The sequence below is a fragment of the Haliotis rufescens genome, unplaced genomic scaffold (assembly GCF_023055435.1).
Source record: "Haliotis rufescens isolate VD_foot unplaced genomic scaffold, xgHalRufe1.0.p SCAF_3, whole genome shotgun sequence".
Taxonomy (NCBI): Eukaryota; Metazoa; Mollusca; class Gastropoda; order Lepetellida; family Haliotidae; genus Haliotis; species Haliotis rufescens.
Window position 1 is genome coordinate 67221456 of NW_025964001.1, and position 69973 is coordinate 67291428.

The 69973-nt window shown below is 40.9% G+C and overlaps 3 protein-coding genes across 3 annotated transcripts in view; all 3 read left to right on the forward strand.

Moving 5' to 3' along the window:
* The first annotated feature begins 24384 nt into the window (after positions 1-24384).
* Positions 24385-34178, forward strand: LOC125384422 (hemicentin-2-like). The gene is made up of 8 exons (XM_048403487.1): positions 24385-24457; positions 24939-25190; positions 25741-26067; positions 29467-29805; positions 30346-30387; positions 30502-30540; positions 30957-31040; positions 31968-34178. Exons 1-8 carry the CDS (start codon positions 24397-24399, stop codon positions 32132-32134), a joined length of 1311 nt encoding a protein of 436 aa, XP_048259444.1. The 5' UTR covers positions 24385-24396; the 3' UTR covers positions 32135-34178.
* A 9322-nt stretch (positions 34179-43500) lies between these two features.
* Positions 43501-54466, forward strand: LOC124151506 (hemicentin-1-like). The gene is made up of 10 exons (XM_048403328.1): positions 43501-43732; positions 44215-44466; positions 45020-45346; positions 46340-46666; positions 47658-47984; positions 49761-50099; positions 50645-50686; positions 50801-50839; positions 51253-51336; positions 52060-54466. Exons 1-10 carry the CDS (start codon positions 43672-43674, stop codon positions 52224-52226), a joined length of 1965 nt encoding a protein of 654 aa, XP_048259285.1. The 5' UTR covers positions 43501-43671; the 3' UTR covers positions 52227-54466.
* Positions 54467-61896: 7430 nt separating this feature from the next.
* Positions 61897-69973, forward strand: part of LOC124151470 — a 17138-nt gene continuing 9061 nt past the window's right edge. Inside the window, exons 1-4 of the mRNA XM_046523956.2 lie at positions 61897-61959; positions 62069-62326; positions 64326-64652; positions 66497-66832. Coding sequence (XP_046379912.2) covers positions 61911-61959; positions 62069-62326; positions 64326-64652; positions 66497-66832 — 970 coding nt within the window. The 5' untranslated portion in view covers positions 61897-61910. The remainder of the gene's footprint in view (positions 61960-62068; positions 62327-64325; positions 64653-66496; positions 66833-69973) is intronic.

The window sequence follows — 69973 nt, forward strand, 5'->3', positions numbered from 1 at the left end:
CGTAATTCCCTAATACTGAACTCAGAGGATGGTACCTGTAACGTGGAATTATCGTAATAGGTATCTAAGATTTCTCCGAGTCCGTCCGAGGCCACCATCGAAGCAGCTTCCAAATCATCTGTATTAACGAGTTCAGTACGCACGGTTCGAAGAACCTTAGTAGTCTTCGCGGAAAGTCGTCGGTAGTCCACAAAACCTAATTTATCACGAACAGTGCTGATGCCGTGTTTAGCAGCTATCGTAGACAAGGCTAGGGGCTTACGAGTACGAGAATGCATAAGATCAATATCCAGAGCGCCACGCAGTCGCAATATTCCTTTACTATCTATCTCAAACTTTGAATAGTCACGACCTATTGGGGTATCTTCTTTTAAGGCATCATAATAATCATTGACGGACGATTGTAAAAGTTCATCGTTAAGATTCGTGGCACCAAAGTTGGTTTCATCAGTACCCTCTTCGATTGGGTTATCAAAGTCATCAAAGGTACTTAGATCAAAGTCATTATGTTCAAAATTATCCATTTTTATATTAAACATAAGGTACATAATTTCAATATAAACAATGTCTTCGCAATATGGACGCAAGTTAAACCCACAACGTAGACTTCGAGATCCATTAGGGGTCAAAGCAATTCGTCAGTCTGTAACTATAACTAATAACCCTAGTACCATAGATCAGAATCAAACCCTTCTGGTTCGCTTTCCTAATCTCGGCGCACACGATGTGTTAGTTCCGGGAACTGTCCGACTAGCATTTACGATTAGTTTGACTTCTACAGACGTTAACAGGGAGCCCGTTCAGAACATAGGTCGTGCTATCGTTAAGAAAATCGCCATTAAAATTAGTGGTAATGAGGTTTTGAGTATCGACGATAGTGATGTATACTATTGCTACATGGATCTCTGGAGAACGGATAAAGAGCGGGAAAACTTACAGTACCAAGGTATTTGTAATAAGAACACATTGAGACTGCGCGTGGGTGCTGAAAATGGTGTTGATACCAACGAAAAAGATAAGGCTGTTGCCGACGCATTAGGTAACAGATTCTATGTTCCCCTAGACTTTGAATTACTAGATTCCCACATGCCCTTTTATCAAGCATCCCTAGGTGATAGGTTAGAATACGAACTCACTTTTAATGATTATGGTAGAGTAATCAGATCTGTTAATGAAGATGCTAGATATTCCATTGATAATATCTCTCTGGAGTACGATATGATAACGGATCCCGAATTAGCCAGACAAATTCGTAATCAGTATTCGGGAAGTTTAGCTATTTTGTACGATCGCGTGCTGCGACACCGAAAGATCACGAGGGATAAAAAAGATACGATGTGGAATATCAATCTAAACGTCCCCACGAGGTCGTTGAAGGGTATTTTAATGTTGTTCGAGGACCCCTCCGATGTGTTTAAAAGAAATACCGAGAAGTTCTACAATCCTAAGATTACAAAAGTAGAATTGACTATCGAGGGAGTTCCTAATCAACTATATAGCCAAGGAATGCTAGCGTATCACCAGTGGGATGAGATTAAAAAACTTCCTTCTATAAAACGTTCTCCCGAAGTTAACGCGGTCGTGAAAGATCTGTCTCTCGGGAGTGTATCGATGGGTGAATACCTCACCACGAAGTACGCGCTATGGCTAGACATGCGAACAACGGATGATGACCAACTACACGGTAGTGGGAGGAGAATAGAAAATGCTAGCGAGGGTGCCACCATACAGATAACAAAGCTTCAGGAATCAGCTGGTAAATTAAACATATATTTGTATGTGATTATGGATGCGCAACTTAATATACAGAATGGGAGATTCGTGCAAGCAATCTATTGATAATCTTTTACCTAAAGATCCACACTGCGCTATCATATGTGGGCAAACGGGCTGTGGAAAAACAGCCTTTATTCTAGATATTTTAGAAAGTCATTATCAGGACGTTTTCGATCATATCATTATTCTATGCCCGACTATAAGCGTTAATAAAACATACCTATCGAGAGATTGGGTAATGAATGACAATGGGGTACACAGAGTCGATCCAGGCGATCGTTTACAAGACTGCCTCCGAGTATGTCACGAAAAATACAAAGGAGAATCGACCCTTTTCGTAATAGATGACTGCAGCGCGAGTAAAGAACTCACAAAAAAGAAAGATATGCTTTCGTATTTAGCATTCTCCGGTCGGCATACTCAACATAGCGTTTGGGTACTTACTCAAAAATACAACTCTGTACCGAAAGATCTCAGAGAGCAGACCAAATGGGTAGCGCTTTTTCATTGCAAAGACCGAGATTCATTCGAGGAATGTCTACGCGAAAATGATGTCATTTATACCAAGGGCGAACGAGATAAAGTCAGAAAAGTGTTAGCGGCAACGAAGCACTGTAAACTCGTATTAAAAACCGATCAACCAGCTGCTTATACAATTGCTTAGCAAAATGTAGCAAAATGTAGCAAAATTATAGCAAATGTAGCAAATTGAACATTAGCGGTTAATATTACATAAAATGTGGTTCGAAATCCTCATTCTTTCGCAACAGTTCATTATTACGGGTTGTATTGGATATGTCATATTAAATTATGTTAAACTTAAATATCTCCTTAGGTATTACATTATGGAATGCGACGAACTCATCGAACAAATGCTCAAAGAATCTGATGCAGATCAAAAAACACATCAACATGCTGAAGTAGTTACAGATAAACATAGAGAAAGACTCGCGGCTTTGGTAGCCGGTGGAAAATGTTCCCAATATTTGGGAGAAAATTATACCATCGAAAAAATTGATAACATGACAGACGAAGAAATTAAAAAACTGTACGCTCGTTACGAGTCTAGATTGGGAGCTACCATGACTAAAACGATAGGGTCTTCTATATTACAACTATACACGACCATAGCTAGTACATTTCTCCCCATCCCAGCAGAACATCGCATGTATTTATGCGAATCTCTAGAGAAAGACCCATTCATCGAACACGCTATAAGCGCAGTGAGCTGTGAGTTTTATCATAGATATTGAATGTTCTTAGCTCCATTCACCACAGCTTTAATAACAGCTAGGTATTGTCAATTTAAACATACGTGCCCACTTAATAATAATGGAGACACAATCACAACAGGTGACACCACAGATTGTGAACGAGGAACAACAGATTGTGGAAACGCAACAACAAGTGAATGAGGAACCACCAGTGAATGAGAAAACACAACATGTGAATACAAAAAAACAACCCAGAGTGACAAAGAATCCTTTGAAAATAGCCGCAGGAAGAAAGGGAGGGCTGGCGCGCAAAGCGAAATTAATAAATAATTCAAATATTAATCCGATTAAAACATGGGCACTAGTAGGAGTTGCTGGTATAGCGGTTGTATGGTTCTTTTATAAGTCCGGAGAAGAGAAAACGTCACCCCCGCCGCAACAATTAGAGGTTAGTCCTCATATAATGCTATAAGAAGCATGACTACTCCAGCTACAGACGGTAAAATGTTGGTAAACGCGACGTATCATTCAGCGGTGGTCACCGGCTTGGCCATTGGATATGCCCGTATGGCTAAAATGATTACTAAAGCCACACCTCCCAAGCTAGATTTTAATGGATATGACATTGGTATGGCCATTCTGGATATTGGATTAGCTATGGCAACAAAGGATATGCTAATCAAACAAGGACTTATCCCGGAAGACATAATGAAGTAATTAAACATTTGAATATTTTATATTATTATACATATGGCATCAATTGCGATGATGGTCGGTGGAGCTGTTGTTAATGCTCTAGCTTTTTCAGGGAGTAATTTTTTATTTTCTAGTATGAGGGAATCAAACGCTAAAGAAGTTGAAGAGGAGCGTAAACGACATAACGAAGCTTTAGAGCAATACCAAGCAGCTCAGTTACAATATACACAGCAGAGAATGAAGAGATTAGACTTTATTCATGAACAACTGATAAAGGAAGGACATTCAATTCAAACGTTTAAGGATGTTGAATCTGCCATGCACGAATACTTCCTCGTTTATGGGAAAAAACTAGACCCAATACCTAGACCAACAATGAGTCAGTTTTATACACCGTCAGAGGCTCAGAAAGACCGCGAGGTCACATTTGTGATTATGGGGTTGACTGCTGTATTGATTTTCAGCTATACCATGCATTTAGACAAATGATATGATATGTGTATAATCATGAATCTATGCAAATATACACTCATGGGGAAATCGATTCAATGTCAGAAGCCATCGGTGGGTGTTTACTGTGGCACTCACGCTTATAACATCAGAAAGGGGTTTAAAAATTACGTTTGTTCTGTATGTGGGATTGGAGTCAAATGTAGTTACAGTTTATGTAATAGTCACGGTGCTGATAAGGTCAGGAAGCAGATTATTTATGCTAGGAAGAGAGATTACATCAATGAGAGGAATAGGTTGGGGAGAATACGTATAACCATTTAGACAAATGAATCATTTTGTATATTCAACCACAATGGTTTTTGTCAGAAAGTTGAAGGCTATGGCAAAGCAACGTGGTCTACGTGGATATTCTCGAATGAGAAAAGCTGAATTGTTTACCTTACTCGGTTTGGAATACAACAAACCTCAGACTGTTAGAGAACTCAAAGTTCGAGCGAGAAACAGTGGGTTGAGAGGTTATTCTCGAATGAGAAGAGATGAATTGATCGCTTTACTGGAACAAAAAGAATTAATATTTGTACCCACATCCACCGGCGTTGGTAAATATCTAAGAGGTTGGAAGATGGATATTAATTCCAACATGGATGTTAACGATATTAAGCCCATCATATCGAGTAAAATTAACGAGGAATTAGATGATTTACATAGTATAAAATACCAGCTGACGATTAAAATGACATTGAGTAAAAGTAACACAGACGATAGCACCGAATATACCGAACCATATTTCCGTAGCAATCAAGAAGTTTTAACCGAATCCGATGCTATAAACACATTATTAGATACATCAATTCAGAGAATACAGGAAACTTTAGAACGCTGGACTAATAGAGGTTCGGGTTGGGGGGTGGATAAAATCGATAGTTTATATTTAGATATAGCAAATTATATGCCCTTCAAAGGTGGATCTTATATAGATTTACCCCCGTATTATAAGAAGAAAAAAGCCATAATTAACGTAAAAAATAAATCCGATGACTGTTTAAGAATGATGATAAGATCTGCATTGTTCCCCGTAGACAAACATCCAGATAGACCTTCTAGCTATCCCAAAAACGATGGACTCAACTTGGATGGTATAGACGAACCTACACCAATATCACAAATTGATAAGGTGGAAAAGCAAAATAATTTAGCTATAAATGTTTTCGGACATTCTTCTGAAGGAATTGTTGTACACAGGATAAGCTCCGCTCTGGAAAATATTCCCAGAATCAATTCATTTCTGATCGAGAAAGATGGTAAATATCATTATACGTGGATAAAGAGTTTAAACAGGCTACTATACGATCAAACAAAACATAAAGAAAAGAAATATTTCTGTGAAAGATGCCTACATGGGTACAGCAGACAAGATCTATTAGAAGCGCATAAAGAAGACTGTAGAGGTGTTGGACAGAATGCTATCAGGATCGATATGCCTAAAGAGGGAAAAAATATATTAAAATTTGAACATTATTGTAATCAAATGCCAGTACCGTACGTAATTTACGCCGACTTCGAAGCGCTTATCAAACCCATAGAAAATACTGAACACAATAATCAAGATAGTAGTTTTACGTACAAAACTCAAGAACATATTCCTTGTGGGTTTGGATATATAGTTGTAAGGTATGATGGGAAAACAAACACTCCTGTGATTTACAGAGGTCCCGATGCAGCGGGAAAGTTCCTAGAATATCTACAAAATGAAGAGAGAATAATCAGGGAAAAATTATCGTGTAAGATACCCATGCGTATGACGAGGGATGATTGGAGTACCCATAAGAAGTCAACGAGTTGTCACGTTTGTAATAAACCCCTGGATGGGGATTCCGTAAGAGATCATTGTCACGTCACGGGTAATTATCGGGGAGCCGCTCATAACGAGTGTAACTTGAAACTAAAAATGAACTCTCAAACAATACCCATCCCCATTGTGTTTCATAACCTTAGGGGATACGATTCACATCTCATTATGCAAGCTATCTCAAAGACCGACGGCGGTTTAACATGCATTCCTAATAATATGGAAAAATACATATCGTTCTCGTGTAATGGGCTTAGATTCATAGACTCCGTACAATTTTTGTTATCTTCCTTGGACAATTTAGCTAATGCGAACAATCCCGATGACTTCACAATAACAAATAAATATACCGATAAGATAACTTGTCATTTGTTGCTGAGAAAAGGTGTATATCCTTACGAATATATGGATGGTTGGTCTAGATTCGAAGAAACTGAATTACCACCCCTCGAATCATTCTATAGTAACTTAACAGAATCTAGAATAACAGATGCTGATTATGAACACGCTCTGACGGTCTGGGATAAATTAGGTTGTAAGAATTTAGGCGATTATCACGATCTGTACTTAAAAACTGATGTACTGTTACTAACCGATATATTCGAGATATTTAGAAAGACATGTTTCAAACAATACGGCTTGGACCCGGCATGGTACTATTCCAGTCCAGGACTATCGTGGGATGCATTGTTGAAGAAGACCGGCGTAGAACTAAAACTACTCACAGATTACGATATGCACTTGTTTATTGAGAAAGGATTAAGAGGTGGTATATCGATGACAGCTAAAAGGTATTCTAAGGCTAATAATAAATTAGTGGAAGGATACGATCCCAGTAAACCCAACACACACATATTATATCTCGACGCCAACAATTTGTACGGATGGGCTATGAGTCAACCTTTACCCATGGGTGGTTTTGAATGGGTCGATGATATCCATAATATCGAAGCTAATAAAGGGTACATACTAGAAGTTGACTTGGAATATCCAAGTTCGTTACATAAAGATCATAACAGTTATCCGCTAGCTCCCGAAAGATTAATGGTTAATAAAGATTGGATGTCGGAATATCAACGCTCCTTGATGGGTAATAGTAGGTTAGCTAACGTAGAAAAACTCATACCAAATTTGATGGATAAAACAAAATATATAGTTCACTACAGAAATCTCCAGTTGTATCTATCGTTAGGTATGAAACTTAAGAAAATACACAGAGTTCTAAAGTTTGATCAAAGCCCTTGGATGGAGCCCTATATAAGGTTGAACACAGATTTAAGAAAGATAGCTACCAGCGATTTCGAAAAGGATCTGTATAAGCTCATGAATAACTCGGTATTTGGTAAAACTATGGAGAATCTAAGGAAGCGTGTTGATGTTAAATTAGTCAGATCTAATGAGGAAGAAAGACTCAGGAAACTTATAGCCAGTCCGGCTTTTAATAGAAGCAAGATATTCGATAATGACTTAGCCGCGTTGCATATGCAGAAGAGTAATATAAAATTTAACAGACCGGTGTACGTTGGTATGAGTATTCTGGACTTGTCAAAACACTTAATGTATGACTTTTATTACAACGAACTTAAGAAGCAATACAGCGATAGATGTGAGGTGTTATATACCGACACAGATTCTTTGTTGTTGGAAATACAAACCGAGGATGTGTATAAAGATATGGCAGAAAAAATAGATATGTACGACACGAGCGATTACCCAAAAGATAATCCACTGCACAGCGTTGTAAATAAAAAGGTGTTAGGTAAGATGAAGGATGAATGTGCTGGGACCCCTATAGTGGAGTATGTGGGATTAAGACCTAAGATGTATTCTATAAAGAAGTCTGATAATGGAGAGATAAGAAAAGCTAAGGGTGTTAAGAAGTATGTTGTAAAAAAGCATATCAAACACGAACAGTATAAAGAATCATTATTTAACGGTAGAAAGTTCAAACATGAGATGAACTCTTTAAGAAGTTACAATCATAGGATATATGGATTAAGAATGAACAAGACATCATTATCCCCCTTAGATACAAAGAGATGGATTGATAATGATGGTGTAAATACCTATGCTTATGGTTATGGTGGTAATACTGTACCGTCGGGAACTATGAACAACTCTTCTCGTACAAATGCCCTACCCGGTCCATCTTGAAGATAATAAAGAATAGGCTCTCCTTCTTTCATAACCAATCGACTAATGTTATACATCTTAAGGGACCATATGGGATCGGTTGCGCGACGTAGGCCTCCTTCGAGTTCACCGGCCTGGTATAAATATCTTACCCTTACTCTATCCGGAAGTTTTCGTTCTTTACCTCTCCTCGGTGCTGAAGATTTGGAAGTCATGGATTTCATTTTAATAGCATCGGATGGTTTCTTCCCTATTAATCTCGTTACTTCATTATTCAGCGCTGATACAACGGCTGATAATCGTGTCACCCATTCGGTTGATCTCAATCGCTCGGATTTCATTTCGATCCCATACTGATAGCCAAACAAACGTTCCGCTAATGTCCTGTTAAATCTTTCGACGATAGCTTGACTGCGGTGGGCCTCTCTTTCACCACGGACGATTTTGACATCGTTCTTTGTTAACAGTTTAGTTACCGATCCCATAAACTCGCGACCGGGATCTACTTGAAATAGCTTAGGCCATTTTAGCGGTCCGCGTTTATATATGCGACTCAGTGCATTAGCTACCTCTGTTGATTCTTTCGATGTTAATGGCTCAGCCTCTTTGTATCGACTAGCCACATCCACTACTGTTAAAGCGTATTTATACGTTTTGCGTTTTACCTTATCGTGGGGAAGAAACAAGAGGTCAGCCTGATGAACTTCATTCGTTGTAAAAATATCAAACTTCTTCCTCGGTATATAACGCGGTGCCGGTAAATATATTTGCCACATCGCTTGTTTCTTTAACCAATCCTTGGCCACATCTTTAGATACCTTAGCCGCGGTGGCTAATTTTTTTATTGCTCCTACACCTTTCCAATATCCTTGTGGGCTATAGTAAATTTTATCCATTATTAATTAATATTGATATTTCGTTTAATACAAATCCAGCTCCAGTGGAAGTGAGCCAGAACCCTTATTACCTATAAAAATTTATATCATTGGCCCCAGGTGGTGGTGAACTGGAGCCAATTTAACTTAATCTCATGACTATCATTAAATCACATAATTCATTTTGACATAAAAAATTCCATCTGTAGTAGCAGTATAGGTATATAAATCCAGCTACAGTGGAAGTGGTCCAGAACCCCCATTACCTATACTACTTGTGAAATGGATGTGACATGTATACAACACCGTATGACATGGATGTGACATGTATACAACACCGTGTGACATGGATGTGACATAAATACAACACTGTGTGTCATGGATGTGACATGTATACAACACCGTGTGAGATGTATACAACACCGAGTGACATGAATGTAACATGTATACAACACCGTGTGACATCGTGTGACATGTTTACAACACCGTGTGACAGGGATGTGAAATGTATAGAGCACCATGTGACATCGATGTGACATGTATACAACACCGTGTGACATGAATACAACACCGAGTGACATGTATACAACACCTTGTGACATGTATACAAGACCGTATGACATGGCTTTGACATGTATACAAGACCGCATGACATGGATGTGACATGTATACAACACCGCGTGACATGTAAACAACACGATGTGACATGGATGTGACATGTATACAACACCGTGTTACATGGATGTGACATGTAAACAACACCGTGTGACATGTAAACAACACCATTTGCCATGGATGTGACATGTATACAACACCGTGTGACATGGATGTGACATATATACAACACCGTGTGACATGGATGTGACATGTATACAACACCGTGTGACATGATGTAACATGTATACAATATCGTTTGACATGGATGTGACATGGATACAACACCATGTGACATCGATGTGACATGTATACAACACCGTATGTCATGGATGTGACATGTATACAACACCGTGTGACATGGATGTGACATGTATACAACACCGTGTGATATGGAGTTGATACGTATACAACACTGTGTGACATGTATACAACACCGTGTGACATGTATACAACACCGAGTGACATTGATGTAACATGTATACAATAAAGTATGACATGGATGTGACATGAATACAACACCGTGTGACATGGATGTGACATGTATACAACACCGTTTGACATGGATGTGACATGTATACAACACCGAGTGACATGGATGTGACATGTATACAACACCGAGTGACATGGATGTGACATGTACACAACACCGAGTGACATCGATGTGACATGTATACAACACCGTGTTAGATGTATACAACACCGAGTGACATGAATGTAACATGTATAAAACACCGTGTGACATGGTGTGACATGTTTTCACCACCGTGTGACATGAATACAACACCGTGTGACATGTATACAACACCTTGTGACATGTATACAATACCGTATGACATGGATGTGACATGTATACAACACCATGTGACATGGGTGTGACATGTATACAACACCGTGTGACATGCATACAACACCATGTGACATAGAGGTGACATGTATACACCACCGTGTGACATGCATACAACACCATGTGACATGGATGTGACATGTATACAACACCGTGTGACATGTATACAACACCGAGTGACGTGGATGTTACATGTATACAACACCGTGTGACATGTATGCAACACCGCGTGACATGTATACAACACCGAGTGACATGTATGCAACACCGCGTGACATGGATGTGACATGAATACAACACCGTGTGACATGTATGCAACACCGCGTGACATGGATGTGACATGAATACAACACCGTGTGACATGTATACAACACCGAGTGACATTGATGTAACATGTATACAACACTGTGTGACATGAATACAACACCGTGTGACATGGATGTGACATGTATACAACACCGTATGGCATATATTTGACATGTATACAACACGGTGTGACATGGATGTGACATGTATACAACACCGTGTGACATGGATGTGACATATATACAACACCATATGACATGGATGTGACATGTATACTACACTCTGTGACATGTAAACACCACCGTGAGACATGGATGTGAAATGTATACAACACCGTGTGACATGTATACAACACCGTGTGACATGTATACAACACGGTGTGACATGTATACAACACCGTGTGACATGGATGTGACATGTATACAACACCGTTTGACATGTATACAACACGGAGTGACATGTATACAACACGAAGTGACATGGATGTAACATGTATACAACACCGTTTGACATGGATGTGACATGTATACAACACCCTATAGCATGGATGTGACATGTATACAACACCGTGTGAAATGGATGTGACATGTATACAACACTGTTTGACATGGATGTGACATATATAGAAGACTGTGTGTCATGGATGTGACATGTATACAACACCGTGTGACATGAATACAACACCGTGTGACATGTATACAACACCTTGTGACATGTATACAAGACCGTATGACATGGCTTTGACATGTATACAAGACCGTATGACATGGATGTGACATGTATACAACAACGTGTGACATGGATGTGACATGTAAACAACACCGTGTGACATGGATGTGACATGTATACAACACCATATGACATGGATGTGACATGTATACTACACTCTGTGACATGTAAACACCACCGTGAGACATGGATGTGAAATGTATACAACACCGTGTGACATGTATACAACACCGTGTGACATGTATACAACACGGTGTGACATGTATACAACACCGTGTGACATGGATGTGACATGTATACAACACCGTGTGACATGTATACAACACGGCGTGACATGTATACAACACGAAGTGACATGGATGTAACATGTATACAACACCGTTTGACATGGATGTGACATGTATACAACACCCAATAACATGGATGTGACATGTATACAACACCGTGTGAAATGGATGTGACATATATACAACACTGTTTGACATGGATGTGACATATATACAACACTGTGTGTCATGGATGTGACATGTATACAACACCGTGTGACATGAATACAACATCGTGTGACATGTATACAACACCTTGTGACATGTATACAAGACCGTATGACATGGCTTTGACATGTATACAAGACCGTATGACATGGATGTGACATGTATACAACAACGTGTGACATGGATGTGACATGTAAACAACACCGTGTGACATGGATGTGACATGTATACAACACCTTGTGACATGATGTAACATGTATACAATATCGTTTGACATGGATGTGACATGTATACAACACCGTGTTACATGGATGTGACATGTAAACAACACCGTGTGACATGTAAACAACACCATTTGCCATGGATGTGACATGTATACAACACCGTGTGACATGGATGTGACATGTATACAACACCGTGTGACATGTAAACAACACCGTTTGCCATGGATGTGACATGTATACAACACCGTGTGACATGGATGTGACATGTATACAACACCGTGTGACATGGATGTGACATGTATACAACACCGTGTGACATGATGTAATATGTATACAATATCGTTTGCCATGGATGTGACATGTATACAACACCGTGTGACATGGATGTGACATGTATACAACACCGTGTGACATGGATGTGACATGTATACAACACCGTGTGACATGATGTAATATGTATACAATATCGTTTGACATGGATGTGACATGTATATAACACCGTGTGATATGTATGTGACATATAAACAACACCGTATGACATGTATGCAACACCGTGTGACATGTATACAACACAGTGTGACATGCATGTGACACGTATACAACAAAGAGTGACATGGATGTGACATGTATGCAACACCGTGTGACATGATGTGACATATATGCAACACCGTGTGACATGTATACAACACCGTATGACATGTAGGTGACATATAAACAACACCACGTGACATGTATACAACACCGTGTGACATGCATGTGACACATATACAACAAAGTGTGACATGGATGTGAAATGTATACAACACCATTTGGCATGGATGTGACATGTATACAACACCGTGTGACATGTATACAACACCGTGTGACATAGATGTGACATGTATACAACACCGTATGACATGGATGTGACATGTATACAACACCGTGTGACATGTATACACCACCGTGTGACATGGATGTGACATGTATACAACACCATATGACATGGATGTGACATGTATACAACACTCTGTGACATGTAAACAACACCGTGTGACATGGATGTGACATGTATTCAACACCGTGTGACATCAATACAACACCGTGTGACATGTATACAACACCGTGTGACATGGATGTGACATGTATACAACGCCGTGTGACATGTATACAACACGGAGTGACATGGATGTAACATGTAACAACACCGTGTGACATGGAGGTGACATGTATACAACACCGTATGGCATGGATGTGACATGTATAAAACACCGTGTGAAATGCATGTGACATGTATGCAACACCGTATGACATGGATGTGACATGTATACAACACCGTGTGACATGGATGTGACATATATACAACACTGTGTGTCATGGATGTGACATGTATACAACACCGTGTGAGATGTATACAACACCGAGTGACATGAATGTAACATGTATACAACACCGTGTGACATCGTGTGACATGTTTACAACACCGTGTGACATGGATGTGAAATGTATAGAGCACCATGTGACATGGATGTGACATGTATACAACATCGTGTGACTTGAATACAACACCTTGTGACATGTATACAACACTTATGGCATGGATGTGACAGGTATACAAGACCGTATGACATGGATGTGACATGTATACAACACCGTGTGACATGTAAACAACACAATGTGACATGGATGTGACATGTATACAACACCGTGTGAAATGTATACAACACCATGTGACATGGGTGTGACATATATACAACACCGAGTGACATGGGTATACTATGTATACAACACCGTGTGGCATGCATACAACACCATGTGACATAGAGGTGACATGTATACAACACCGTGTGACATGCATACAACACCATGTGACATTGATGTGACATGTATACAACACCGTGTGACATGGATGTGACATGTATGCAACACCGTGTGACATAATGTGACATATATGTAACACCGTGTGACATGTATACAACAACGTGTGATATGTATACAACACCGTGTGACATGTATGTGACATATAAACAACACCGTGTGACATGTATACAACACCGTGTGACATGCATGTGACACATATACAACACCGTGTGACATGAATGTGACATGTATGCAACACCGTATGACATAGGTGTGACATGTATACAACACCGTGAGATATCGATGTGACATGTATACAACACCATGTGACATGGATGTGACATGTATACAACACCGTGTGACATGTATACAACACCGTGTGACATGGATGTGACATGTATACAACACCGTATGACATGGATGTGACATATATGCAACACCGTGTGACATGTATACAACACCGTGTGACATGGATGTGACATGTATACAACACCGTATGACATGGATGTGACATGTATACAACACTCTGTGACATGTAAACAGCACCGTGTGACATGGATGTGACATGTATTCAACACCGTGTGACATGTATACAACACCGTGTGACATGTATACAACACCGTGTGACATGGATGTGACATGTATACAACACCGTGTGACATGTATACAACACCGTGTGACATGTATACAACACGGAGTGACATGGATGTAACATGTATACAACACCGTGTGACATGGATGTGACATGTATACAACACCGTATGGCATGGATGTGACATGTATACAACACCGTGTGAAATGGATGTGACATGTATGCAACACCGTATGACATGGATGTGACATGTATACAACACCGTGTGACATGGATGTGACATATATACAACACTGTGTGTCATGGATGTGACATGTATACAACACCGTGTGACATCGTGTGACATGTTTACAACACCGTGTGACATGGATGTGAAATGTATAGAGCACCATGTGACATGGATGTGACATGTATACAACATCGTGTGACTTGAATACAACACCGTGTGACATGTATACAACACCTTGTGCCATGTATACAACACTTATGACATGGATGTGACAGGTATACAAGACCGTATGACATGGATGTGACATGTATACAACACCGTGTGACATGTAAACAACACAATGTGACATGGATGTGACATGTATACAACACCGTGTTACATGGGAGTGACATGTAAACAACACCTTGTGACATGTAAACAACACCATTTGCCATGGATGTGATATGTATACAACACCGTGTGACATGGATGTGACATGTATACAACACCGTGTGAAATGTATACAACACCATGTGACATGGGTGTGACATATATACAACACCGAGTGACATGGGTATACTATGTATAGAACACCGTGTGACATGCATACAACACCATGTGACATAGAGGTGACATGTATACAAGACCGTGTGACATGCATACAACACCATGTGACATTGATGTGACATGTATACAACACCGTGTGACATGGATGTGACATGTATGCAACACCGTGTGACATGTATACAACACCGTGTGACATGTATACAACACCGTGTGACATGTATGTGACATATAAACAACACCGTGTGACATCTATACAACACCGTGTGACATGCATGTGACACGTATACAACAAAGTGTAACATGAATGTGACATGTATACAACACCGTATGGCATGGATGTGACATGTATACAACACAGTGTGAAATGGGTGTGACATGTATGCAACACCGTATGACATGGGTGTGACATGTATACAACAACGTGTGATATCGATGTGACATGTATAGAACACCATGTGACATGGATGTGACATGTATACAACACCATGTGACATGGATGTGACATGTATACAACACCGTGTGAGATGGATGTGACATGTATACAACACCGAGTGACATGTATACAACACCATGTGACATGGGTGTGACATGTATACAACACCGAGTGACATGGGTGTAACATGTATACAACACCCTGTGACATGCATACAACACGGAGTGACATGGATGTAACATGTATACAACACCATGTGACATGGATGTGACATGTATACAACACCGTATGGCATGGATGTGACATGTATACAAAACCGTGTGAAATGGATGTGACATGTATGCAACACCGTATGACATGGATGTGACATGTATACAACAAAGTGTGACATGGATGTGACATATATACAACACTGTGTGTCATGGATGTGACATGTATACAACACCGTGTGAGATGTATACAACACCGAGTGACATGAATGTAACATGTATACAACACCGTGTGACATGGATGTGACATATATACAACACTGTGTGTCATGGATGTGACATGTATACAACACCGTGTGAGATGTATACAACACCGAGTGACATGAATGTAACATGTATACAACACCGTGTGACATCGTGTGACATGTTTACAACACCGTGTGACATGGATGTGAAATGTATAGAGCACCATGTGACATCGATGTGACATGTATACAACATCGTGTGACTTGAATACAACACCGTGTGACATGTATACAACACCTTGTGCCATGTATACAACACTTATGACATGGATGTGACAGGTATACAAGACCGTATGACATGGATGTGACATGTATACAACACCGTGTGACATGTAAACAACACAATGTGACATGGATGTGACATGTATACAACACCGTGTGACATGGGAGTGACATGTAAACAACACCTTGTGACATGTAAACAACACCATTTGCCATGGATGTGACATGTATACAACACCGTGTGAAATGTATACAACACCATGTGACATGGGTGTGAGATATATACAACACCGAGTGACATGGGTATACTATGTATACAACACCGTGTGACATGCATACAACATCGTGTGACATAGAGGTGACATGTATACAAGACCGTGTGACATGGATACAACACCATGTGACATTGATGTGACATGTAAACAAGACCGTGTGACATGTATACAACACCGTGTGACATGGATGTGACATGTATACAACACCGTGTGACATGTATGTGACATATAAACAACACCGTGTTACATGTATACAACACCGTGTGACATGCATGTGACACATATACAACAAAGTGTGACATGAATGTGACATGTATACAACACCGTATGGCATGGATGTGACATGTATACAACACCGTATGGCATGGATGTGACATGTATACAACACCGTGTGAAATGGATGTGACATGTATGCAACACCGTATGACATGGGTGTGACATGTATACAACACCGTGTGATATCGATATGACATGTATACAACACCATGTGTTATGGATGTGACATGTATACAACACCGTGTGACATGGATGTGACATGTATACAACACCGTGTGACATGTATACAACACCATGTGACATGGGTGTGACATGTATACAACACCGAGTGACATGGGTGTAACATGTATACAACACCGTGTGACATGCACACAACACCATGTGACATGAATGTGACATGTATACAACACCGTGTGACATGTGTACAACACCGTGTTACATGTAAACAGCACCATGTGACATGGATTTGACATAGATGGAACACCGTGTCACATGATTTGAGATATATGCAACACCGTGTGACATGTATACAACACCGTGTGACATGCATGTGACACGTATACAACATAGTGTGACATGGATGTGACATGTATACAACACCGTGTGACATGGATGTGACATGTATACAATACCGTATGACATGGATGTGACATGTATACAACACCGATTGGCATGGATGTGACATGTATACAACATCGTGTGACATGGATGTGACATGTATACAACACCGAGTGACATGGATGTGACATGTATACAACACCTTGTGACATGTATACAACACCGTGTGACATGTATACAACACCGAGTGACTGGATGTAACATGCATACAACACCATGTGACATCGTGTGACATGTATACAACACCGTGTGACATGTATACAACACCGTGTGACATGGATGTGACATGTATACAACACCGTACGACATGAATGTGACATGTATACAACACCATGTGACATAGATGTGACATGTATACAACAACGTATGACATGGATGTGACATGTATACAGCACCGTGTGGTATGGATGTGCCATGTATACAACACTGTGTGTCATGGATGTGACATGTATACAACACCGTGTGAGATGTATACAACTCCGTGTGACATGGATGTGACAGGTATACAACACCGTGTGACATGTATACAACACCGTGTGACATGTATACAACACCGTGTGACATGGATGTGACATGTAAACAACACCGTGTGACATTTATACAACACCGTGTGACATGTATACAACACGGAGTGACATGGATGTAACATGTATACAACACCGTGTGAAATGGATGTGACATGTATACAACACAGTATGACATGGATGTGACATGTATACGACACCGTGTGACATGTATACAACACCGTGTGACATGGATGTGACATGTTTACAACACCGTATGACATTGATGTGACATGTATACAACACCGTGTGAAATGGATGTGACATGTAAGCAACACCGTATGACATGGATGTGACATGTATACAACACCATGTGATATGGATGTGACATGTATACAACACCGTGTGACATGGATGTGACATGTATACAACAACGTGTGACATTGATGTGACATGTATACAACACCGTGTAACATGTATACAACACCGAGTAACATGGATGTAACATGTATACAACACCGTTCGACATCGTGTGACATGTATACAACACCGTGTGACATGGATGTGACATGTATACAACACCGTGTGACATGTATACAACACCATGTGACATTGATGTGACATGTATACAACACCGATTGACATGGGTATAATATGTATACAACACCGTGTGACATGTATACAACACCATGTGACATAGAGGTGACATGTATACAACACCGTGTGACATGCATATAACACTTTGTGACATTGATGTGACATGTATACAACACCGTGTGACATGTATACAACACCGTGTGACATGTATACAACACCATGTGACATGGATGTGACATGGATGGAACACCGTGTGACATGATGTGACATATATGCAACACCGTGTGATATGTATACAACACCGTGTGACATGCATGTGACATGTATACAACAGTGTGTGATATGAATGTAACATGTATTCAATACCGAATGACATGGATGTGACATGAATACAACACCGTGTGACATGGATGTGACATGTATACAACACCGTATGACATGGATGTGACATGCATACAACACCGTGTGACGTGGATGTGACATGTATAGAACACCGAGTGACATGGATGTGACATGTATACAACACCGTGTGACATGTATACAACACCGTGTGACATGTATACAACACCGAGTGAAATGGATGTAACATGCATACAACACCGTGTGGCATCGTGTGACATGTATACAACACCGTGTGACATGGATGTGAAATGTATACAACACCATGTGACATGGATGTGACATGTATTCAACACCTTGTGACATGTATACAACACCGAGTGACATGGATGTGACATGTATACAACACCGTATGATATGGATCTGACATGTATACAACACTGGGTGACATGGATGTGACATGTATACAACACCGTATGGCATTAATGTGACATGTATACAACACCTTGTGACATGGATGTGACATATATAGAACACTGTGTGTCATGGATGTGACATGTATACAACACCGTGTGAGATGTATACAACACCGTGTGACATATATACAACACCGTGTGACATGTATACAACACCGTGTGACATGTATACAACACCGTGTGACATTGAAGTGACATGTATAAAACACCGTGTGACATGTATACAACACCGTGGGACATGTATACAACACCGTGTGACATGTATACAACACCGTGTGACATGTATACAACACCGTGTGACATGGATGTGACATGTATAGAACACCGTGTGACATGCAACAACACCGTGTGACATGTATACAACACGGAGTGACATGGATGTAACATGTATACAACACCGTGTGACATGGATGTGACATGTATACAACACCGTATGGCATTAATGTGACATGTATACAACACCGTGTGAAATGGATGTGACATGTATACAAGACGTATGACATGTAAACAACACCATGTGACATGGATGTGACATGGATACAACATCGTGTTACATGGGAGTGACATGTAAACAACACCGTGTGACATGTAAAGAACACCGTTTGCCATGGATGTGACATGTATACAAGACCGTATGACATGGATGTGACATGTATACAACACCATGTGACATGGGTGTGACATGTATACAACACCGAGTGACATGGGTATAACATGTATACAACACAATGTGACATAGAGGAGACATGTATACAACACCGTGTGACATGCATACAACACCATGTGACATGGATGTGACATGTATACAACACCGTGTGACATGTAAACAACACCGTGTGACATGGATGTGACATGTTTGCAACACCGTGTGACATGATGTGACATATATGCAACACCGTGTGACAAGTATACAACACCGTGTGACATGTATGTGACATATAAACAACACCGTGTGACATGTATACAACACCGTGTGACATGCATGTGACACGTATACAACAAAATGTGAAATGGATGTGACATGTATGCAAAACCGTATGACATGGATGTGACATGTATACAACACCATGTGATATGGATGTGACATGTATACAACACCGTGTGAAATGGATGTGACATGTTTACAACACCGTGTGACATGGATGTGACATGTATACAACACCGTGTAACATGTATACAACACCGAGTAACATGGATGTAACATGTATACAACACCGTTCGACATCGTGTGACATGTATAAAACACCGTGTGACATGGATGTGACATGTATACAACACCTTGTGACATGTATACAACACCATGTGACATGGGTATAACATGTATACAACACCGTGTGACATGCATAAAACACCATGTGACATAGAGGTGACATGTATACAACACCGTGTGACATGCATACAACACCGTGTGACATGTATACAACACCGAGTGACATGGATGTAACATGTATGCAATAAAGTATGACATTGATGTGACATAAATACAACACCGTGTGACATGGATGTGACATGTATACAACACCGTATGACATGGATGTGACATGTATATAACACTCTGTGAAATGTAAACAACACCGTGTGACATGGATGTGACATGTATACAGCACCGTGTGATATGTATACAACACCGTCTGAGATGTATACAACACCGTGTGACATGGATGTGACATGTATACAACACCGTGTGACATGTATACAACACCATGTGACATGTTTACAACACGGCGTGACATGGATGTAACATGTATACAACACCATGTGACATGGATGTGACATGTATACAACACCGTATGTCATGGATGTGACATGTATACAACACCGTGTGAAACGGATGTGACATGTATACAACACCGAGTGACATGAATGTAACATGTATACAACACCGTGTGACATCGTGTGACATGTTTACAACACAGTGTGACATGGATGTGAAATGTATACAACACCATCTGACATGAATGTGACATGTATACAACACCGTGTGACATGTGTACAACACCGAGTAACATGTATACAACACCGTATGACATGGATGTGACATGTATTCAACACCGTGTGACCTGGATGTAACATGTATACAATATCGTATGACATGGATGTGACACGGATACAACACCGTGTGACATGGATGTGACAAGTATACAACACCGTATGACATGGCTGTGACATGTATACAACACCGTGTGACATGGTTGTGATATGTATACAACACCGTGTGACATGGATGTGACATGTATACAACACCGTGTGACATGTATACAACACCGAGTGACATGGATGTAACATGTATGCAATAAAGTATGACATGGATGTGACATGAAGACAACACCGTGTGACATGGATGTGACCTGTATACAACACCGTATGACATGGATGTGACATGTATACAACACTCTGTGAAATGTAAACAACACCGTGTGACATGGATGTGACATGTATACAACACCGTGTGACATGCATACAACACCATGTGACATAGAGGTGACATGTATACAACACCGTGTGACATGCATACAACACCATGTGACATGGATGTGACATGTATACAAGACCGTGTGACATGTATACAACACCATGTGACATGGATGTGACATGTATGCAACACCATGTGACATGATGTGACATATATGCAGCACCGTTTGACATGTATGTGACATATAACCAACACCGTGTGACATGTATACAACACCGTGTGACATGCATGTGACACGTATACAACATAGTGTGACATGGATGTTACATGTATACAACACCGTATGGCATGGATGTGACATGTATACAACACTGTGTGATATGGATGTGACATGTATGCAACACCGTATGACATCGATGTGACATGTATACAACACCGTGTGACATGGATGTGACATGTATACAACACCGTGTGACATGTATAGAACACCGTGTGACATGGATGTAATATTTATACAACACCGTTCGACATCGTGTGACACATATACAACACCGTGTGACATGTATACAACACCGAGTGACATGGATGTGACATGTATACAACACCGTGTGACATGGATGTGACATGTATACAAAACCGTATGACATGTCTACAACACCGAGTGACATGGATGTAACATGTATACAACACCGTTCGACATCGTGTGACATGTATACAAGACCGTGTGATATGGATGTGACATGTATACAACACCGTGTGACATGTAAACAACACCATGTGACATGTATACAACACCGAGTGATATGGATGTAACATGTATACAATACCGTGTGATATGATGTGACATATATACAACAGCGTGTGACATGTATACAACAGCATGTGACATGGATGTGACATGTATACAACACCGTGTGACATGTATACAACACCGAGTGATATGGATGTAACATGTATACAATACCGTGTGATATGATGTGACATATATACAACAGCGTGTGACATGTATACAACAGCATGTGACATCGTGTGACATGTATACAACACTGTGTGACATGTATAGAACACTATGTGATATTGATGTGACATGTATAGAACACCGTGTGATATGGATGTGACTTGTATACAACACCATGTGACATGGATGTCACGTCAAGCCCGTGTGACATTGTTTTGCACACTTCACAATTATGTTTATGATATATGATATGTTATAAGTGCTTTGTTGGATAAAAATGGTCATATTTTTGTTGATCATCTATCGGCACAATAAGTTTGCATGCAGATTTCGATAGCTTAGTCCTTGTACATAGCAATTTGAAAAAGTTTTATGAAATGCATATTTCCTTAAATGATATGTTAATTTCCTTTTCTTGAAACTATTACCGAAAGTACTCAGTACAAATAAATGTAGGACCATTATTTTTAGTTATGTCCTATATTGTGTGGCATGTGTGTGCTAAAAATATAGGATTTATAAATGGCTGTTGAGGTGAAACTGAAATGAAATGAAAATACCGTGCTACCGTACATAAACAAGAGATACGACATCCGATTGTGCGGCGCATTCGTCAATACTCGCCCCTCTCCCTAACCTGCAAGACTCGTCCCCCTATCGATGAATGTAATGTACGAAAATACGACAAACCAAAATAATGAGCGTAACTATAACTAAAAGTACTTCGGTCAAAGAATGCCTCAGGAATAACTTTTGATTTCACACACGTCTTGCATCTAAAAACATACCCTAGATACAGTTAAATGTGTTCAATCATAGTTTAAATACATTACACTGTCTCCGAGCTGACCAGTCCTATTTTATCACCTGATTGTCGTTGTGAACACTATTCAGCAATATCCCTGTCCTCACTGACATATTGACACATGTTGCATAAAACCACAGACTAACCGCATACTAACTGTCATTACAAATAACATACAGCATCATTGTCAGATTTTATTGTAGTGTTTACGGTAATGCATTCGGAATCCAATAGACATGTTCTCCTTCAATGGAAACTGGAACTGAAAGGAATATCTTGAGATGGCGGAAGGAATCCCTCACAAAGGTGAAGCGCACTGTTTCCGTGTGATGTGTCAAAACTGTCAGGGAAAGAACAACAAAATCACAAGTGTTTGCCTATAATGTTTCCTCTGATAATCGAGTGATATGTACCTCAGCTGCAGTTACAAACGACCCGACACTACTTCCTGGAAGTTTGTTATAGACCGTCCTAACTCATTTCTCCCACAAACACCAGCCGTGCAGCGACGATGAAGCTGGTGTGTTGTCCTGCTGTTGTGTTAGTTGTGGCAGTTATTGGATTAAATACAGGTAAGGAATCAAACAAGGTTTGTTATTTTTGTAAGAAACAACATCTTTTCAGTCACAATTGTTTTCGATTGTTTTCTCTGAAAGGATGAACCGGTTAAAAAATCACAATTCCTTTTCAACATCCAGACACCCATCGAACAATTTTCTGTCCAAAACCTGAAGCCAATCAGTTTCCAGTATTTCCTGGAACAAATAATGCTATGTAAGAAAAACAAACACGTGGAACTCATTTCTTCAAGAAAGTTGTATACCTGACCAGGTTAGGAAATATGAATGTACACTACGTTTATAACGAAAACGCTTATAACGAACTGACGGATATAACGAAATGTGTTTTGAAATGTGGTCCCGTCCATTTGCTGAATAGTTGCTGTATATGTGCTTATAACGAACTACGGTTATAACGAAGTAAAATAAGTGGTCCCTTTGAGTTCGTTATAGCCGTAGTTTACTGTGTTGTATACAACCTCCTTTGTTCCAGGTGCAGTTTTTCTGTCTGAGGACTCACCATGGACAATCACGGCTGGGACCACTGCATCTGTCACTTGCGGATACCAAAACATAACAAACTACACAGTGTACTGGGAGAAAGAGGAACATTCAAGGGTTACACCTGGAAATGAAACTCTAATTTTCCAAAACGTCCAAGTCACAGACCACGGAAACTACTCATGCGTTATTGAAGCGAATGACACTGTACTGGAACAAAGAACCTTGGAAATCCGTGTGAGCTGTAAGTAGAATCCGAATTGTCTTTGTTATAAATTCAAACGAATAAGAGACAGCTTTCTAGACTTTAGAATCAAGTTTATAAATTTTGGAATGGTACGAATGGTGACCTAGTTATGACCTGCGTAAATATGCCATGCAATTTGAGGATGGAACTTTCTTGAGTCTCTTTCCATCAATAGTGAGTGAGTGAGTTGGGTTTAACGCTGCTTTTAACAGTATTCCAGTTATTTCGCAGCGTGTCAGCTTAATGTGGGAGGAAAGCCCGAAGTGATGCAGGTCTCAGACGTTTACCACGAGCACGGGTATGGTGCTGACAAACCTAAAAACATAATCGGGGCGAACCGGGATTGGAACCCACAATAACAGGCTTCTGGCGTGCCAAAGGGACGCAACTCTGCAAAGCGAATCGCGGCGACTTAGACGACTTGGACACCCGTGCCCCCCTTTCCGTCAATAACAAAAATTCTTTCAAAATATACATTTATATTACTCTCAATTTTAAACCACAAAATTCTTGTTCTCTTTCGTCTTCACGTTTACACATGTTACAGATCCCCCAGGGAATATTTCGATATCAGTCAGCAACAGAGTCAGAGCTAATTACACCATTTCGGGAGGTGCCAACGCCACTCTGGAATGCTCTGTTGATGGATTTCCTCCTCCCTTCATCACGTGGCGAAAGGATGGCGCCATCATAAAGGAAGAGAACCTCACATATCACTATGGCCTCCACAAGCCTCCCACTGACGGCTTCATTAGTGTCTTCGACGTGATCAACGCTGGGCGTGAAGACAGCGGCACCTATGTATGTACAGCCAACAACAGCGCCAACCAGAATGATAGTTCGGAGGCCGAGGTGCACCTGGCAGTGCCTAACTGTGAGTATGTAGTTGACAGCGCAGTCGTAGAATCAGTTAGATAGATAGATTCATGTCATTGTGCATTTACCAACTACTGTACCTCTTACCAATATCTAAGAATACAGAATTACATAATAATTATTCACATATATGTTGCTATTAACAGATTTATTCCCCAATAACATAATTGTTACAGAGCTGTAAGTGCAATTTGTTTTTCTTTACTCTACTTGGCTTCGTCTTCGGTAAATAAGAAAAAACAGCATTCTTGACTTTGGAATCAAGTTTGTGAATGTTTGTTTGTTTGTTGTTTAACGCCGCACTCAGCAATATTCCAACTATATGACGGCAGTCTGTAAATATTCGAGTATGGACCAGACAAGCTAGTGATTGACATCATGCGCATAGATCCATACAATTGGGAGACGATGACTTGTATCAACCAAGTCGGTAAGTCTGACCACCCGATGCCGTCAATTGTCTCTTACAAAATACCTAGTCGCTTTTTACGGCCAACATGGGTTGCTGAAGACCTATTCAAACCTGGATCTTCACTGGGCATGTGATCTAGTTTAGCAAAGTTTAATGCGCAAAAGTCCATTTAATTTGGCGATGAAAGTGTCATTTAATGAGTGCAAGGAGACATTACCCCCGATCATGAAATCCACTCATACGTCAATAAAAACAATTCTTTCAATATATACAGTATTACTCTTAATACTCCTTCCAAATAATTCTTCCCCCGTAAGTACCCAGGATAGTCTTCGGCAACCCATGCTTGTCGTAAGAAGCGACTAATGGGATCGGGTGGTCAGGCTCGGTGACTTGGTTGATGCATATCATTGTAGATCGAGGTTCATGTTGTCAATCACTGGTTGCATTGCCCAGAGTCCATTATTTACGAACCACCGTCATATATGAGCACGGCGTTAAACAGCAAACAAACACATAGGTTTTAGAACCACTAAATGCTTTCACGTCTTCACATTTGCTCATATTCCAGATCCACCGTGGAATATTTCGATATCTATCAACAACAAAGTCAGAGCTAGTTATACCATTTCGGGAGGTGCCAACGCCACTCTGGTCTGCTCTGTTGATGGATTTCCTCCTCCCTTCATCACGTGGCGAAAGGATGGCGACATCTTAAAGGAAGGGAACCTCACAGACCGCAATGCCCTCCGCCAGCCTCCCACTGACAGCTTCATTAGTGTCTTCGACGTGATCAACGCCGGGCGTGAAGACAGCGGCACCTATGCATGTACAGCTAACAACAGCGCCGACCAGAATGAGGCCGAGGTGCACCTGGCAGTGCCTAACTGTGAGTATGTAGTTGACTGCACAGAAGTAGCATCATTTCTAGCTGGGAAGATCCATGTCATTGTGCCTTTAATGACTAATATACCTCTGACGCACGGGGGGCACGGGTGGCCCAGTCGTCTAAGGCGCCGCGATTCTCTGTGCAGAGTTGCGTCCCTTGGGCACGCCAGAAACCTATGATTGTGGGTTCGAATCCCGGTTCACCCCGATTATGTTTCTAAGTTCGTCAGCACCATACCCGTGCTCGTGGGTTTCACCGAAGTGGTAAACGTCTGAGACCTGCATCACTTTGGGCTTTCCTCCCACATTAAGCTGACACGTCGTGATATAACTGGAATACTGTTAAAAGCCGCGTTAAACCCAACTCACTCACTCACTCTGTCGCACGTATTCATTTCGAGATGATCTCTACGAATCTCAATAGATATGCATGAGAACTAAAGGAGGAATACTAAAGCAGAGGGCGTAGTAATCAAAATTTATTGATTGTGAAGGCATGATTGCCAGGGTTATGTTGTTACTTCTTATTTTGAAGCTTAAGGAATTTTTGATGATTTGATTGGTTTATTTGCTGATCACATGACCAGTTCATTTTTCAACAAAATTCAAAAAGTGACGTTCACAAAGTATTAACTTCACCTTTTGACGTTTACACGATTTTTGACCGGGACTACTTTTCATGGGGAATCCCCGAGTGGAACAATTCTCTCTTTTCTCTCCTGCTCACCACGATCGTGAGGATCGATTATGTCGGTCAATAAGTTAACGTATCTCCTTCTCTCAAAACATTTTACGCAAAGGAAAATTACTGAAAATGACCAAATGAAAATGAAGAACATTGTAAATTTCACCATTTGTGACACATTACTAAATCACCATTCACGGCGTTATTTACTGTATGTTTTGAAATCAAAATATTGGAGCTTAGCTCGGAAAATTGAATATCAAAATTCGCATATCGGTGATCTTGGGTTATTGTTTTTTAAAATCTAATCACCAATGATCATCGTGAAACGTCGCCGATAACCCTACAATGTTTTAGAATGTTTTGGCAAATACGCAAACACGAACTTCGAAGTAACGTTCCGCCATATTGGACAGATGCAAAAGATAGGGCAAACATATGAAAGGACCTATGACTTTACATAGAGACGTGACAGTCATTACAGACGTGACAGTCATTACAGACGTGACAGTCATCACATACATAGCAATGGTAGAACAGAAACAAAGTACCCAGAACATCATCAGGATGCAGTTAAGAACAAGTAAGACATGGTGGTGTTCATTCTAACAACGTTCAAGGGGCGGTCGGGTAGCCTAGCGGTTAAAGCGTTCGCTCATCACGCCGAACACCCGGGTTCGATTCGCGACATGGGTACAATGTGTGAAGCCCATTTCTGGTGTCCCCCGCCGTGATATTGCTGGAATATTGCTAAAAGCAGCGTACCCGATAAAATATAAATGTTGTTCACACAATAAGCAACATATATTAGTATTTTGTTATGACTTTTTTCCGACTTGTATAATTACACATCATAACAATTACTTACATATTTACTGATGCATTAACAACATTACCCTCGAATGCCTCTTACGACACGCATAGTCACCTCTCACGGCAAACATGGGTTGCGGAAGACCTATTCTAACCTGGATCTTCCTGGGCATGTGATCTAGTTTGGCAAACTATAGTGCGTAAAAGTCCATTTAATTTGACGATGAAAGTGTCACTTAATGAGCGCAAGGAGACATAAACCCCGATCATAAAACCCACTCTTCACTTCAGAAGCGGTTACAAATAAGTCTCTTTCCATCAATAACAACAATTCGTTCAACATATACAAACAATATTACTCTAAATACTCCTTTCAAATAGTTCTTCCCCCGTGAGTATCCGGGATAGAATTAGTCTTCAGCAACCCATGCTTGTCGAAAGAGACGACTTATGGGATCGGGTCGTCAGGCTCGGTGACTTGGTTGATGCGTTTCATTGCATGCCAATGGCGTAAATCGATGCTCATGATGTCAATCACTGGTTTGAATTACCCAGATTCGATGATTTAATATTACTCGCGAATGCTATTATTGTTGCAGATTTCCCAGTTTTACAAAATCAAGGGGAACTTTCAAGGAGGTTCACAGTTGTTGAGGGAGAATCAATCGTGGTCAACTTCACAGTCGTCTCAAGTCCAAGGTCATTAGTTGTGAAATGGAGCCTTCAGTCAGATGGAAGTAATGAAACCAGTGTTTGGAGTAGGAGCGTTGACAATTCTCTATGGAACATGAGGAACCGGACATTGTCAACTGATGTCCAGTTATTTCAATTCTACCACGTGAATGTTACTGAAAACATGACCGGTCTGTACAGGGTCATCTTGACCAATCGTCTTCGTCGTAATCTGGATTTGGAATACAGTATCGGAATAGGATATGGTAAGTCGCCCCTAGTGTATATTCCCGACTTGAAGCATGAAACAGTTAAACATAATGTAAAATATTCCCTGAAAAATATAATTACACGTGCATATCGTATGTTTTGTTTTGTATCCAAGGTAATGTATCCTGGTGTTAAGTCTAAATGCTTCAGGTCGTCAGTGGTCAGTGGTCAGTGGTCAATTTCAGGTTTTTGATTGTTTTCAACGGTGTGGGGCGGTCGGATCGCTTAGTGGTTAAAGCGTTCGCTCGTCACGCCGAAGACCCGGTTCGATTCCCGACATTGGTACAATATGTGTCCCCGCCTCGATATTGCTGGAATATTGCTAAAAGCGGCGTAAAACCATACTCACTCACTCACTCACTCAAACTTCTACGGTGTTGGTCTGAGCTGATATTATTAATCACTGGATTGATAGATCCAGACTCGATTAAATTCAGAGGCAGTCGTTGCATAGCTGAAATATATAAAGCAAACAACTGAGATGCTGCATTTCACAGAGAACATTATTGATTTCACTTTATCTTCATATTCCACAGATACCACTGGACGCAGCATCAATGCAACGGACGTTTACAGCAGTAAGTATTCCACAATGACATCACTATAAAACACCAGCACAGTACGTACACAACATTAATGATGTTTAATGTACAAATAATACGACCTCACCCATATAATCGATTCCCTTCCAGATACGACTGATCTGAATCTCAAGGATGACGAGGACTATAGTAAGTACTGCTGAAGCACTGTATGCATGCTTACCAGTTTAGAACTATTGCTGAGTCTGGTTTAACGACTACGTGAACAATATTTCAGTTATTAGGTGGCAGCTTATTGTGGGAGGAAAGCGGTTTTTTTCATAAACTCAAATCTTCAATAAATTACCATAAATAATGCAATAAAATATTCTTTGTTCGATGGACATGCTCAAAAGCCCACTTACCTACACTCTGGGAAAATATATTGTTGGAATATTGTGAAAAGCCAGAGTGAAAAGTCAAGGCCAGAGAATAATAATAGTCTCGATTATCTGCTGAAACAAACCCCACTGGATGTAAGAGGCAAGCTGGGGGTCAATGGATGACTGGAAGTCAGTGATGACACCAGGTGTTCGGGACACACACTCATAGTGTCTTTGTTTCAGCGTGGAAGATACTGTTGGCAGTTGTTGTTGGGGTGGTTGTCACAAATGTTCTCCTCGTTGTCCTGTTGTCTTTCTGCATCAGAGGTTAGTAGTTTACTGTTTACTGTTAGTAGTTTACTGTTAGTAGTTACTGCTTACTGTTAGTAGTTACTGTTTACTGTTAGTAGTTTACTGTTAGTAGTTACTGCTTACTGTTAGTAGTTTACTGTTAGTAGTTTACTGTTTACTGTTAGTAGTTTACTGTTAGTAGTTACTGCTTACTGTTAGTAGTTTACTGTTAGTAGCTTACTGTTTACTGTTAGTAGTTACTGCTTACTGTTAGTAGCTTACTGTTTACTGTTAGTAGTTACTGCTTACTGTTAGTAACTTACGTTGGTAGTTTACTGTTTACCGTTACCTGTTTCCTATTAGTTACTGTTACTTGTTTACTGTTTATAGAACTTTATTGTTAGTTGTTTACTGTTAGAGGTTTTCTGTTAGTACTTTACTGTTAGTACTTTACTAGTAGTATTTTACTGTTAGTTTTTGTTTCTTTGTTTGTTGTTTTACGCCGCACTCAGCAATATCCCAGCTATATGACGGCTTTACTGTTAGTAGTTAACTGTTAGTTGTTTACTGTTAGTTCTTCACTGTTAGTTCTTTACTGGTAGTATTTTACTGTTAATACCTTACTGTAAGTACTCTACTGTTCGTAATTTACAGTTAGTAATTTGCTGTTAGATGTGTACTGTTTATCGTACTATTGTTAGTTGTTTACTGGTAGTATTTTACTGTTAATACCGTACTGTTCGTTATTTACTGTTAGTACATTACTGTTCGTTTACTTGGGACTAGTTAAATTGACGTCAATTACGACATGATCTAAGGGAGGTAACTCTGCCCAGTAATTTGACTTTCAAACTCTCAATGTGAGAACAATGAGTGGATATTTTCAAACAATTTCAAATTGATTTCTGTGCGAATACCACCCCTGTAAGTCCTACTTGTCAAATGTTTGATATCTCGTCACAGGCGTTATGCCAGCGGCAGTCGAACATGTCTACCATGCAGTGGATGAGAGTCTGATGCTGGATCTTCCTGTGACTGAGGCCAACACCAACTACATGCGGCCCTTTGACCCCTACTCCATGCAGCGTTATTTAAACAGGGGCGTGACCTGCATGGAAACAGACGTGTGAACTGTGGCTTCTCACTGAACGATCATCTGTTTAATCGTCACTCATCTTTGCCGACAACCATTCGAAATTGTGTCGCTCTCCAAACTGAATCACTGGACAAGCAAATAGTTTTTCTTTTGTAAACATTATCTCCACTGGTACTGGTGACCGCCTCCGTGGTCTAGTGAGCGTCATACCAAAAGACGTTAAAAGATGGTTCTTGATGGATGGAGTTTCCATAAATCTTTTAGTTGTACATACTATATAATGGTGTACTGCCTTAAATATAACTTCATTTTCTGTAACAACGTGATCTGCATTGCCGTATAACAGTAGGTGTACAATAACAGGTATGTTATGAACAATATCTTAAAGGCTGTTAAAAATAATTTCACGCTGATGACTAAACAATGTACATTCCATGAGATAATGATATGCATTTTCACATGCATTTGAACATGTACAGTTCGGGTGATCTTTTATACCAATTCTGTATAAATCATAATCCAATTGACTGCAGCGGCACATGTATCTCAGTTTTGTGTGTAAGATATTATATTTTCTTTTTCCACATGCGCAGTGAGTACGCAGGTGACGTGTGGTGGTGCTTTTGTAAAGAATTTTTAAAACAAGAAATCGTAGAATTTCGATCTGATAACGGAATAGACGTCCACAATCGGATGGTCGATGGGTAAAAGGATTCCCACGAATGTCTTAGTCTCGTGAGAGGAACACTGATGTTTTCAGAGTTTCTGAGACTGTAGGAGTTTGTTGCAGCAACGGTGTTTGGTAGAATATCTGTTAGATAGGAAGGGGCCATATTATGATTAATTTTAAAGAAAATTAGAGTTTCTGAGACTGTATGAGTTTGTTGCAGCAACGGTGTTTGGTAGAATATCTGTTAGATAGGAAGGGGCCATATTATGATAAATGTTAAAGAAAAGACAAAGTTTACGTTTCTTTCTACGCTCAACAAAGGGTTCCCAACCGGTTTCGTAATATAATGAATGCCTAGGGGCATATTTAGGTAGACCAGTTACAATGCGTGCAGCTTCTAATTGTAATTGTTCTAATTTCTCACTTTGTCCTTCGGTGCAACCATCCCATACCTCACATGCGTATTCAAAGTGTTGTCTTATGAACAATTTTATATATATTGTTAATAGTATTTCTGTGAAGGAGATGTTTGAGTTTTCTCATTGAGTAAATCATCTTGTAAGTTGTTTTTATTATGGTATCTATATAAGACCATTTGCCACTGGCTTCAAGTATAACACCCAAGTGCTTATGACTATTTACAGAGCTGATTACTTTTCCGTTGAAATATAGTTGTAGACCTCCAATGTTGTCTTTGCGAGAGAATAGAACTGATTTATTCTTGTCGGGATTGTAAGTTATGAGCCAAAGTTTCGCCAATTCACTTAAGATTGCTAGATTTGAGCTTAAGGAACGTTCCAGTACACTGTTATCATAGGAGGACATGCCAATCGATGAATCGTCGTCAAAAAGTCTTGTTATACAGTCTAAGTTGTCAGCAATGTCATTTACATAAACAATAAAGAGTAAAGGACCAAGCACGGACCCCTGTGGCACGCCAACCTTCATATTTCTTGGTTTGGATATTTCCCCATTGACAAATACGCTTTGGCTACGGTTACTTATGTAACTGGTAAGCCATTTTAACAATTGACCTTTTATACCATACCTCTCTAATTTATACACACGCCCACTGTGCCATACACGATCAAAGGCTTTTGATACATCACAGAATTCAATAAAATAGTTTTCTTTGTTATCTAATGCTGTACAAATTTGATGATAAAGTTCCATTAGTTGATGGACAGTTGAGTGACCAGCCTGAAACCCAGATTGGTACTTATACCAAACGCAACCAACCAATTCACCGAGTCTGACCACCCAATCGCCGTTCTTTATAAAAAGATATCAAAGGCTTCTATTTTTATAATCTCGATCAATTTATCGGACTGTCAGTTGAAAAACGTTAGTGCATTCTGTTCCCATTTTGCTACAGAAACATAAAGGGAAATCACTCACTGTGCTAAGAGTTAAGACTATAGTTTGGTGTTTTAATAAATATTTTATATCATAATGACATTTGAGCAGAATATCTGATTCCTATGCACAAAGAAATGCATTAAACTCATAAGTCCTTGAACACCTTACGATCTCACCGTGTGACATGTATACAACACCGTGTGACATGTATACAACACCGACTGACATGGATGTGACATGTATACAACACCATGTGACATGTATACAACACCGAGTGACATGTATACAACACCGTGTGACATGGATGTAACATGTATACAACACCGTGTGACATGTATACAACACCGAGTGACATGAATGTGACATGAATACAACACCGTGTTACATGTATACAACACCGTGTGACATGTATACAACACCGAGTGACATGGATGTAACATGTATACAACACCGTGTGACATCGTGTGACATGTATACAACACCGTGTGACATGGATGTGACATGTATACAACACCATGTGACATGCATGTGACATGTATACAACACCATGTGACATGTATACAACACCGCGTGACATGGATGTGAAATGTATACAACACCGTGTGACATGAATGTGACATGTATACAACACCGTGTGACATGTATACAACACCGAGTGACATGGATGTAACATTTATACAACACCGTGTGACATCGTGTGACATGTATAAAACACCGTGTGACATGGATGTGACATGTATAAAACACCATGTGACATGGATGTGACATGTATACAACACCGTGTGACATATTACACAACACCATGTGACATGGATGTGAAATGTATACAACACCATGTGACATGAATGTGACATGTATACAACACCGTGTGACATGTATACAACACCGTGTAACATGTATACAACACCTTGTGACATGTATACAACACCGTATGACATGGATGTGACATGTATACAAGACCTATGACATGGATGTGACATGTATACAACACCGTGTGACATGGATGTGACATGTATACAACACCGTGTGACATGGATGTAACATGTATACAATAACGTATGACATGGATGTGACATGGATACAACACCGTGTCACATGGATGTGACAAGTATACAACACCGTATGACTTGGATGTGACATGTATACAACACCGTTTGACATGGATGTGACATGTATACAACACCGTGTGACATGGATGTGACATGTATACAACACCGTGTGACATGTATACAACACCGCGCGACATGTATACAACACCGAGTGACATGGATGTGACCTGTATACAACACCGTATGACATGGATGTGACATGTATACAACACCGAGTGACATGGGTGTGAATTGTATACAACACCTTGTGACATGCATACAACACCTTGTAACATGTATACAACACCGTGTGACATGGATGTAACATGTATACAATAACGTATGACATGGATGTGACATGGATACAACACCGTGTGACATGGATGTGACAGGTATACAACACCGTATGACATGGATGTGACATGTATACAACACCGTGTGACATGGATGTGACATGTATACAACACCGTGTGACATGGATGTGACATGTATACAACACTGTGTGACATGTATACAACACCGCGCGACATGTATACAACACCGAGTGACATGGATGTGACATGTATACAACACCGTATGACATGGATGTGACATGTATACAACACCGAGTGACATGGGTGTGAATTGTATACAACACCTTGTGACATGTTTACAACACCGTGTAACATGTATACAACACCGAGTGACATGGATGTAACATGTATACAACACCGTGTGACATCGTGTGACATGTATACAACACCGTGTGACATGGATGAGAAATGTATACAACACCATGTGATATGGATGTAACATGTATACAACACAGTGTGACATGTATACAACACCGTGTGACATGGATGTGACATGTATACAACACCATATGACATGGATGTGACATGTATACAACACTCTGTGACATGTAAACAACACCGTGTGACATGGATGTGACATGTATCCAACACCGTGTGACATGGATACAACACCGTGTGACATGTATACAACACCGTGTGACATGGATGTGACATGTATACAACACCGTGTGACATGTATACAACACCGTGTGACATGTATACAACACGGAGTGACATGGATGTAACATGTATACAACACCGTTTGACATGGATGTGACATGTATACAACACCCTATAGCATGGATGTGACATGTATACAATACCATGTGAAATGGATGTGACATGTATACAATACCGTATGACATGGATGTGACATGTATACAACACCGTGTGACATGGATGTGACATAAATACAACACTGTGTGTCATGGATGTGACATGTATACAACACCGTGTGAGATGTATACAACACCGTGTGACATGAATGTAACATGTATACAACACCGTGTGACATCGTGTGACATGTTTACAACACCGTGTGACATGGATGTGAAATGTATAGAGCACCATGTGACATGGATGTGACATGTATACAACACCGTGTGACATGAATACAACACCGTGTGACATGTATACAACACCTTGTGACATGTATACAAGACCGTATGACATGGCTTTGACATGTATACAACACCTTGTGACATGGATGTGACATGTATACAACACCGTGTGACATGTAAACAACACGATGTGACATGGATGTGACATGTATACAACACCGTGTTACATGGATGTGACATGTAAACAACACCGTGTGATATGTAAACAACACCATTTGCCATGGATGTGACATGTATACAACACCGTGTGACATGGATGTGACATGTATAGAACACCTTGTGACATGATGTGACATGTATACAACACCCTATGTCATGGATGTGACATGTATACAACACCGCTCTGACATGGATGTGACATGTATGCAACATCGTGTGATATGGAGTTGACATGTATAGAACACCGTGTGACATGTATACAACACCGAATGACATGGATGTAACATGTATACAATAAAGTATGATATGGATGTGACATGAATACAACACCGTGTGACATGGATGTGACATGTATACAACACCGTATGACATGGATGTGACATGTATACAACACCGAGTGACATGGATGTGACATGTATACAACACCGAGTGACATGGATGTGACATGTATACAACACCGAGTAACATGGATGTGACATGTATACAACACCGTGTGACATGAATGTAACATGTATAAAATATCGTGTGACATGGTGTGACATGTATACAACACCGTGTGACATGTATACAACACCGAGTGACATGGATGTAACATGTATACCACACCGTGTGACATGTATGCAACACCGTGTGACATGGATGTGACATGAATACAACACCGTGTTACATGTATACAACACCGAGTGACATTGATGTAACATGTATACAACACCGTGTGAAATGTATACAACACGGTGTGACATGGATGTGATATGTATACAACACCGTGTGACATGGATGTGACATGTATACAACACTGTATGGCATGGATGTGACATATATACAACACCGTTTGAAATGGATGTGACATGTATACAACACCGTATGGCATGGATGTGACATGTATACAACAGCGTGTGACATGGATGTGACATATATACAACACTGTGAGTCATGGATGTGACATGTATACAACACCGTGTGAGATGTATACAACACCGAGTGACATGGGTATAACATGTATACATAACCGTGTGACATGCATACAACACCATGTGACATAGAGGTGACATGTATACAACACCGTGTGACAAGATGTGACATATAAAGAACACCGTGTGACATGTATACAACACCGTGTGACATGGATGTGACATATAAACAACACCGTGTGACATGTATACAACACCGTGTGACATGCATGTGACATGTATACAACACCGTATGGCATGGATGTGACATGTATACAACACCGTGTGAAATGGATGTGACATGTATGCAACACCGTATGACATGGATGTGACATGTAAACAACACCGTGTGATATGGATGTGACATGTATACAACACCGTGTGACATGGATGTGACATGTATACAACACCGTGTGACATGGATGTGACATGTATACAACACCGTGTGACATGTTACAACACCGAGTGACATGGATGTAACATGTATACAACACCGTTCTACATCGTGTGACATGTACACAACACCGTGTCACATGGTTGTGACATGTATAAAACACCGTGTGACATGTATACAACACCTTGTGAGATGGGTGTGACATGTATACAAAACCGAGTGACATGAGTATAACATGTATACAACACCGTGTGAAATGCATACAACACCATGTGACATAGAGGTGACATGTATACAACACCGTGTGACATGCATACAACACCATGTGACATGGATGTGACATGTATACAACACCGTGTGACATGTATACAACACCGAGTGACTTGGATGTGACATGTATGCAACACCGTGTGACATGATGTTACATATATGCAACACCGTGTGACATGTGTACAACAACGTGTGACATGTATGTGACATATAAACAACACTGTGTGACATGTATACAACACAGTGTGACATGCATGTGACACGTATACAACATAGAGTGACGTGGATGTGACATGTATACAACAGCGTATGGCATGGATGTGACATGTATACAACAACGTGTGACATGTATACAATACCGTATGACATGGATGTTACATGTATACAACACCGTATGACATGGATGTGACATGTATACAACACCGTATGACATGGATGTGACATGTATACAACACCGTTTGACATGGATGTGACATGTATACAACACCGAGAAACATGGATGTGACATGTATACAACACCGTGTGACATCTATACAACACCGTGTGACATGTATACAAAACCGAGTGACATGGATGTAACATGTATACAACACCGTGTGACATCGTGTGACATGTATACAACACCGTGTGACATGGATGTGAAATGTATACAAAACCATGTGACATCGATGAGACATGTATACAACACCGTGTGACATGTATACAACACCGTGTGACATGGATGTGACATGTATAAAACACCGTGTGACATGGATGTGACATGGATACAACACCGTGGGATATGTATACAACACCGTGTCACATGTATACAACACCGTGTGACATGGATGTAACATGTATGCAATAAAGTATGACATGGATCTGACATGAATACAACACCGTGTGACATTGATGTGACATGTATACAACACCGTATGACATTGATGTGACATGTATATAACACTCTGTGACATGTAAACAACACCATGTGACATGGATGTGACATGTATACAACACCGTGTGACATGTATACATCACCGTGTGACATGTATACAACACCGTGTGACATGTATACAACATAGTGTGATATAGATGGGACATGTATGGAACTAGGTATGGCATGGATGTGACATGTATACAACACCGTACGCGTGTGAAATGGATGTGACATGTATACAACACCGTATGACATGGATGTGACATGAATAGAACACCGTGTGACATGGATGTGACTTGTATACAACACCGTGTGACATGGATGTGACATGTATACAACACTTAGTGAGATGTATACAACACCGTGTGACATGGATGTGACATGTATACAACACCGTATGACATGGATGTGACATGAATACAACACCGTGTGACATGGATGTGACATGTGTACAACACCGTGTGACATGTATACAACACCGTGTGACATGTATACAACACCGAGTGACATGGATGTAACATGTATACAATAAAGTATGTCATGGATGTGACATGAATACAACACCGTGTGACATGGATGTGACATGTATACAACACCGTTTGACATGTATACAACACCGTGTGACATGGATGTATAGAAGACCGAGTGACATGGATGTAACATGTATACAACACCGTGTGACATCGTGTGACATGTATACAACATCGTGTGACATGGATGTGACATGAATACAACAGCGTGTGACATGGATGTGACATGTATGCAACACCGTATGACATGGATGTTACATGTATACAACACCGTGTGACATGGATGTGACAGGTATACAACACCGTGTGACATGTATACAACACCGTGTGACATTGATGTATACAACACCGAGTGACATGGATGTAACATATATACAACACCGTATGACATGGATGTGACATGTATACAACACCGTGTGACATGGATGTGACATGTATACAACACCGAGTGACATGGATGTGACATGTATACAACACCGTGTGACATGTATACAACACCGTATGGCATGGATGTGACATGTATACAACACCGTGTGATATGGATGTGACATGTAAGCAACACCGTGTGACATGGATGTGACATGAATACAACACCGTGTGACATGGATGTGACATGTATACAACTTCGTGTGACATGGATGTGACATGTATACCACACCGTGTGACATGGATGTGATAGGTATACAACGCCGTGTGACATGTATACAACACCGTGTGACATGGATGTATAGAACAGCGAGTGACATATATGTGACATGTATACAACACCGTATGACATGGATGTGACATGTATACAACACTCTGTGACATGTAAACAACACCGTGTGACATGGATGTGACATGTATACAACACCGTGTGAGATGTTTCAACACCGTGTGACATGTATACAACACCGAGTGACATGGATGTAACATGTATATAACACCGTGTGACATGGAAGTGACATGTATACAACACCGTATGGCATGGATGTGACATTGATACAACACCGTGTGAAATGGATGTGACATGTATACAACACCGTATGACATGGATGTGACATGTATACAACACCGTGTGACATGGATGGGACATATGTACAACACTGTGTGTCATGGATGTGACATGTATACAACACCGTGTGAGATGTATACAACACCGAGTGACATGAATGTAAGATGTATACAACACCGTGTGACATCGTGTGACATGTTTACAACACCGTGTGACATGGATGTGAAATGTATACAACACAATGTGACATGGATGTGACATGTATACAACACCGTGTGACATGTATACAACACCGTATGACATGGACGTGACATGTATACAACACCGTATGACATGGATGTGACATGTATACAACACTGTGTGACATGAATGTGACATGTAAACAACACCGTGTGACATGGATGTGACATGTATACAACACCGTGTGACATGTATACAATACCGTGTGACATGTATACAACACCGAGTGACCTTGATGTGACATGTATACAACATGGTGTGACATGTATGCAACACCGTGTGACATGAATACAACACCGAGTGACATGGATGTAACATGTATATAACACCGTATGACATGGATGTGACATGTATGTAACACCGTGTGACATGGATGTGACATTTATACAACACCGTATGGCATGGATGTGACATGTATACAACACTGTGAGAAATGGATGTGACATGTATACAACACCGTATGACATGGATGTGACATGTATACAACACCGTGTGACATGGATGTGACATATATACAACACTGTGTGTCATGGATGTGACATGTATACAACACTGAGTGAGATGTATACAACACCGAGTGACATGAATGTAACATGTATACAACACCGTGTGACATCGTGTGACATGTTTACAACACCGGGTGACATGGATGTGAAATGTATACAACACCATGTGACATGAATGTGACATGTATACAACACCGTGTGACATGGATGTGACATATATACAACACTGTGTGTCATGGATGTGACATGTATACAACACTTAGTGAGATGTATACAACACCGAGTGACATGAATGTAACATGTATAGAACACCGTGTGACATCGTGTGACATGTTTACAACACCGGGTGACATGGATGTGAAATGTATACAACACCATGTGAGATGAATGTGACATGTATACAACACCGTGTGACATGTATACAACACCTTGCGACATGTATACAACACCGTATGACATGGATGTGACATGTATACAAGACCTATGACATGGATGTGACATGTATACAACACCGTGTGACATGGATGGGACATGTATACAACACCGTGTGACATGTAAACAACACCATGTGACATGTATACAACACCGAGTGACATGGATGTAACATGTATACAACACCGTGTGATATGATGTGACATATATACAACAGTGTGTGACATGTATACAACACCGTGTGACATGGATGTGACATGTATACAACAGCATGTGACATGGATGTGACATGTATACAACACCGTGTGACATGTATACAACACCCAGTGACATGGATGTAACATGTATACAACACCGTGTGACATCGTGTGACATGTATACAACACTGTGTGACATGTATACAACACTATGTGATATTGATGTGACATGTATAGAACACCGTGTGATATGGATGTGACTTGTATACAACACCATGTGACATGGATGTCACGTCAAGCCCGTGTGACATTGTTTTGCACACTTTACAATTATGTTTATGATATATGATATGTTATAAGTACTTTGTTGGATAAAAATGGTCATATTTTTGATGATCTTCTATCGGCACAATTAGTTTGCATGCAGATTTCGATAGCTTAGTCCTTGTTGTTTGAAAAAAGTTTTATGAAATGCATATTTCCTTAAATGATATGTTAATTTCCTTTTCTTGAAACTTTTACCGAAAGTACTCAGTACAAATAAATGTAGGACTATTATTTTTAGTTATGTCCTATATTGTGTGGCATGTGTGTGCTAAAAATATAGGATTAATAAAGGCCTGTTGAGGTGAAACTGAAATGAAATGAAAATACCGTGCTACCGTACATAAACAAGAGATACGACATCCGATTGTGCGGCGCATTCGTCAATACTCGCCCCTCTCCGTAACCTGCAAGACTCGTCCCCCTATCGATGAATGTAATGTACGAAAATACGAAAAACCAAAATAATGAGCGTAACTATAACTAAAAGTACTTCGGTCAAAGAATGCCTCAGGAATAACTTTTGATTTCACACACGTCTTGCATCTAAAAACATACCCTAGATACAGTTAAATGTGTTCAGTCATAGTTTAAATACATTACACTGTCTCCGAGCTGACCAGTCCTATTTTATCACCTGATTGTCGTTGTGAACACTATTCAGCAATATCGCTGTCCTCACTGACATATTGACACATGTTGCATAAAACCACAGACTAACCGCATACTAACTGTCATTACAAATAACATACAGCATCATTGTCAGATTTTATTGTAGTGTTTACGGTAATGCATTCGGAATCCAATAGACATTTTCTCCTTCAATGGAAACTGGAACTGAAAGGAACATCTTGAGATGACGGAAGGAATCCCTCACAAAGGTGAAACGCGCTGTTTCCGTGTGATGCGTCAAAACTGTCAGGGAAAGAACAACAAAATCACAAGTGTTTGCCTATAACGTTTCCTCTGATAATCGAGTGATATGTACCTCAGCTGCAGTTACAAACGACCCGACACTACTTCCTTGAAGTTTGTTATAGACCGTTCTAACTCATTTCTCCCACAAACAACACCAGCCGTGCAGCGACGATGAAGCTGGTGTGTTGTCCTGCTGTTGTGTTAGTTGTGGCAGTTATTGGATTAAATACAGGTAAGGAATCAAACAAGGTTTGTTATTTTTGTTAGAAACAATATCTTTTCAGTCACAATTGTTTTCGATTGTTTTCTCTGAAAGGATAAACCGGTTAAAGAAATCATAATTTCTTTTCAACATCCAGACACCCATTGAACAATTTTCTGTCCAAAACCTGAAGCCAATCAGTTTCCAGTATTTCCTGGAACAAATAATGCTATGTAAGAAAAACAAACACGTGGAATTAAATTCTTCAAGAAAGTTGTATACCTGACCAGGTTAGGAAATATGAATGTACACTACGTTTATAACGAAAACGCTTATAACGAACTGACGGATATAACGAAAAGTGTTTTGAAATGTGGTAACGTCCATTTGCTGAATAGTTGCTGTATATGTGCTTATAACGAACTACGGTTATAACGAAGTAAAATAAGTGGTCCCTTTGAGTTCGTTATAGCCGTAGTTTACTGTGTTGTATACAACCTCCTTTGTTCCAGGTGCAGTTTTTCTGTCTGAGGACTCACCATGGACAATCACGGCTGGGACCACTGCATCTGTCACTTGCGGATACCAAAACATAACAAACTACACAGTGTACTGGGAGAAAGAGGAACATTCAAGGGTTACACCTGGAAATGAAACTCTAATTTTCCAAAACGTCCAAGTCACAGACCACGGAAACTACTCATGCGTTATTGAGGCGAATGACACTGTACTGGAACAAAGAACCTTGGAAATCCGTGTGAGCTGTAAGTAGAATCCGAATTGTCTTTGTTAGAAATTCAAACGAATAAAAGACAGCCTTCTAGACTTTGGAATCAAGTTTATAAATTTTGGAATGGTACGAATGGTGACCTAGTTATGACCTGCGTAAATATGCCATGCAATTTGAGGATGGAACTTTCTTGAGTCTCTTTCCATCAATAGTGAGTGAGTGAGTTGGGTTTAACGCTGCTTTTAACAGTATTCCAGTTATTTCGCAGCGTGTCAGCTTAATGTGGGAGGAAAGCCTAAAGTGATGCAGGTCTAAGACGTTTACCACGAGCTCGGGTATGGTGCTGACAATCCTAGAAACATAATCATGGCAAACCGGGAGTGGAACCCACAATCATAGGCTTCTGGCGTGCCAAAGGGACGCAACTCTGCAAAGCGAATCGTGGCGCCTTAGACGACTTGGACACCCGTGCCCCCCTTTCCGTCAATAACAAAAATTCTTTCAAAATATACATTTATATTACTCTCAATCTTAAACCACAAAATTCTTGTTGTTCTTTTACGTCTTCACGTTTACACGTGTTACAGATCCTCCAGGGAATAATTCGATATCAGTCAGCAACAGAGTCAGAGCTAATTACACCATTTCGGGAGGTGCCAACGCCACTCTGGTCTGCTCTGTTGATGGATTTCCTCCTCCCTTCATCACGTGGCGAAAGGATGGCGACATCATAAAGGAAGAGAACCTCACAGACCGGTATGGCCTCCGCCAGCCTCCCACTGACGGCTTCATTAGTGTCTTCGACGTGATCAACGCTGGGCGTGAAGACAGCGGCACCTATGTATGTACAGCCAACAACAGCGCCAACTACAATGATAGTCCGGAAGCCGAGGTGCACCTGGCCGAGCCTAACTGTGAGTATGTAGTTGACAGCGCAGTCGTAGAATCAGTTGTAGCAGAATAGATTCATGTCATTGTGCATTTACCAACTACTGTACCTCTTACCCATCTTTGAGAATACAGAATTACATCATAATTATTCACATATATGTTGCTATTAACAGATTTATTCCCCAATAACATAATTGTTACAGAGCTGTAAATGCATTTTGTTTTTCTTTACTCTACTTGGCTTCGTCTTCGGTAAATAAGAAAAAACAACATTCTTGACTTTGGAATCAAGTTTGTGAATGTTTGTTTGTTTGTTGTTTAACGCCGCACTCAGCAATATTCCAACTATATGACGGCAGTCTGTAAATATTCGAGTCTGGACCAGACAAGCTAGTGATTGACATCATGAGCATAGATCCATACAATTGGGATACGATGACTTGTATCAACCAAGTCGGTAAGTCTGACCACCCGATGCCGTCAATTGTCTCCTACAAAATACCTAGTCGCTTTTTACGGCAAGCATGGGTTGCTGAAGACCTATACCAACCTGGCTCTTCACGGGGCATGTGATCTAGTTTGTCATAGTTTAATGCGAAAAAGTCCATTTAATTTGGCGATGAAAGTGTGACTTAAGGAGCGCAAGGAGACATAAACCCCGATCATGAAACTCACTCCTCCGTCAATATAAACAATTGTGTCAATATATACAGTATTACTCTAAATACTCATTTCAAATAGTTCTTCCACCGTGAGTATCCGGGATAGAATAAGTCTCCTGCAACCCATGCTTGTCGTAAGAGGCGACTAATGGTATCGGGTGGTCAGGCTCGGTGACTTGGTTGATGCATATCATTGTAGATCGAGGTTCATGTTGTCAATCACTGGTTGTATTGCCCAGAGTCCATTATTTACGAACCACCGTCATATATGAGCGCGGCGTTAAACAGCAAACAAACACAAAGGTTTTAGAACCACTAAATGCTTTCACGTCTTCACATTTGCACATGTTCCAGATCCACCGAGGCATATTTCGATATCTATCAACAACCAACACGAAGATAGTTACACCATTCCAGAAGGTGCCAACGCCACTCTGGTCTGCTCTGTTGATGGATTTCCTCCTCCCTTCATCACGTGGCGAAAGGATGGCGCCATCATAAAGGAAGAGAACCTCACAGACCGCCATGGCCTCCACCAGCCTCCGACTGACGGCTTCATTAGTGTCTTCGACGTGATCAACGCCGGGCGTGAAGACAGCGGCACCTATGTATGTACAGCTAACAACAGCGCCAACCAGAATGATAGTCCGGAAGCCGAGGTGCACCTGGTCGTGCCTAACTGTGAGTATGTAGTTGACTGCGCAGTCGTAGAATCAGTTGTAGCAGAATAGATTCATGTCATTGTGCATTTACCAACTACTGTACCTCTTACCCATCTCTAAGAATACAGAATTACATAATAATTATTCACATATATGTTGCTATTAACAGATTTATTCCCCAATAACATAATTGTTACAGAGCTGTAAGTGTAATTTGTTTTTCTTTACTCTACTTGGCTTCGTCTTCGGTAAATAAGAAAAAACAACATTCTTGACTTTGGAATCAAGTTTGTGAATGTTTGTTTGTTTGTTTGTTGTTTAACGCCGCACTCAGCAATATTCCAGCTATATGACGCCGGTCTGTAAATAATCGAGTCTGGACCAGACAGTCCAGTGATTGACATCATGAGGATTGATCTACGCAATTGGGATACGTAGACTTGTATTAACCAAGTCGGTAAGTCTGACCACCCGTTCCCGTCAATCGCCTCTTATGACAAGCCTAGTCGCCTTTTACGGCAAGCATGGGTTGCTGAAGACCTATTCTAACCTGGCTCTTCACGGGGCATGTGATCTAGTTTAGCAAAGTTTAATGCGCAAAAGTCCATTTAATTTGGCGATGAAAGTGTGATTTAATGAGTGCAAGGAGACATTACCTCCGATCATGAAACCCACTCATACGTCAATAAAAACAATTCATTCAATATATACAGTATTACTCTAAATACTCCTTTCAAATAATTCTTCCCCCGTAAGTACCCAGGATAGTCTTCGGCAACCCATGCTTGTCGTAAGAGGAGACTAATGGTATCGGGTGGTCAGGCTCGGTGACTTGGTTGATGCATATCATTGTAGATCGAGGTTCATGTTGTCCATCACTGGTTGCATTGCCCAGAGTCCATTATTTACGAACCACCGTCATATATGAGCGCGGCGTTAAACAGCAAACAAACACATAGGTTTTAGAACCACTAAATGCTTTCACGTCTTCACATTTGCTCATGTTCCAGATCCGCCGTGGAATATTTCGATATCAGTCGACAAGGGAGTCAGAGCTAATTACACCATTTCGGGAGGTGCCAACGCCACTCTGGTCTGCTCTGTTGATGAATTTCCTCCTCCCTTCATCACGTGGCGAAAGGATGGCGACATCATAAAGGAAGAGAACCTCACAGACCGCTATGGCCTCCGCCAGCCTCCCACTGACGGCTTCATTAGTGTCGTCGACGTGATCAACGCCGGGCGTGAAGACAGCGGCACCTATGTATGTACAGCTAACAACAGCGCCAACCACAATGATAGTCCGGAGGCCGAGGTGCACCTAACAGTGCCTGAATGTGAGTATGTAGTTGACTGCACAGACGTAGCATCATTTGTAGCAGGATAGATCCATGTCATTGTGCCTTTATCGACTAATATACCTCTTACCAACGTATTCATTTCGAGATGATCTGTACGAATCTCAATAGATCTGCATGAAAACTAAAGGAGGAATGCTAAAGCAGAGGGCGTCGTAATCAAAATGAATTGACTGTGAATAAGGCATGATTGCCAGGGTTATGTTGTTACTTCTTATTTTGAAGCTTAAGGGATTTTTGATGATTTGATTGGTTTATTTGCTGATAACATGACCAGTACATTTTTCAATAAACTTTAAAAAGTGACGTTTACAAAGTATTAACTTCACCTTTTGACGTTTACACGATTTTTGACCGGGACTACTTTTCATGGGGAATCCCCGAGTGGAACAATTCTCTCTTTTCTCTCCTGCTCACCACGATCGTGAGGATCGATTATGTCGGTCAATAAGTTAACGTATCTCCTTCTCTCAAAACATTTTACGCAAAGGAAAATTACTGAAAATTACCAAAGGAAAATGAAGAACATTGTAAATTTCACCATTTGTGACACATTACTAAATCACCATTCACGGCGTTATTTACTGTATGTTTTGAAATCAAAATATTGGAGCTTAGCTCGGAAAATTGAGTATCAAAAATAGCATATCGGTGATCTTGGGTTATTGGTTTTTTTAAACTAATCACCAATGATCATCGTGAAACGTCGCCGATAACCCTACAATGTTTTAGAATGCTTTGGCAAATACGCAAACACGAACTCCGAAGTAACGTTCCGCCATATTGGACAGATGCAAAAGATAGGGCAAACATATGAAAGGACCTATGACTTTACATAGAGACGTGGCAGTCATTACAGACGTGACGGTCATTATATACATAGCAATGGTAGAACAGAAACAAAGTACCCAGAACATCATCAGGATGCAGTTAAGGTGGTGTTCATTCTCACAACGTTCAAGGGGCGGTCGGGTAGCCTAGCAGTTAAAGCGTTCGCTCATCACGCCGGACACCCGGGTTCGATTCGTGACATGGGTACAATGTGTGAAGCCCGTTTCTGGTGCTCCCCGCCGTTATATTGCTGTAATATTGCTAAAAGCAGCGTACCCCCCCAAAAAAGAAATGTTGTTCACACAATAAGCAGCATATATTAGTACTTTGTTAAGACTTTTTTCCGACTTGTATAATTACACATCATAACAATTACTTACATATTTACTGATGCATTAACAACATTACTCTCGAATGCCTCTTACGACACGCATAGTCACCTCTTACGGCAAACATTGGTTGCGGAAAACCTATTCTAACCTGGATCTTCCTGGGCATGTGATCTAGTTTGGCATACTATAGTGCGTAAAAGTCCATTTAATTTGACGATGAGGGTGTCACTTAATGAGCGCAAGGAGACATAAACCCCGATCATAAAACCCACTCTTTACTTCAGAAGCGGTTACAAATAAGTCTCTTTCCGTCAATAACAACAATTCTTTCAACATATACAAACAATATTACTCTAAATACTCCTTTCAAATAGTTCTTCCCCCGTGAGTATCCGGGATAGAATTAGTCTTCTGCAACCCATGCTTGTCGTAAGAGGCGACTTATGGGATCGGGTCGTCAGGCTCGGTGACTTGGTTGATGCGTTTCATTCCATGCCAATGGCGTAAATCGATGCTCATGATGTCAATCACTGGTTTGAATTGCCCAGATTCGATGGTTTAATATTACTCGCGAATGCTATTATTGTTACAGATTTCCCAGTTTTACAAAATCAAGGGGAACTTTCAAGGAGGTTCACAGTTGTTGAGGGAGAATCAATCGAGGTCAACTTCACAGTCGTCTCAAGTCCAAGGTCATTAGTTGCGGGATGGAGCCTTCAGGCAGATGGAAGTAATGAAACCAGTGTTTGGAGTAGGAGCGGTGACAATTCTCTTTGGAACATGAGGAACCGGACCTTGTCACCTGTTGTCCAGTTATTTCAATTCTACCACGTGAATGTTACTGAAAACATGACCGGTCTGTACAGGGTCATCTTGACCAATGGTCTTCGTCGTAATCTGGATTTGGAATACAGTATCGGAATAGGATATGGTAAGTCGCCCCAGTGTATATTCCCGACTTGAAGCATGAAACAGTTAAACATAATCATGTAAAATATTCCCTGAAAAATATAAATACACGTGCATAATGTTTGTTTTGTTTAGTATCCAAGGCAACGTATCTTGGTGTTAAGTCTAAATGCTTCGGGTCGTCAGTGGTCAGTGGTCAATTTCAGGTTTTTGTGTGTCTTCAACGGTGTGGGGCGGTCGGATCGCTTAGTGGTTAAAGCGTTCGTTCGTCACGCCGAAGACCCGGTTCGATTCCCGACATTGGTACAATGTGTGTCCCCCGCCGTGATATTGCTGGAATATTGCTAAAAGCGGCGTAAAACCACACTCACTCACTCACTCACTCACTCACTCAAACTTCTACGGTGTTGGTCTGTGCTGATATTATTAATCACTGGATTGATAGATCCAGACTCGATTAAATTCAGAGGCAGTCGTTGCATAGCTGAAATATATAAAGCAAACAACTGAGATGCTGCATTTCACAGAGAACATGATTGATTTCGCTTCATCTTCATTTTTCCACAGATACCACTGCACGCATCATCAGTACAACGAAAGTTTACAACAGTAAGTATTCCACAATGACATCACTATAAAACACCAGCACAGTACGTACACAACATTAATGATGTTTAATGTACAAATAATACGACCTCACCCATATAATCGATTCCCTTCCAGATACGACTGATCTGAATCTCAAGGATGACGAGGACTATAGTAAGTACTGCTGAAGCACTGTATGCATGCTTACCAGTTTAGAACTATTGCTGAGTCAGGTTTACCGACTATGTGAACAATATATCAGTTATTAGGTGGCAGCTTATTGTGGGATGAAAGCGTTTTTTCAAAACCAAAATCTTCCATAAATTACCATAAATAATGCAATAAAATATACTTTGTTTGATGGACATGCTCAGAAGCCCACATGCCTACAGTCTGTGAAGAGATATTGTTGGAATATTGTGAAAAGCCAGAGTGAAAAGTCAAGGCAAGAGAATAATAATAGTCTCGATTATCTGCTGAAACAATTCCTATTGGGTGTAAGAGGCAAGCTGGGGGTCAGTGGATGACTGAAAGTCAGTGATGACACCAGGTGTTCGGGACACACACTCATAGTGTCTTTGTTTCAGCGTGGAAGATACTGTTGGCAGTTGTTGTTGGGGTGGTTGTCACAAATGTTCTCCTCGTTGTCCTGTTGTCTTTCTGCATCAGAGGTTAGTAGTTTACTGTTAGTACTTTACTGTTTACTGTTAGTAGTTTACTGTTAGTAGCTTACTGTTAGTAGCTTACTGTTAGTATTTTACTGTTTACTGTTAGTAGTTGACTGTTAGTTGTTGACTGTAAGTGGTTTACTGTTAGTACTTTACTGTTAGTTTACTGTTAGTACTTTACTATTAGTTGTTTCCTGTTAGTACTTTACTATGAGTTGTTTCCTGTTAGTAGCTTACTGTTAGTAGTTCTTTACTGTTAGTAGTTTACTGTTAGTTGTTTAGTATAATAGTTTACTGTTAGTACTTTACTGTAGGTTTACTGTTAGTACTTTACTGTTCGTTGTTTTCTGTTAGTAGCTTACTGTAAGTAGTTCTTTACTGTTAGTACTTTACTGTTAGTTGTTTCCTGTTAGTACTTTACTGTAAGTAGTCAATATTGGTACTTTACTGTTAGTTGTTTAGTATAATAGTTTGCTGTTCGTTGTTTTCTGTTAGTAGCTTACTGATTTTAGTTCTTTACTGTTAGTTGTTTAGTGTAATAGTTTACTGTAATTACTTTACTGCCCTGACTTCTGAGACCAGAAAGGAAACCAAACACACATTGACCTGACTGTTGATCCCAGCAGTCAGTTAATGCTTTTCAATATAATGTTAAATGACGAAAACTGGTATTTTGCAAGTAAAGGAGTTATCTGCACGAACTAAAATCTGACGCATTTGTTTCAGCTTTCCCTGGGTCCCTGATGTCTCACCCCTCGGTCGAGGCAATCTTCAGTGAACTAGATGACAGCATGGCCACCATTAAGTACCCTGTGACAGGGAACACCCAGACTCTTCACCCCATAGCGCCACAATACTCCTTCAGAGGAGCCAATGACGTCACGGAATGTTGATCATATAGCTACTCTAGCGTAACTGACATCGATCTCACCCTCGCGATCATTACGGTATCATTACAGTAATTCACGAACACCCGGTGTCATCAATGTTACCTTGTGTTCAGCGAAAAAACCGCAGCCACAATTGAAATAGTACAGTTTTTTGTGAACTCTCGGTGCCTTCACCACAGTAATGATTCGCGGTGTCATCACTACAACACATAACGATTCGCGAACATCTGGTGCCATCACTACAACACAGTCATTCGCGAACACCTGGTGCCATCAATCCAACCAAGTTATTCGCGAACACCTGGTGCCATCACTCTCACCAAGTTATTCGCGAACATCGGGTGCCATCACTCCAACCAAGTTATTCGCGAACACCGGGTGCCATCACTCCAACCAAGTTATTCGCGAACACCTGGTGCCATTACTACAACCCAGTGTTTCGCGAACACCTGGTGTCATCACTACAACACAGTGTTTCGCGAACACCTGGTGCCATCACTGCAACCCAGTTTTTTCGCGAACACCTGGTGCTATCACTCCAACAAAGTTATTCGCGAACATCTGGTGCCATCACTCCAACCAAGTTATTCGCGAACACCGGGTGCCATCACTCCAGCCAAGTTATTCGCGAACACCTGGTGCCATCACTCCAACCAAGTTATTCGCGAACACCTGGTGCCATCACCACAACACAGTGTTTCGCGAACACCGGGTGTCATCACTCCAACCCAGTGTTTCGCGAACACCTTGTGACATCGTAACGCCAGTAGTGTCTTCGCGAGCACCTGGTGTTACAACGACATCACTACATCATGTCACGGACACCCGGTGTTATTTCTTGTGTACATAACATCACATTGCTCGAAACTGTCTGCATAATGTGATGACATTATTTTGGTCGTCCTAAACAATGTCTATTTCATTCACGGATTGTATATATTGTCACCTATCCTCTCATCAGTGTTTACGCTATCATGTGGACATACAGGAAGATACAACAAGATGTAGAATGTAGAATATAAGTTTGTGCATTCCTCTCCGTGTATTCCTGTGTAGATAACTGTATATGATTGTGTAGATACACTTACCATAGAGCATGTACATATTATTCAAATTCATTGGACAGACACATTCTGTTAATAGCTAAGCCTTTCACTTAAGGATTCAGCATTAAAGCTCTGGGTGCCGTTGCAGAAAGCGATCTTAGCGTTAAGGTGATCGTAACTCCCATACCTTAACATAGACTTACGACAGTCGTAGAGCTGAGGTTGTTTCGTACAACGGCACCCTGGTCAAGTCAGAAAATTATGTCAGACCTTCAGAGGAAGTGACTAAATATGACAGTTGCTTGTCAACATGACGCACAATGCTATCCCACACTACATCTTTACATGGAGTTTTGACACCTCCTTTCTAACTGGCCCTTAAATGGGTCGGGTGGTCAGGCTTGGTGACTTGTGACCGCGCTCCCTGACTACGTGGATCTTTGCTCATGATACTGATCACTGGATTGTCTGGTCCAGATTCGTTTGCTTACATGTCACCGTCGTATGGCTGGGATATTGATGAGTACAGCCTTAAGCAACAAACACTTAGTTTTTTCAGAGCTTTCCCTTTTCGCGAACACCTGGGTCCACTTGCACAAAGCGATCTTAGCGCTAAGATGATCTCAACTCCCATACTTTAACATAGGCTTACAATAGTCTTAGCGCTAAGATCGCTTTGTGCAAGTGGGCCCTGGTATCATCACTCATTTCAGTGAGGGACGGTGGGGTAGCAAAGTTGTAAAGCGTTCGCTCGTCACGCCGATGACCCGGGGTACAGTGGGTACAGCGAGTGAAGCCGTGATGTTGCTGGAATACTGCTTAAAGCGGCGTAGAACAATACTCACACTCTTACTTTCTGTGATCCAGTCATATCATTTTCATCACTAGTTTTCCTCATACGCCCACTGGAATCTGTTTCGGCAGATAACCGAGACTGGTTATTTTCTGGCGTTGACGTATTGAGCAGATACGTACACTTGGTTGTACTTTTTATCTGTGTTGGTAAGAAGAATTAAATGAAAAATAATTGCTTTTTTAAAACGTTATTGTAGCAGGGCGATCACGTACCTCTGACAGTGTCACAGTGACACACACGTTGTAAATATTATGTCATTTAAAATACTTGTTGATGTAAATGATTTCCCAGTGTATAGAATAATACAAGGATTCATATTGGTTAATGTTTATATGACTGTACCTGCCTTCGAACATTAAACTTGATTAATTACAACATCTTGTTTGTGCTTTCTATTTGTATGTTTGTTTGTATTTAGCGCCGCACTCAGCAGTGTTCCAGCTATGTGACAGCGGTCTGTAAATAGTGGAGTCAGGACCAGACAATCCAGTGATTGACATCATGAGCATCGATCCACACAATTGGGATACGAAGACATGCATCAACCAAGTCAGCGAGCATGACCACCCGACCCCATTAGTTGCCTCTTACAACAAGCATAGTCACGTTTTACGGCAAGAATAGGTTGCCGAAGATCCATTCTAACCCGGATCTTCACGGGTGCTTTCTAGATACACTAAGTTGTTTTTAAAAAGTGATCGTACTGGTTCTCCGTCCATATTATTGTTCATATTGTCTGGAATAATGTTTAAAACTACATACTAAATAGGAGAGTGAGTATTGTTTTACGCCACTCTTAGCAATATCACGGCGGGGGGCATCAGTAATGGGCTTCACGCATTGTATCCATGTTGGGAATCGAACCAGGGACGAACGAACGCTTTACCCACCAGGCTACCCCACTGTCCCTTACTACATATAAACAGTATAAGGTTCCGATGAATCGTTTACAGCTGTTTACAGCGTTTTAGACGGGTCAGTAGTATTCCGGGACAGTGTCCTGTATCGCATTCTTGTCATTGGAGCTGATAACGGAGGATCAGGATGTTATTGGGGCGGACTGGGCAAGCGGTCAAAAGCGCCAGGTGCTGAGATCGTATCCCACTAGTGACCAGGTTGTTATTCAGCCTTGGGACCAACAACGATTACAGGTCTTTACAGTGTTGCCATTACCCCTAGTGTAATCGAAACACAAGTGTCAAACCTTGTGGTGCCACCATGGTCAAGTACAGTAAACTACGGTTATAACGAACTCAAAGGGACCACTAATTTTAGTTCGTTATAACCGTAGTTCGTTATAAGCATATATACGGCATAACGACAGCAAATAGTCGGGACAAAAAAGTAGGTTCGTTATATCCGTCAGTTCGTTATAAGCGTGTTCGTTATCAACGTAGTTTACTGTATCTAAGTTCAATTGTGCCTCTGTTCACCCATCAGGGAATGGATATCCGATGTGGATGTAAAACACCTTCTAGCGCCCCTCGACAGCCTTGGTTCTATACTCCCCAGGGAGTTGAGAATGATAACTGGAATGCAAACGGATCTACTGGTCGGGGAACAAATAAAGCTTCATTTGAGCAGACACTAGTACCTAGATACCGGCGGTATATACATGTATAATATATATTCGACCACTGGTTCATCAGATTCGATTTAATGTACAGACCGTCGCGGTATACAGTAAAGTACGGTTATAACGAACTCAAAGGGACTACTAATTTTAGTTCGTTATAACCGTAGTTCGTTATAAGCATTTATACAGCATTAATACAGCAAATAGTCGGGACCAGAAAAGTAAGTTCGTTATATCCGTCAGTTCGTTATAAGCGTGTTCGTTATAACCGTAGTTTACTGTAGTTAGAGTATCACAGTAAAACAACGGTCACTCAGGCCTGTGAGATTGTGTTTCAGTACCCCCATTTTGTCTTCTAAAATGCGATATCCTATTCTTAAAGCAAGATGACTTAATCAGATTCGAACAGAATAAAAACGTTGGACGCATGGCGTTTGGGCTACTCATTGCTAAACTCAAGGAAAAGGACAGAATAATACAACAACATCATTTCCTTGTTGGTCACGACATGAAATATAGCATTGTTTTTTAATAATCTTGAAACTCTCAACCGGTAATTGGAAGTGGTTTTGCTTATGGCTTTGATCAAGTCTACTTGACATCGTCAACATGTGATCAGAATATTGAATACAGCTTCCTTGTGAAACACAATATTTAAATTTGAGGAAAATGAAAGAAGGTCAAGGTATCAGTAGATCATTTACAGCGAATACACGACAGTTTAATAATTAAAAAATATTGTTAAAAATGCCTATCCTTGAACCGTGCACTTCACAGACCAAACTACAAAAAAGACCAGGCTTATGCACAATCTGGAAGAGTGAGTGAGAGAGTGAGTGAGTGAGCATGGTTTTACGCCGCTTTAAGCAATATTCCAGCAATATCACGGCGGGGGACACCAGAAATGGGTTTCACACATTGTACCCATGTCGGGAATCGAACCCGGGTCTTTGGCGTGACGAGCGAACGCCAGTCTGGAAGAACAAACGGTCGTACCAAACAGAGTTGTCTTCAGTGATGAAGAATCGATCAAGGGGGGTAACTCTTCACCATTAACCCGCCTTACTATCTGTCCTCAACAGCCACTCACTGATTTAATATCAGAAGTGTTATACATGCGTATCGAAGATGTAGCTCACCTGGTATGAACGTCGTTTTGTAAAATTACTTATCACGGCCTGTCATCTTTATGGTTGGTTGGTTGGTTGGTTTGTTGTTTAACGCGCACTCCGCATTATTCCAGCTATATGACGGCGGTCTGTAAATAATCGAGTCTGGACCAGACAATCCAGTGATTTATATCATGAGCATCGATCCACGCAATTTGAATCGATGACAGGTATCAACCAAGTAAGCGAGCCTGACCACCCGATCCCGTTAGTCGCCTTTTGCGACAAGCATAGTCACCTTTTATGGCAAGCATGGGTTGCTGAAGACCTATTCTACCCCGGAATCTTCACGGGTCTCATCTTTATGGGAAAGGCCAAAACTGATGTCATGCAGGTTGCAGATTGTTACTGCATCTGTTTCACCCACGATCGTGAGTGAGTGCATGAGTGCGGTTTTACATCGCTTTTAGCAATATTCAAGCAAAATCAAGACCGGTGACACCAGAAAGTGACTTCAAATATTGTACCAATGTTGGAGTCGAACCCCGGCCATATGCGTGGCGAACGAACGCTTTAACCACAAAGGTACCCCACAGCCCCAGCACGGTGTGGTGGTAAGACTAAAAATACTGGCGAATCTGGGATTCGAACCCATGATCATAGGCTAAACCTGTCGAACTGTGGCACCTCAATAGTAACAGGGTATTTGTAAACATATTGCTAATCACAATCTTATGTCAAGTGGCCCTGTACTTACTGACATTAACTTTAACATAAAATGCTAAATTTCAAGTCTATGAAACCGTGAATCAAGGAAGTTGCAACAATAGCTGAACATATACATACATTTAGATCAGACAATTAGATCGTTAGACATCTATATGTAGACTCACTGAATAAGATTGGCCCGGTTTGGATATTGATAGTAAAAGATTGTCATGTAACTGGACAATTAGAAAAATCTGTGTTATATGTGCATATATTTTCTAACTAGCAATATAAATTATTCAAAAGGACCAATCATGATATTGTATAACGTACTTCCTCGTTGAGTAAACAGCCGTATTTATGTTAATGATTGTCTCTACTTGAGGTGTCAAACAAAGGTCTCCAACTCCGTCACTTTATGATGTAGTGGGAACAGCCAGTAGCTCCTCGATAAACAAGCTCTCTCAATCACTCATCCCTACCTCTATCACTCTGTCACCCACCTTAACACTCTCACTTATTTCACTTAACCAGACACTAACTCACTCACCCACTCACCCACCCAATATTACTCAATCCCTCACTCCCTACCTCACTCACTCACTCACTCACTAATCCAATCAACCCCCACAGTCACTCAATCACCCACTCACTCACCTAATCACTCACTCACCAAATCTCAATCACCAACCCACCCACCCTCAATCACTCACTCACTCCCTACCTCACTCAATCACCCACTAATCCAAACACCCCCACCGCACAGTCACTCAATCACTCACTCACCTAATCACTCACTCACTCACCCAGTAACCCCCAAACTCAGTCACTAACTCCCTCACCCAATCAACCCCCGCACTCACTCACTCACTCACCCAATCTCTCTCAAATTCAATCACCCCAATTGTGGTAATAGGCGAGTAACGGGATCGGGTGGTCAGGCTCGTTGACTTGGTTGATGCATGTCATCGATCCCGATTGCGTGGATCGGTGCTCATAATATTAATCACTGGATTGTCTGGTCCAGACTCGAATATTTACAGACCGCCGTCAAATAGCTGAAATATTGTGCGGCGTTAAACAACAAACCAACCAACCAACCAATCACCCGAAAACTCAATCTTCCACACACACATCCACTCACTCACTCACTTCCCGTGTTTGCATACCGTCGTATTTACGAAAAGTTACCGATTGAACACCACAGCCCTGCTTGTAGGTTTCAAGGAAGTGACACACGTCTACCACAGCATCAGTTCGAGGTTTCCTTCCACTGACACCACCCGAGAAACTGAAATACAGTTTCAAGTGAAGTTAAACAAAATTCACCCACTCGCTCACTTTACAAGGAAGTGGTAACAGCTAGATGCTCCCAGATAAGCAGGCTCGATCCCCCCCTCCCCCTCCTCCCCCGTCCACTCACAGATCCATTCACTGTTCAAAGTAGTTTCCGTGTTTGCGTAACACCTCTTTATTAAAAAGGAACATGAAACTCATTCAAAAGTTGTGTGCGCCTTTCCCATTGAACGCTCAGTGCAGTGTTTTGATATCATCAGGCAGCAATATTGGGCAAAAGGAAGAGAATTTATGGATGTCAATTTCTTTATTATGAGGAATATTGAGCAATGTCATTAAGTATGTTTTAGTAGAGGCTATGCACATATTGTATAAACCCCCTGGTTTTCGTTACAATGAAATGTAACATTTCGATGTTACAGTTAGGGTGTAAAGTATAATTATATAATTATTTCGTATGACCATTGCATTCGACATCTTTGAGATATTGCGCATAATTTCAGTTTATGGAAGAGTGTTTTTAGCTCACCGGGTCCGAAGGACTAAGGTGAGCTAATGCCATACCGTGGCGTCCGTCGACCGTACGTCGTCCGTCCGTTCAAGCGACTTCTTCTAATAGGAACGACAACTGAGAGGAAAAAAACGAAATTTGACTGGAAGCATCCCTATGTGGTGGGGATTCAAAATTGTACAAATGGTGGGGCTGACCCCCCAAGGGGCTGAGGGTCGGGGCCAAAAAGGGGTAATTTGGCTATATTGCTATAAACGACTTCTTCTCTGGAACTAAGAGATAGATATCAACCATATATGATTGGAAGCATTCTCAAATGGTGGGGATTCAAATTGGAGAAATGGAGTGGCAGAACCCTACCCCACCCCCGGGGACTAAGGGGCGGGTCCAAAAAGAGTTTATAACTTGGACACAGTTAAGATCCCCACCGTATACCATATGCACAATTGAGAGTATAATGAGAGGAATGCACATATGCTACCAGGACTGGCCCTTTTGTTCATCTGTCCGGCACTCCCAAAGGAGTTAGAACCTTGACCATAACATGCAAACCGATATTATCCCCACACTATAATAAACAGATACATTGTATACATTTGTTTGTTATAAAGAGAATAATACCTTTAATATGATTTATCCTGGAACATAACATGGAAACGATTCAGATCGTTATGCTACATTTGTATCTAGAGAAGTACATGTTCATGCTGTCAGATTTGACATCCACCCATTTTAAATGCTGCCAGAATCAAAATGAAGAAATATTTGCAGTATTAAGTACATGTACAATGCAAATGTATATTTTGTCATGATTGCGTAAATATCCAGGTGAGCGATAAGGCCCTATGGGCCTCTTGTTTAGATACGAGCCATCACATAGTATTTATTAAACGTACCTATGTGTGGATATTGTATCCGTATGTGTGTGAAAATTGATACTAACATTTTAACAGTTCTATTTTTTATATATCTTGTCAAAAATGGAATATTTTAATGTTCGAGGAAATACAAACTGCAGGATACAGTTTCGGAAACAGAAAATATTTTCCTTCGGCCAAAAAAGTTAATAAATTGTTTATATCTTCGTTAAATGAAATGTACCATGAGCCATAACATAAAGGCTTGAATGTCCCAGCATCTTAGGTTAGGACTTGTCCCAGTGAACCACTCATGGTCGTATGAGGCGAACATTGGGTTTTAACATTCGTGACCAACTCGTGTTATTCCGGGATTATTATTTGTCGTATTTTCGCACATAACATTCATCGCTAGGGGGACGACATTCGTCCTTACTCGCCCCTTTCCGTAACCTGCAAGAAGACTCGTCCCACTATCGATGAATGTTATTTGCGAAAATAGGACAAACCAATCAGAATGCGCGTATGATTTCAAGTTCTTTGTTAAAGAATCCCTCAGAAAAAATATTTGATTTAACATGTGTCCTGCATCTAAAAATATACCCAAGACACAGTTAAGTGTGTTCAAACATACTGTATCATTCCGCATGTCCCGATGTGCTTTAAATTGTATCTGAAATATATATAATATACGGGGAAATATATGTGAACCATTACACAACGAGTTGACAACTGTTTTAGGTATGCCCGTTTGCGCCAAGACGGAACCCGGTCGCAAAATGGCCACGAGAGGGGCACGAGTCGCTATTCGGCTTGTCCCGGAATAACACGAGTTGGTCACGAATGAGGGGACGAGTCATCTTGCAGGTTACGGAAAGGGGCGAGTGGTGACGAATGATGCCTCCACGTCAGAATGGTGTGATCTGATTAGCCCACGTGATCTTGATAAAATACTGTGTTACCCGCCTTGGAGGGTAATACATTTCTCAGCGGGGGAATAAATCTACAGGCTGCACGTGCATTTCTAAGAGACAGAATAAATCCTTCATACCCCTCTTCAAAGCACGCTTTTCCCGAGCCAATGGATGTCACGTGACATGGCGCAAGCTAACCTCAACTCAATCGAGCAGTTTCTTTTGTATCAATTTGGAATATATTTGAATTATTTTATATAAATAAGTGTATTTTGTATAAAAACCCATGTACCCCACGTGATCCTGCTACAACTTATATTGTACTTTTAAAGCGACGTGCATGCACGTGTGTGTGTTTATAGTGCTAGCCCACTAAGATACCATGCCGCAGTTTAACATGAATACTGACTCCTAGCCGACCAGTCCTTGTTTGAGCCCCTTAATGCCGAGCGCCAGGCAGGGTAACAACAAGTACCATCTTTTAACGTCTTTTGGTATGACGCGGCCGGGGATCGAACCCCGACCTTCCGTTCTCCGGGCTGACGGAGGCGGACCACGGAGGGGGTCTATTTTTTTATGACTGGTCATGATATGAATCACTGGATTGTCTTGTGTAAACTTGATTATTTACAGACCGCCGTCATACAAATGGAATATTGAGTGCAGGTTTAAGCAACAAACAAAAACTTTGTAGCGACCTTGTATTGTTTCACAACAGCTTTTACCGTTAAGTGTGTTTTGGATTATTAAATCGGCATAAAAAAATATTTCCTTGATTGCCCACTTGTGTTAACGTGGGAACGACGGCCAAGTTATGTTTTATGCAGTGGTGTTTGCGTTTGCTTTTGTCGAAGTAAAAACAGGTTAATATATACCAAGAATGTTTGTTTATGCTGATTGTTTACAAACATAAATGGATCATGTATGGTGGTATGTTAATAATAGCTAATTTCCGAAATATCCTTTCTTCAGCTTCCATAACCCTGACAGAACAGTCGCCATGGGGGATTGACGTTGGGAGGGAGGCGACCGTCACATGCAAGGCTCGGTGTGTATCACAGTGCAACTACAAAGTCTCCTGGACTAAAGAAGATGATCCAACATTTCAATGGGGAAATGCGTCACTTTTGTTCAAGCCAGCTACAATCACAAGTCGAGGAAACTACACATGCATTGTAGACGAAAATGGCGACCAAGTTGGGAATAAAACGCTGGAAGTACTCGTGAACTGTGAGTGTTGGTTTCGATCTACTAATGATTGTTTATATTGGACAACCTACTACTAAGTGTCTACAAATCAAGTTTGTGCTTATACCAATGCAACTTTTATGCGAAGAAGTAGCTGCATATGACGTCGAACACGGTTAAGCGACGATTTGACCAGTACTCTAGTTGACCCGTGAAGATCCGGGTTAGAATAGGTCTTCAGCAACCCATTCTTGCCGTAAATGGCAACTATGCTTGTGGTAAGAGGCGACTAACGGGATCGGGTAGTCAGACTCGCTGACTTGGTTGATGCAGGTCATCGATCCCAATTACGTGGATCGATGCTCATGATATCAATCACAGGATTGTCTGGTCCCGACTCGATTATTTACAGACCGCCGTCATATAGCTGGGATATTGCAAAGTGCGACGTTAAACAACAAACAAACAAACAATAGAATAGTTATATACCGGGTTAGGAGAACTTGTTGATCACTCGCTGAAACCACGGCACTGACTAAGGTGCTGGCAAATCAAGGATAATAACAAACGAATCAAATCTAAGATTCGTTCTCTCTACCAGCAGAATCCTGTAAGGTATGGGAAACTTCGTGAGAATGAGAGGAGGAACGTGTTCTCTAATATTGATTAAATGTCATTATAAATAGTTACGTAAGGGAGAAAACTAAAGATAAGAATGATATGTTAATAAGTTTTTAAATGGACATACTTTTAAGTTGATTTTTGAACGATATGCAATCGATACCGTGTGGAACAAGTTTTATATATCTCTGTCTATCTATACATACTTTAAATACATATGACTGGAGAAACAATGATATAGACAAAAATGTTGGCAGTGATGACAGCATCAACACATGGTTATTAATGATACAATCAGTAGATAATGGACATTATCGTTGATGTGACGTCGACTTTACAATTTTAGCAATAATTATATATGATTTCGTCGGTTCTGTAAATACAAAATGTGCCAACGATACAATATGCCAATGAAAACAAGGAAATCATTAACATTTGTGCAAGAACCACTGCCGCTGCTTGCAATTTCAAAGCGATAAGGTCATCTCTTAAAGGTTTAGGGGGCAAGGGTGGCCCAGTCGTCTAAGGCGATGCGATTCTCTGTGCAGAGTTGCGTCCCTTGGGCATGCCAGAAACCTATGATTGTGGGTTCGAATCCTGGTTCGCCCCGATTATGTTTCTAGGTTTGTCAGCACCATACCTGTGCTCGTGGGTTTCACCGAAAAGGTAAACGTTTGAGACCTGCATCACTTAGGGCTTTCCTCCCAAATTAAGCTTACACACTGTGATATAACTGGAATACTGTTAAAAGCGGCGTTAAACCCAACTGACTCACTCATAAAGGTTTATGTCTGTAGAGAGGGGTACAAGCGATGCGTATAACTGGGTGGTGGGTCTGGTTGGTTGGGTTTTTCTACTGCCCTTACCAAGTAATGGACTATGGCAGGTTATTAATATAATTGGACTTAAGTATCCGTTTCAATTTCCTTGCAACTATTGTTGATACAGTGAGCTGGGTAGCGAGGATCAGGCGCGTTTGTGAGATACGGTTAATGACTGACAAGTTGTTCCCGGGCCATATAATGGTAAGTTGGTCACAGAACAACCGGTGACTGTCATTGATGACCACCAAGGAAGGTGAATAATCCTGGTGACAAGTCAGAGAGGAATAGAACAAGGCCATTCGTGACCAACTCGTGTTATTCCGGGACAAGCCGAATAGCGACTCGTGCCCTATAAAACACTGCAGCTTAATAAACACGTTCATAAGTACGTTGATATTTTGTGGCATTCAAAAATGAAGTTCAGACTCTCTTTTTCAGATCCCCCACAGAACATTGCTATCTCAATTAATGATGTTATTCCGGGACAAGCCGAATAGCGACTCGTGCCCCATAAAACACTGCAGCTTAATGAATACGTTCATAAGTACGTTGATATTTTGTGGCATTCAAAGTAAAGTTCAGACTCTGTTTTTCAGATCCCCCACAGAACATTGCTATCTCAAGTAATAACGAGGAAAGGGATACATACAGTTCTAGTGAGGGTGCAAACATCACTCTGGCATGCTCCATTGATGGATACCCTCCTCCTCTGGTCAAGTGGCACAAGGATGGCGTCAACGTAAACACGGATAACCTCACACACAAATATGGCTTTCGTCAACATCCGGTGGAGGGTTTCACCAGTGTTTATCGTTTGACCAACGTGAGATGTGAGGAAGAAGGCACGTTTGTTTGTCAGGCTGGCAGTCCCACTGCTGGGGGTGAGACTGTGGAAAGCATCGTTGAACTTAAGGTTGTTCAATGTGAGTATTGGTCATACTGAAACAAAGACTTATCAAGCAGTGGGTCAGTGAGGAATGACGTCATGGCAAAAGTTTCACGCTATTATTTGGTCGTTCTTTATCGTACAATAAAACTACAGGGAGAATAAACGATGAGGGGTGCAGTCCCAATTTACAACGTCATCAAGTTGCGAGCGCATGTTCGAATCTCCAGACATAACGTCATGATAGGACAATGTTTTATCGTGAAATAAACCATGCTTTGTTTTCAATTGCTCTTTGCGATTTATCGCGTAGCTATCTTATATTTCATATTCTACCATGAATTTGGAAATGACTCGATTCTGATTGGTCAATCAGAGACTATTAAAACACAATAAACCCCCTCTGATTGAAACAGCTGGTTTCACGGCCGCATCACCGCGGAAGCTAATATTCACAGAATAGTACTATTTTCAGTCATTGTCGGTAGGCATATTTAAATAACTATATCTACAATTACAGGTTACAAAATGCAAAAGTTGCGGTTACTACAATATTCAAAGGAAGTGTGGCAATACATTTCGCGCGGAAAACACAATAAAAATCTTTAAAGAGAATATATTTTAAGTTTTGGGGACAACAGGGAGCTTGGGATTTGGTGCTTCTCTGTACTCTATACGCTGCGCGTTCGGTTCCAAATTCGGTTTAGCGCTGTTAAATCTAGAGGTAACCTGGCTCTACATTGAAAACAAAGTATGTTTATCTCCTAAATATAATTCTCATAAAATCATATTTGTCTGGAGAGTAATTCTTTAATTCATATTAAACGTCAACGCCAGAGAACAACGATTCTCGATTATTCGACGAAAATATATAATTATGCAAAATAAGTGAAAGTTATGAAGAGATCACTGAAAATCAGTGATGACAGCAGGGCCTACTTACACAAAGCGATCTTAGCGCTAAGATGATCGTAACTCCCATACTTTAACATAGGCTTACAGTAGTCTTAGCGCTAAGCTTTGTGCAAGAGGGCCCAGATGTTCGCGAAAAGGGTTATCATGTCTTTCTCCACCGGGAGAATCCGTTAGTCACTCAAATTTCATGACAAAAGTAAGTGTTTGTTTTTGCAAAACGCCGCACCCAGCAACCGCTCGTTGAGATTAACCTGAGCTCAATGGTATGGGGGCCTATGACACCACAGTCGCTTAAATTAGAAGTTGAACAGACAGGTATATAGCACATCTGGATAGAAAGCCTAAAGTGTTTGTATCGTGCCCTTGTCTACTGGTAGCATCCGACTTTTTGCCACCACTTGGTGTCATCACTGATTTTGAGTGATCCATTCATAAAATGCTCATCGCTGTCTTGTCCATTTCGCCGCGTGGAATCTGTTTCGTCGGATAATCGAGACTGGTTGTTCTCTGGCGTCAACGTTTTGTATTGGTTCTACATGACTGAATAGGTTTAGCTATGCAAAACAAACCTGCAGAACATATATGATGTCATCAATCCGAAAAAATATGATAAAGCCTTTCCGCGAACACCTAGTGTCATCACTGATTTTCAGTGGTCCATTCATGTAATTTTTATAGACATTTTTTGCCCTTTACACCAAATAAATAACCAAGACTGGCTATTCTTTTGCTTTGGGCGTTTCATATTTATGTTATATTTACTGTAGGGGCGGTGGGGTAGCCTAGTGGTTAAAGCGTTCGCTCGTCATGACGAAGGCCCGGGTTCGATTCCCGACATGGGTACAATGTGTGAAGCCCATTGTGGTGTCCCCCGCCGTTATACTGCTGGAATATTGCTAAAAGCGGCGTAAAACCATACTCCCTAACTCACTGTATTCACTATACCCTGGTGCTTATCTGTTTAAGGTATGGTAAAGCTACAGGACAAACGCGACCAAGCAAGGGTACATTTGCTGCATACGGGAGAAACCGTTACTGCCAATTTCTCAGTTGTGTCCAATCCACCATCGGTTCTTGTAGGATGGATTCAACATAGAGAAGGGACTGACAGAAATCTATTGGAGGACACTGAATGCGGCATGTGGCACTATGACAAGTTGAAAGGGCTGCGTCACGTGGAATACTATCAATTAACCCACTTCAACGTGACCAAAAACAGATCAGGACTTTTCAGAGTGTTCTTGTCCAATGGTCTTCGGTATCATCTAACCATTAACTACACTCTCAATGTCGTCGACCCCGGTAAGTTGTAGTAATATCACTTAAGTGACATTTCATCTTCGGGGCGGTGGTGTAGCCTAGTGGTTAAAGCGTTCGCTCGTCACGCCGAAGGCCCGGGTTCGATTCCCCACATGGGTACAATGTGTGAAGCCCATTTCTGGCGTCCCCCGCCGTGATATTGCTAAAACGGTGTAAAACCATACTCACTCACTCACTTTCACATCATTTTCTAAAATCTCATCTCTCGTTATTGGAGAGAGAGAATGTCAAGGGTGACATGTTGGTTTGTATCATGTCGAGCGAATCTATTTGGTTCCGTCGGCTCTGCGTCACACTGATCTTCAATGTCGGGGGGTGATAAAGGATTTCAAAAGTGTTGATACCAATCAATGGTGGTAATATTATTTCTAGATGCTTGTTTTTTTTTTTCAGAACAGACCTGAACCTTTTAGAATCATGTAGATTGTAGGTGATACACTTTGGCCATCGACACACAATTATACACTGTCTTGAATGGTTTATTTTAAACTTCAGCATAGATTGATTCATACATTCTTGATTCAGTCTTCAGGTGAGGTGAAATGGGGTTTAACGTCGCATCCAAGATAATTGCACTTATATAGCGACGTGCATGTGTTTGTGTGACTGTACTAGTCAGGACTAATGTCGGTTTATAGTGCTAGCTCACTGAGATACCATGCCGCAGTTTAACATGAATACCCCACTCAGACACAGTATACTGACTCCGAGCCGACCAGTCCTTGTTTTAGCCCCTTAATGCCGAGCGCCACTCAGACACAGTATACTGACTCCGAGCCGACCAGTCCTTGTTTTAGCCCCTTAATGCCGAGCGCCACTCAGACACAGTATACTGACTCCGAGCCGACCAGTCCTTGTTTTAACCCCTTAATGCCGAGCGCCAGACAGGGTAACATCAGTACCATCTTTTAACGGCTTTTGGTATGACGCGGCCGGGGATCGAACCCCAGATCTTCCGCTCTCCGGGCGGACGCTCTACCACTAGACCACGGAGGCGGTCATATTCAGTCTTGAAACATTGTGACCGATATTATGTAATATGTATGTTCTTCAAATTCTTTTACTGGCACTTGAATTGTAAGGTTTATAATTGACAGGTACAATAAATTTTATGTGCCCTTTACACCCTACACAAGTTCATTTCATATTCTATTTACATCCATGTGCTTGGCCTTGCACTGACTAAACCCGGAAGTTTAACCAGGACAAAACAAAGAAAGTAGAGAAATTAAATAAAGCACTCGTAAAATAACTAAAGTGACATCCCACATGTGATAACCTACATAGATAATTAGTGATTCTATGTTTTCTAAACCTATTTAGAAGTTTGCAGCTTTTAAATATATCACACTCGGCGTCAAACCAATTATTAACAATAACATCTGATTTTATATTTCGGGTTTGTCCTTCATATCAGCGCCAGTCAGACAGCTTCCACAATATGTTCTCTACTGTCATCAATCGGAAACATTCAGCACGTTGCAAAGGTCACATGAGCAACGTTGTTGCTTCCTGAATGATTTGTTTGTTCTTTCTTGCTTTCCCAACTAACGGGATCGGGTGGTCTGACATGGTTGATGCATGTCATCGTATCCCAATTGCGAGGATCGATGCTCATGATACCAATCACTGGATTGTCTGGTCCAGACTCGATGATTTACAGACCGCCGTGATAATGCTGTAATATTGCTGAGGGCGGCGTTAATCAACAAACAAACAAACAAATCACTGAGATGAGTGATACAAGCTCTGGTACTGAACGTCTCTATCGTGGCCCTGGCCCCATTCCAATCTGGTCTATCACCTTTCGGGCTGCGGGGGTTGGGCCTGGTGTGTCATCGTGATCGCAATGCACATCGTCGTTGATGTTCGAGCAGCTGAAGGTGTGGAAGGCATAAAATGTGCACGGTGCTGCAATGCCACATGCCCAAAATGAAATATTTTAATGATGCAGACAAAATGCCAAACGTCGGGGCTTTACGCCATCAGCCAAGCTCATGTGTAGTGATGATATGTAGGTGTTAATGTGCCACAAGAGATTTAGTCTAGACTAACACAACCACTCCCTGCAGTACATATACATTATCACTAAATTGATATTTAAAGTCTGAAACTATTAAAAACGTCAAAAATACCGATTTTATAGTGCTAGCCTACTGAGATGCCATGCCGTAGTTTAATATGAATACCCCACTCAGACACAGTATACTGACTCCAAGCCGACCAGTCCTTCTTTAATCCCCTTAATATCACGCAGGCGCACGCACGCACGCACGCACGCACGCACACACGCACGCACACACACACACACACACACACACACACACACACACACACACACACATCCAACGCTCAGAGATTGCTTTCGAAAGATTTTCAGGCTATAAAGATTCTTGTTTGTTTGTTGTTTAACGCCGCACTCAGCAATATCCCGGCCATGATATATAAACGGCGGTCTGTAAATAATCGAATCTGCACCAGACAATCCAGTGATGGACATCATAAGCATCGATCCACGCAATTTGGATACGATGATATGCATCTACCAAGTCAGTGAGGCTGACCACACGATCCAATCAGTCGGCGCTTATGACGAGCGTAGGCGCGGATTGTTGATGATGTGACGAAGGTACATATGTACGGAGCCTTGTAAAAAAGAGGTTTGAGTTAAACAGAATACCAATTATGTTTCATAATAATCTGTAGCAGCCTTAATTCCCGTGATGGGATTAAAAAAAACGAAAATTCAATAATTCCTGCATGAAACTGCAAAATGCCATTAAGATGTGTAGGTCCGTCATATCTCTTCAGCTAATGAACCAGACTCAAAACACATCCCTCACACCTTCAAAGCGGCTAGCACAGTGGACAAAACCAAAACTGTATTAGTGGGTGAGTGAGTAAGTATGATTTACGCCGCTTTTAGCAATATTCCAGCAATATCACGGCGGGGGACACTAGAAATGGGCTTCACACATTGTATTCATGTGGAGAATCGAACCCGTGTCTTCGGCGTGACTAGCTGGCTCACTAGGCTACCCTACCGCCCCATGAATATATTATCATAGGGCACTATTTAAACAGAAGTGAACAAGCACTTAACTATTGTATAGAAAAAACAAA

What these genes read in the sequence shown, in the direction of transcription:
- LOC125384422 (XM_048403487.1), top strand. Translation starts at nt 24,397, where the DNA reads ATGAAGCTGGTGTGTTGTCCTGCTGTTGTGTTAGTTGTGGCAGTTATT. An exon ending in CTTGGAAATCCGTGTGAGCT is followed by an intron (nt 25,191 to 25,740) that starts GTAAGTAGAATC and finishes CACATGTTACAG; the next exon opens with ATCCCCCAGGGAATATTTCG. An exon ending in TGCAACGGACGTTTACAGCA is followed by an intron (nt 30,388 to 30,501) that starts GTAAGTATTCCA and finishes ATTCCCTTCCAG; the next exon opens with ATACGACTGATCTGAATCTC.
- LOC124151506 (XM_048403328.1), top strand. Translation starts at nt 43,672, where the DNA reads ATGAAGCTGGTGTGTTGTCCTGCTGTTGTGTTAGTTGTGGCAGTTATT. An exon ending in GCACCTGGCCGAGCCTAACT is followed by an intron (nt 45,347 to 46,339) that starts GTGAGTATGTAG and finishes CACATGTTCCAG; the next exon opens with ATCCACCGAGGCATATTTCG. An exon ending in CAAGGATGACGAGGACTATA is followed by an intron (nt 50,840 to 51,252) that starts GTAAGTACTGCT and finishes TCTTTGTTTCAG; the next exon opens with CGTGGAAGATACTGTTGGCA.